The sequence below is a fragment of the Hyla sarda genome, chromosome 11, assembly GCF_029499605.1.
Source record: "Hyla sarda isolate aHylSar1 chromosome 11, aHylSar1.hap1, whole genome shotgun sequence".
Lineage (NCBI taxonomy): Eukaryota > Metazoa > Chordata > Amphibia > Anura > Hylidae > Hyla > Hyla sarda.
Window position 1 is genome coordinate 58,732,627 of NC_079199.1, and position 72,089 is coordinate 58,804,715.

Below are 72,089 nucleotides of genomic sequence, written 5' to 3' on the forward strand. Positions count from 1 at the left end.
CTTTCACTTAATAGGGAGAGATTTGTGTGTGGGGCCGCCATTTTCCAAGAATGGAATTAATGGGGCGAGAGTAGGGTCTTAAAGGGTCAGTTTTTACCCCCACCTTTTACAATGGGCAATATGTTGTTCCCTTCCACCTTTTAGAGGCAAATGTTACTCGCCCTAAAAAGGGCGCCCTGAGAAATGGCAGGGCATTTAGGTGGAAATAGGGAGAGGTTCCTGTGTGGGGCCGCCCTTTTTAGGGCGAGTAACACTTGCCAAATGGGGAATTAATAGGGCGAGAATAGGGCCTTACAGGGTCAGTTTTTACCCCCTTTCAAGGTTTTTGCATCACATCAGTACTTGGTGGTGTAGGTGGCACATGGTGTTTTTTTGCACACCTTTCCTTTTGTTTGATTTAAAAAAATGTTTGGCTCCATACATTTTATCCTAAGAATATTATTATTAAAAGTTAACTTACTTATACACACCAACACTTTGACAAAAGAGACCGGTTTCCTCTGCCTACCTGCCTCAGCTACTATTCTGATCCTGCCATCCACCTGATGCCACACATCTGATGCCAAGTGCTCCTTCTTTCACCCATCTTCGTCAGCAGATACTGGTATTGCCACCCACCACCCCACTCTGTCACCGGGTCACTTCCAGGACTCCTGATGCTGCTGCCATCTACAGGCTGTGTCATTCTGCCACCATTTGGTCTCCTCATGCTGCCACCACCTCCACGCTGTTTCATTCTGCTGCCATTTGGTCACCTCATGCTTCTGCCACCTCCAGGCTGCTACATTCTGACGCCATTTGGTCTCCTCATACTGCCGCCACCTCCAGGCTGCGTCATTCTGCCGCCATTTGGTCTCCTCATGCTGCCGCCAACTCCAGGCTGTGTAATTCTGCCGTCATTTGGTCTCCTCATGCTTCTGCCACCTCCAGGCAGTGTAATTCTGCCGCCATTTAGTCTCCTCATGCTGCCGCCTCCTCCAGGCTGTGATATTCTGCCACCATTTGGTCTCCACATGCTGATGCCACCTCCAGGCTCCGTCATTGTGCTGCTCTGCGATCTACATAGGCTGCCGCCACCTCCAGGCTGCGTCATTCTTATGCTTTTTGGTCTCCTTATGCTGATGCTACCTCCAGGATCTGTCATTGTGCTGCTCTGTGGCCTACATAGGTTGCCGCCACCTCCAGGCTTTGTCATTCTGCCACCATTTGGTCTCCTCATGCTGCTACTGTTGGGTCTATAATGTTCTGATATATTGATCGCTATATCTATACTCATATGCCTTTGCTAAAATGCTATATGCTATTGCTAAATATTGCAGAATAACTTTGATTTCCTGACCAGATCACTGGCCTATACCCAAATCAAACCCACACACTCCCGGATCATCCCTCACCGGAAAGCTCTGTATATCATTCTGCTAATAATTGCTGTGCCTCACCAATAGGTCAGACCTCTCTACCCAGTGAAAACAGTTCTCCAGCCCAAGATAAACCCCATGCACAGTTTCAGTCTCCTATCACTGATCATCATAATCATCATCTGTCCCCAGGAAAGATACCACTTTCACTTGTTAATACAATCACACCTACTGTGGTGCAATTTCATGAGCATCCCAATACCTCCAACAGTAACATGTACCAAACCATTAGACCAAGTATGGTGTCTTAATCTTTTCAACCAGCCCTTGGAACAAAGATCTGGAATAACACCCTACTCCGGATTGGCATGGGTTCCATGGAAACCCAGCAAGTGCAAGCTATAGTTAACCCTGCAAATCCATATCTTCAGCATAATGATTGCCTTTCTGCTGCCTTAGTGCAGGTAGGGGGGACTAGTATACAGCATGACTCTGATCTGTTGGTAATACAAAAAGGGCCCATTTCAACCTCCCAACTGGCCATTACAGGCTATGGGACACTGCCTTGCCACATGATAATACATGTCATTAGTCCCAGAAATTCCTCTGCCCAACATGATGCCTGCATAAGGCAGCTTCAGTCTGCAATACACCACATTATTGATCTAGCTGGAGAGAAGGAAATTTCCTCTCTGGCCATTCCGCTCATCAGTTCTGGACTCTTTGGATTTCCTCCTAATATCTGTGTCAATGCAATAGTGTCCAGTATTAAACATCACAAGCCAATACCAACAATGAAAGAAATCAGGCTTATCTCTAAAACATACAAAACAGTCCAAGCTCTGGTGGATGCTGTCAACTTGTTCAAGAAACCTAACCTCTTGGGTAAACAACCAATACCACAAGATGACTCAAATGACTCAATACATGGCCTACCTAAATTCACTCTATCAACAGTATTGCCTATACAGACTAATAACTCTGATAATCTATTGCCTGGCTTCTCAAGACCTCAAGAATCAAGACCTAGATCACCAAAAATGATGCAAATTACATCCACACCTAGAGCGGAAACAAATGCACCTGTAATAGCACCATTAAATGCCCATCAAAAATTGGTTCCGTTTACCTTGGTGCAAGTAAATAATCTCCTAAACACAACTCCCCGATCCAGAGAAACAGCCAATGCCTTTCTACAGAAGAATCAAGCAAATCCAACAAACCTATTCTTCAGTATGGAAGGATTTATATAATCTAGTCTCGATCAGAACTGGAGACACCTTCTGGCCTATCATTTCCGCCAGCCTTGATAGCTCTGCTATTGTGGACGAGGAGACATATTCTTCTGGAATAGAATTCTGCTGACAACTACAAGCCTGGGCCAGAGAAAGACTAGCTTCAAGCTCTACCAATTTCTCTGTTGCCTCTCAGGAACCTACAGAATCAGCTGAAAAATTTTTCTCCAGACTACTTAATCTGTTCCAGGATCAAAGTTATGACCTAGGAAGCAAATTCCATAAGAAACTCTTCATTAGCACCTTTGTTACTGGCCTCCACGATGCTAAAAAAAAAAAAAAAAGGCTTACGGACACTAGGCCTGAAAATGTGACACTTGAACCAAAACAGCTTTTACTCATTGTCAAAGCTATTGGAAAACAAACTGGAGTGCCACCTACTAAGAAGAGCTCGGAAGTTGCAATCTGTCAAGATGCACTTACAATGTATAATGGAGCAACCCAACCGCAAACTACTCAATACCCGGTTCAGAATTATGTTCCTCAGGACCGAACTGTTTTTTCTCAGAACCGTGTTCGGAATGATGCACAACGAAGACCATCTGGCAAAACCATCAACTGCTACGGATGTGGTAAACTCATATATGTCCAGAGAAACTGTAGATCCAAACTTCCTCCTTCTAACTACCGAATGGATTCAGCCACTGCAAGGTCAATGATGTCACAAAACCATCATAATATGGACCAACAAACATCTGGACCTCTCTCTGGACACCCAAAGCACTCCAGGAGGAATCAACAATAAAGACCCGACAACAGAATAACTCAAGAGAATCCAGCTAATTATCTTCCGTTTAGAAATTATCAAAAATCTGGATCTGAGATTTACTCCTGAAACTCGAAGCCATCAATAAATATAAGGATGATGGGATGCACCTTGAGTTATCCTGACCATTCACACCTGAAGAACTTTGTGTCCTGCAAGCCTCTCCACTGATGGTCATGAACATCCCAACAAAGACTATACTTGATTTCTATCTACAACAAATTCCTGACTGTGTCTGGTCCGAAGGCCCAGATGATATTGGACTCTTGCCTGTTCCACTGTAAAGGTCTTCTTGAAACCCAGAGCCAAGATACCTAGAGTACCCCAGTATCCACTCAAAGCAAATCAAGAAACTTCTCTTTCTGAACAAATTGCAACTCTTCTCAAGAATGGAGGCTTAATCAAATGTATTTCCCCAGCAAACACTCCTTTGTTTCCAGTGAAGAAGAAGACACAAAAAGGACAACCTAAGAAGTTCCGCATGGTACATGATCTTCGTGCCATTAATGCTGCCACAGTTCTGGATACTCCCATTGTTCCCAACCCACATACTCTGCTCAGCTCGATATCACCAGATGCCATGTTTTTTACTGTTCTGGACTTGGCCAATGCTTTCTTCAGCGTTCCTTTGCATCCAGACTGCCAATACCTCTTTGCCTTTACTCACCAAGGAGGACAATACACCTGGACACGCTTACCACAGGGAGCTCAAAACACCCCAATCACTTTTCTCAAGCCTTATCCACCTGTCTGCATCCATGGTTATGTGCCCATCCTAATGTGACTTTACTTCAATATGTGGATGACCTTCTACTCTGTGCCACATCGCAAGATGAGTGTGCCACCACTTCGGTTGATCTGCTATCTTTTCTTTCTTCAATCAACTGCAAGATATCCCTTGAAAAATTTCAGTGGGCCCAACAAAAACTTGTCTTCCTAGGACATTGTATCTCTCAAGGTGCTAAACACCTCACAGAAGACAGGAAGCAAGCCATTCAAGAGATTCCTGTGCCTACAACTGTCAAGCAATTACAAGCCTTTCTTGGTATGATCACTTACTGCCAACAATGGATTCCTGATGCCTCAGCACTGATGCAACCCCTGTATGATGCCATTCCAGCTATGACTCAGAAGCAGCCACTATCATGGAAAGCTATACAGTGTTTCAACCGCCTAAAAGACCTTATCCTGTCTGCTCCAGCACCAGTATCCCAAATTACGAACTGCCGTTTTTTCTGTTTGTCTCAGAAACAAAGGGCCATGCCTCTGGAGTCCTTTCACAAAAACATGAAGAAAAATTGAGACCTTTGGGATACTGCTCATGCAGACTAGATTCTGTTATACAAACTGCACCAACCTGCCTTCAAGCTGTGTCAGCAGCTAAAGACCTTTTGGACAAGACCTCTGAGATCATTCTTGGACATTTCATCGTTATCCTCGCTCCGCATAATCTGAAAGCTATTCTAACACAATGCCAAAGAAATCCACTTTCTCTACAAAGACAAGTGAGGCTTCAGTGCTCTATCTTACTCCCGGAAAATGTCACCCTTCAGAGATGCACAATCCTCAATCCAGCTACCCTGCTTCCTCTCTCGAGGGGGGATTAGGAAGAAAAACAAATTGAACAAAATGATGGAGACCTTTGTGATCCTGAGCACAATTGTTTAGAGGTTATGGAAATGGACACATCACATTTCCCAACGGTCCAAGAAACACCATTGGACAATGCAACCTTTACTCTCTACACAGACGGGTCCAGATATGCTGATGAAAGTGGCAAATTCCACATGGGATACTCAGTAGTTAGCCCGTTCAAAGTTCTGTTGGCAAGACCACTCCCTTCCCGTGTTTCAGCACAAGAGGCGGAACTTATTGCCACAACTGAAGCCTGCCTCATCTCGGAAGGACAAACCACCAACATCTACACGTACTCTGCCTATGGGCATGGTACATGACTGCAAATAGAACCCCTATAAAGAACTTTGAAGCTGTCAGGACCCTGATTGAAGCCTTAAAACTGCCTAAACAAGTGGCAATCATCAAAGTCAAAGCGCACAGAAGATTGGACTCTGAAGAAGCCAAAGGAAATTTCTTGGCAGACCAGGCAGCTGCAATACAGGCCCTCACTCGAGAGGAAGCAGGGGTATACGTGGTGACAAGAAGACAGGAGAAAGGATCAGAAGAACCAGAAGAGGAAGAGGGAAACCCCAGACTCAAGACACTGAAACAGTTCCAGACTCAAGCCTTGGACAAGGAAAAGAATATGTGGGAGAAAATAGGAGTTCAACTAAATGAATTGGATGGCTTATAGAGAAAAGCAGACAGAATTTGCCTTCCTCAAGCCCTTTATCCAGGGGTGATTCATGGAGTCACCCACAGAGGAAAAAAAAAAAGAGTTCACCTCTATCAACAAAATCTACCTTGCACCAAGAATAACAACACCAGTTGAACAATATGTCAAGGGATGTGACATTTGCAACACCTGCAACCCTGGAAGAACAGAAGTTACTTCAAAGAAACACTTGGCCAAACCTTGCTACCCATTTCAGAGGATCCAGATTGACCACATGCAATTGCCCAAAAAGGGAAAGTTTGAGTACGTGCTAGTAGCAGTGGACATGTTCTCAGGATGGCCAGAAGCCTACCCGGTCACTAATATTACAGCAAAGACTACTGTAAAGAAACTACTAATGGAACTGGTATGCAGATTTAGAGTCCCTGAAGTAGTTGAAAGCGACCAAGGACCCGCTTTCATTGCGGATATTACAAGAGAACTTTGGAGAATGGTGGGAGCAGACCTCGGACTCCATACTCCATATCATCCCCAGAGCAGTGGAAAAGTTGATAGATTAACCCCTTAACGACACAGGACGTATATTTACATCCTGCGCCGGCTCCCGTGATATTAAGCGAGATCGCGCCGCAATCCCGCATCATATCGAGTCGGTCCCGGCGCTCATCAACGGCCGGGACCCGCGGCTAATACCACACATCGCCGATTGCGGCGATGTGCGGTATTAAACCTTTAGAAGCGGCGGTCAAAGTTTTGGGGGGCCAGGACGAAGGTATCGCCGAAACGATCGTTGGGGTGGCGTCACTCCTGCTTGAGCATGCTGCTGCATTGTTTTCTATAGTTTCTTGGTATGTATGCTGGTTTTCAGACATGATTATGCACTCTATGGAAGCTGTAATAGCCCCTAATATGCACCTTGCATTTGTCTACCAGTGATGCACTTTATATATATTTGTGTCAATGTATTATGCGCAAGCAGGTAGTGTCGCCCCTTTTGTCTAGTCTCCCCCAGTAGTTGTAATCCTCCCCTTCCCCCATGTTTCATGAAATTACATGTTTTTAACACAATTAATAAAATTATATATTTTATATTCTACCCAAATGACTCCTTTTGTATTTGTGGCATTGTGCCACCATGTAATCTCCTTGTTATATTGATCTTGTAGTTTGACAGTATTTTTTCAAAGTAAACTCTTTGGGCACCCGGGACATGAGCATGGAAACTGGTTGGAGTAATTAAAATAAACCATATCATGGCACAATCGTGCTCAATCTGGTTGTGAAATGGTTCCTTAAAGTCTTCCACCCATCTGCAAGACATCCTAAAAAGGGGCAGGAAACTTGGCATGCAATTCAGCCACTGGTACACCACAAAGCACACCCTCCTTAAGCTGCTCGTCATCATATATTAGCTCTGGAATTACCACAAGAATCAAAGTAGCAGGTTGGAGCGAGAAAAGTAACTGATTAAATGACACATTCACTGTTTCACATGCAGTTTCACAGTACCAGCCAAGTTTACATGTGCTTGGCTTAATATTTCAGACAAGCATATGATTCTGGCAGGATCTACCCAGTAGCCCTCCCGGGTCAGGACTGCACCACTGAGAGGGAGGACAAACTGACAAACTACTCTGTCATTGTGCTGCTCTGCGGCCTACATAGGCTGCCGCCACCTCTAGATTGTGTCATTGTGCCGCCATATGATCTCATGCTGCTGGTGGCACATTAAACTCATTAATCTTTTTAAACTCTTCAATTGACATCTGAAAAATCTTTCATCTCTTAAATTTTGATGCCATATGGTCTCCCGAACCTGCTGCCACATCCAGACTCTGTCATTGTGCCGCTCTGCGGCAGTGATTCTAATAATGACACCTGTAATCTGCATGTCATACTAAATAACAGTATTATTTCACTACCCCAGCACATTCCCTATGCATGTTATAGCAGGCAAAGTGTTCTACACCTCTATTGATGCTCTGTGAAGCCGTTTTTTAATAGCGATTCGCCACAAATAAATTCTGATCAAACCGAATTTTGTCGGAAAATTCGGCAAATTGGCCGAATTGAATCTTTCAAAAATTCGCTCATCTCTAATCACAATTAGAGAACAGCAATGACTGAAGCACAAAGAAATATTGTAAGTAAATTTTCTGAAGGCTACAACAGTCAACAATCAGTAGGAAGTGTACAGGCCTTTGCTTTGAATGACTTCAGCACATCTGCGCCCCCTACAGGACATCACTAGTCTCTCACACTGCTCTGGTGTGATTTTGCTCCACTCTTAATCCAGTCTCTTCCACAGTCCTGTGACTGTTGTGGGTTTCTTGGCCATAACTTTGTCACCAAGGATTTTCCAGAGGTTTTCTATTAGGTTTAGATCAGAAATCTGGGCTGGCCATTTCTTTGTTTTGTTTTTTTAAACCAGCAGGGAATTATCCATAAAGATGCCCATGTTTACAGAATACTCTAAATGGGTTCTCCATGACTAAAACACGGATGGCCTATCCCTGGTCCACCCTCTGGGATCCTAGCTGACAAAAACAATTGGGCCATACCATGGAATGGCTTGAGTGTTTATGTGTACCTAATACTCCAGCTTGGCCAAATTGTAGGGGTGCTACAGGTCCTTTTTTGTGCTGATCAAAAGAAACCCTAGAGATGATCTGCTCATTGGTTATGATGTGCCTCATATTGTTTATTGTTACCAGTTCTTTGCTTCATGTAAGTTGGGTCTGAATGTCTATCTTCCTCAAATCATAGCATAGCAATTTGCTCTCTCTGTATACGGCACACTGCTGGCATGGTGTGTTCATTCATGTCTAACAGAAATGTGTCTAAGGCTAAGTTTTCACTTGTTTTTTTCTCTGGCAGTTTTTGAGCCAAAGCCAGGAGTATATTCAAAAGGAATAGAACATATAAAGGAAGAACTTACAAGAGAAGTGTAAGTGTATGGATCCACTTCTGACTTTGACTCAAAAACTGCAGTGGCAGTTTTCCAAAAACTGCCAGAGAAAAAAACAAGTGGAAACTTAGCCTAAAGGAAATGTGTTTGCCCACTCTATCTTATTAATATATTATCAGTATGTTTATTTACAGGTACACTTTTTTCTCTTGTTTATCTAGATTATCTAGATTATTCTTGTTCATCTAGATTATTCTCATTTAGAAGCAAAAATTTATTTAATTCACATGTGACCTACGGCAAATCATTTCAGGGTGACTTGAGGTAATTCTTCCCCATTAACTTGATGGTTAAAGCCTTCTGCATCATTTAATTAGTGAAATGTTTTCCGTAGAAGGTATATCTATAACAAGGTTTAACTTTACATGTTAAGAATAGTTTACCCTGAAACTATTCAGAAACGCAGGAGTTGTTATTCTATAATGATGGTGCATGCACAACATGGAGGATGTAGACCTGCAGTCACCTCCTTTAGGCTGAAAATACATGTGCTGTTTTTGTAAAAAATTAAAATAAAAAACACCCAAAAATAACAACCATGTTAGCTGGGAGTCATAGAGAAATATAAAACACCATACCAACATGGCTTTTTCTTGCCATCTTTTCACCCTTTTTTGGGCATTTTTACATTCAGCTTGCTGCCAGTTTTCCAAAATGGCAGCATGCTATGCTCAGTGTCAGTTTTCCAAAATGGCAGCATGCTTAAGGGAATAATAACATACAGGGATAGGTGCACTACTATGATAGATGTGACAGTCACATTTGCTAACCCTCAACACTGATGTTAAAATTGAGACATTAGCCAGTATATCCTTATATGAAGGACATACCTGAGCCCGCACACCGTCGCCAAAGTTTCTCAAGTGGCACGGGACCTAGCCTTCCTGTGCCTGATAAGCAAAACCAGGGGCCAGTGGGCAATTACGGCAGCATAAGGTCTGACTCACAGCTTGCTCCCAGTTTCCTCCAGTGTGAACAGGGCACACATACAATGGGAGGAGGGAGGCCAGCTATAAGCCCCACCCAAGTGAGTATGTATGCTGGCCTCACAGGTGAACCTGAATGCAGCCTAGAGTGGAAATAAAGGTGCATAAAATGTGGAGTTTTTACATTTCCAAGTATAAGACTAAAATAACGAAAAAAAGAGATGGTCTCAACTGGCAGGTAGGAGATGCATCTCCTACCTGCCAGTTGAGACCATCTCTTTTTTTTCCGTCATTTTATGCTTAAGGGAATGTCATTTTTTTTCAAGAAATCTTGGCATTTTTTTTCCTATTAACTTTTATGGGTGGAAAAAAATGACAGAAAAATGCCATGTATGCATACAGACTGGCATTTTTTCTGGCGATTTACCCTTCAATTCTTCAATAGAAATATTTTGGTCAATATTAAATACACATGACACCTTGGGCAATGGAGATGGGTTCGCCAGAGAGTCAGTATAGGAAATGGTAGGGTTATTTCTATGGAGGAGTGACTTAGGGACAAGATGCAGAAGCTTGTCCTAAGATAATTTGGAGTCTTGGAACAGAGATTAGACTGCAAGAGTTTTGGAAAATACAAGACATAAAAACTGGCAAGTGAAAATGTTGACCATACACAAGGAAGAAAGGAGAAGCATTACTGGACTCACTTGTGGGATTGTTGAAAAGCAATTTTGACCAAGGCATTATAAAGGGGTACTCCACTGGAAAAAAATGTTTTTAAATCAACTTGTGACAGAAAGTTAAACCTATTTTTTATTTACTACTATTAAAAATATTAATCCTTCCAGTAATGATCCACAGGAAGTTATTTTCTTTTTGAGTTTCTTTTCTGTCATACCACAGTGCTCTCTGCTGACACCTCTGTCCATGTCAGGAACTGTCCAGTGCAGGCGCAAATCCCCATAGAAAACCTATCCTGCTCTGGACAGTTCCTGACATGGACAGAGGTGTCAGCAGGGAGCACTGTGGTCAGGCAGAAACAGCAGCTGGAATGATTAATATTTTTTAATAGAAGTAATTTACAAATCTGTTTAACTTTCTGACACCAGTTGATTTAAAAAAAATATGTTGTCCAATGGAGTACCCCTTTAAACCTGCCTAGTCATCTTGCCAATAGGAAACAAAATGGAGAAGATAACATCCACAGACTTGATTCATGTCTAGTAACTTGTAGTGACACTATCAGAAGTGGGACTCCTCTATTCTTCATATGCAAAGGTGATATGTTAGTGTGGTGAGGTTGTGATGAAGGGCAGTTGTTATTACCCTATGGGCAGATGGCATTAACCTCTTGTGTTCATGACGCCCAGTTTTCCTCTACACCACCCGAGGTATAGCTGCTAGTTCCTGGGCTAACCCGCGGGGGAAATAATCACTCCGATGCAAAGTTACGGAACAACAGCAGCTTTACTGAGGCAGTCAGGTGTTATAGTCTTTACAGCTCAGTTAGGCCCAAAGAGATGACCAGTGACTTACGGGCTCGCTGGGACTTGTAGTAGACTTGGACTGAATTATGCAGACCCACGCTGACTTTAGCAGATTTGACTGACTTGACTATGACTGACTAGGCTTCACCCCTGTGGTTGCTTACCAGGCTTTGACGTTCACCTGAAGGGGAACTTGGTGATTGAAGCGTGGCTGCATGGTTAGGCCTAGGTCTCTCTCAGGACACCAGACACTCTCAAATCGCGGCATCCGGAACAGCTTACAGGACAGCAGGAGGGCCCCTACCTTCCTCCTCGCTGTCTGATTGCCGAATGACTGCTCAGTGCCTGAGATTCAGGCATGAGCAGTCAAGTGGAAGAATCATTGATCAATGGTTTCCTATGAGAAACGATTGATCAATATAAAAGATCAGTATGTGCAGTGTTATAGCCCCTATGGGAGCTATAACATTGCAAAAAAAAAAGTAAACAAAAAAGTGAATAAAGATCATTTAAACCCTTCCCTAATAAAAGTTTGAATCAACCCCCCTATTCCCATTTAAAAAAAAACAACTGTGTAAATAAAAATAAACATATGTGGGATCGCCGCATGCGGAAATGTCCGAATTATAAAAATATATCGTTAATTTACCAGCACGGTCAACGGTGTACGTGCAAAAAAAATGATGAAAATATTAAAAAGTTATAGGGGTCAGAAGATGACAATTTTAACATACACATTTTCCTGCATGCAGTTATGATTTTTTCCAGAAGTACGACAAAATCAAACCTATATAAGTAGGGTATCATTTTAATCGTATGGACCTACAGAATAAAGATAAGGTGTCATTTTTACCGAAAAATGTACTGCGTAGAAACAGAAGCCCCCAAAATTTACAAAATGGCATTTTTTCTTCAATTTTGTCAGACAATTATTTTTTTTTCCGTTTTGCCGTAGATTTTTGGGTAAAATAACTGATGTCATAACAAAGTAGAATTGGTGGCGCAAACAAATAAGCAATCATATGGATTTTTAGTTGCAAAATTGAAGTTGAGTTATTATTTGTAAAAGGTAAGGAGGAAAAAAAATGAAAGTGCAAAAACAGGAAAGCCCTCCATCCCAAAGGGGTTAGAGGCATATGAACATTAGAAAGACAACAAAGCAATAAATAACATAGGACACTGTTAACCATTTAGGATACACATAATGAATAGTCATGAGCGGCATGAGCCATATTCGAATTTGCAATATTGTGCGAATATATGGAAGAATATTCCTCCTATATTTGCGAATTTCGCGTATTCGTTATATATTTGCATATGTGGATATTCGCATATTCCCATATTTGAGGAAGAAAATTGTGATGGAGTGGGCAAATTTACTGTTGGCTGGTAGGGATGTTGTTGATAACCTCTGAAAAGTATATTTGCATCATTCTGATTGGCCCACAAGTGAAAAGAATATGTGCTAATGCAGAAAAAAGCAAATATTTGTAATTTCGAATATATAGCAAATATATTTGCAATATTCACGAATTTGCGATATTAGCGGTAAAAATTTGAAATGCGAAATGGACTCAGGGGATACTGAAATAGAGTCCGCCACACAGGACAGAAAAGAGTACAGGAGAGCAACCACTTTACTGGGCCACCACATTAGATGAAAAGATCTGCCAGTCAGGTCAGGGAAAGAAGGCCTATAAACAGAATAAAATTTACCATATTAGAAAAATGATCTGCAAAGACCCAGATTACAGAACCAGGGCCAGATTAAGAAATTGAATTCTCCTAAACTACAGGTACTGTTAGCCCCTTTCCCAACTACTGCACCTTCACCCGCATTTCCCCCACCCCACCTGCAAGCCATACCCCCAAGCCAAACACTAGTTAAACACAAGGTTAATCTTTAAAAGAAAGCACTCCAGGCTTTCATAATGCCATTATCATCCACACTCACAAAAACTAGATATTCAGTGCCCTCATTTTTATTTTATTTTTTGCTGAAAATAAAATAGCTCAGGAGAGGGTCCTCCAGCATCAGAGACCCGTGGGCTGCAGTTTCTTCAGCAAATTGGGTTAATCTAACCCTGTACAAAAAGAGAGATCAGTCATAAATGGCTATATGACTCCATAGACAATCAGGGATTGGCAACAGTAGGTAGAGGCTTGCAGTAGTTTGGTATGGAACCTTGATTTAAGCACACAAGGTATTAACATTTTTAAAGTCTTTCACATCTTTTTCTACAGTTGGCCACAAATAGCATTGAGTCATCAATTCCCAAGTTATCTAAACCCCAGGGAGGCCAGCTAGTCTGGATAAGTGACTGCTGGTTACAGTCTTCCTCCTGCAGGACTGAGAAATGAAAATCTGACCTGGGGAATTTCTTGGAGATGCAAAGGGACTAAAGAACAGGATCAATGATTTGCTAAGCTTCTGTCTGAAAATCTGGGGATTCACAGGAGCAGGATAGGCTTTAACCTCTTAAGGACACAGGGCGTACTTGTGTGCCCTGCACCCGGTCCCGAGCTATAACGCGTCATAGCGGGTCAGTCCCGGCAGCTAATGAAAGCTGGGACCCTGGGCTAATAGCGTGTGGCACCAATCATTGTGCCGCACGCTATTAACCCTTTAGACGCAGCGTTCAAAGTTGATTGCCACTGCAGCTCAGTCGGGCTGAACGGGACCATCGAGGGGAAATGTCCCGATCAGCTAGAATGCAAGCGGAGGGTCCGTTACCTGCCTCCGGCACGTCCGATCAGCGGTTGATTGCTCCAAGACTGAAATCCAAACTTAAGTAATTGACAACCGATAACACTGATCATTGCCATGTTAATGCATGGCAGTGATCTGTGTAGAAGATCAGTGTGTGCAGTGTTAGAGGGGGCTATAACATTGCAAAAAAAACTGTGAAAAAAAGTTAATGAAGATCATTTAACCCCTTCCCTAATAAAAGTAAGAATCACCCCCCTTTTCCCATGAAAAAAAAAAACTGTGTAACTAAAAATAAAGATATGTGGTATTGCCGTGTGTGGAAATGTCTGAACTATAAAAATATATTGTCAATTAAACTGCACGGTAAATGGCATACACGCAAAAAAATTCCAATGTCCAAAATTGCGTATTTTTTTGTCACTTTATGTATCATGAAAAAATGAATAAAAAGCGATCAAAAAGTCCAATACAAAAATAGTACCGCTAAAAACTTCAGATCACGGCGCAAGAAATGAGCCCCCATACCACCCCGTACGTGGAAAAATAAAAAAGTTATAGGGATCAAAATATGACAATTTTAAACATATTCATTTTCGTGCATGTAGTTATGATTTTTTCCAGAAGTAAGACAAAATCAAACCTATATAAGTAGGGTATCATTTTAATCATATGGACCTACAGAATAAAGGAGAGGTGTTATTTTAACTGAAAAATGCACTTCGTAGAAACGGAAGCCCCCAAATTTACAAAATGGCAGTTTTTCTTCAATTTTTTCGCACAATGAATTTTTTTCCGTTTCGCAGTGGATTTTCTGGTAAAATTACTAATGTCAATGCAAATTAGAATTGGTGGCGCAAAACATAAGCCATAATATGGAATTTTAGGTGCAAAATTGAAAGGGTTATGCTTTTTAAATGGTATGGAGGAAAAAACAAAAGTGCAAAAACTGAAAAACCCTGATTGCTTAAGTGGTTAAGCAGATTTGATAGTTGGAAAGGAAAGAAAAGAGACCATGGGGCATGTTGTGGGTGTAATTACTTTGTGGCATAAATATAGAATAAGTTCTTGTAAGTAGATAGAGAACAACTTCCAGTAGATAGCACCTTTTCTTGAAGGCTTCCATGGCTAAGATTTAATGAAGTAGCCACAAGCTAGGGATTTTTGTTACGTACTGTTTTGATGTAATTTTTCAGTAATTGTTGAATCTCACAAGACATTGTATAGCATAAAGACCCTGTGGTTCAGGCCAATTCATAGCTAGAGATGATGTTACCTTCAAATGGCAAACTGCTGCATTCAAAGAGGCACATTTAAAATCTGGCATCATTTTGTTTTTTCCCAGGCATGCAAGAAAAGTATGGACAGGATGTATGTTGGACTCCAAGTCTGAAAAAATGTTTAGAATATCACTACAAAGGCATATAGAGAGTCTTGAAAAATGTAATTTACAAGTTCATGAAAAACTGCTGGGGCACAGCAAAGTCCAAAAAGCATGAGAAGGTACTCAAAGTGTCCATCATGGGTGTTGAAGGTGGTCTTTCACTTGTCTCTCTTATGAATACAGCTGGTGTGACAGGCCCTATACAGATCCAATTTAGTCAACACCTCAATGGATTCAGTCAAAGAGTTCAGAGATGAGTGTTGAAGATAATTATATCTTGTTGAGATCTCTGTCTGGCCTCACATTTGGGTAAAGAAAGAGGATAAATTCCGCCACTGGAAGAAGTGGCGTCAGTAAGCTAGTTTATGTGGCAATCATATAGGCAATGGGGAGGAAGACTTTTTCTGAAACCATTAACAAGGCCAACATACTGTTTAGTCAGTGACTTTAGGAGGAATCAAACTAGCAGTTTTTTTTACTGAACTAAAGAGATGCAGAATTTCAAACTTCTTTTTAGAACATTAACAAACTTCACCATAATACCAGTTAATAATGTGTAAATGCTGTTTGTGCTAGAGAACAGGAGGAATGTGAATCTTAGGAGAAGATAGAAGGAGTTAATCTCAGTATGAGTAGCTCTGACCTGCAGCTTTAGGGGTACGGGCAAGTACAGAAAAGACACAAATTCAAGCTGTGTCTACATAATTGTTTTTCAGAAAACAACCCTAGTCTGTCCAGTTTCATGGGTTCCTCACAGGAGAGGGTGAGGGAGGTTGAAGCTGAAAAGTTTAAGCAAGTTGAGGAGAGTGAATGAACTGCAATATTCTGCAAAGCAGACTTCAATGTGATAACCAAAGTAATGAAATGATTCTGCACACTTAAACCCCACAAGTGTGTTTGGACTTTTGCAGAATGGGATCTCATAGGTTGCTACTAGAGATGAGCGAATTTTTGGAAAATTCGATTTAACAAATTTGCCGAATTTCCCAGAAAAAAATATTACAAATGGCTATTTCTGGGCTACAGAGAGCCTCAATAGGGGTGTAGAACACTTTGCCTTGCTGTAACACGCATAGGGATTGTGCTGTATTAGTGAAATAATACTGTTATTCAGTATGACATGAAGATTGTTTTGTAAATGTCCTTCATGCCATGAGAATGTAGTGAACTGACATTCTGTACTTCTTATCTGGCTTTTATGTATCAAAATTATTTATTTAAATTCTATTATATTTTATTTGAAATTTTACAAGTCACTTTTCATCAATTATAAAAAATAAAACGCCTTTAACCCCTTAAGGACTCAGCTCATTTTGGCCTAAGGACTCGGCTAATTTTATTTTTTCATTACATTTTTTTCCTCCTTGTCTTATAAAATTTTCATCCACAGGGGAGTATGAGTGCTTGTTTTTTGCGCGACCAATTGTCCTTTGTAATGACATCACTAATTTTACCATAAAATGTATGGCGCAAACAAAAAAAATACTATTTGTGTGGGGAAATTGAAAAGAAATGTAGAAAATTTTTGAGGAGACCATATAGTGGCTGAATGATACAGCGTGGAGGTGGCGGCAGCATCAAGAGACCATATAGTGGCTGAATGACACAGCCTGGAGGTGGCGGCAACATGAGGAGACCATATAGTGGCTGAATGACACAGCGTGGAGGCAGCGGCAGCCCGAGGAGACCATACAGTGGCTGAATGACACAGCATGGAGGTGGCGGAAGCATGAGGAGATCATATAGTGGCTGAATGACACAGCCTGGAGGTGACGAAAGCATGAGGAGACCATATGGTGGCTGAATGACACAGCATGGAGGTGGCGGAAGCATGAAAAGATATTTAGTTGCTGAATGACACAGCCTGGAGGTGGCGAAAGCATGAGGAGACCATATAGTGGTTAAATCACACAGCATGGAGGTGGCGGCAGCATAATGAGACCATATAGTGGCTGAATGACACAGCGTGGAGGTGGCGGAAGCATGAGGAGACCATATAGTGGCTGAATGACACAGCGTGTATCACATCCAGTGCTCCGGCCAGACACGCTGGCCGTGAGAGCTTCCCTCTTCTCCCATCCCCAGCTGGCAAGGCTGGGATTCACATCGCGGGGCACGGCTGCATGCAAATCCTAGCCTGTCACTCACCTCCGCTCTCTGCTGCTTCCTTTTCTGTTCTCGCAGCTCCTGCACGTGTGCCCCCGCCTCCTTGGGCACGCACCGGAGACCCCGCTCCCTGGCATGGCCCATGTCATCTGCCACACAGGTCCAGCGGATCCACTACTACTGAGACTGTCCTGCCAACTGTCATGAGTCTTTACAGCGTGGAGGTGGCAGCAGCATGAGGAGACCATATAGTGACTGAATGACACAGCCTGGAGGTGGCAGAAGCATGAAGAGACCATATAGTGGCTGAATGACACAGCCTTGTGGTGGTGAAACATGAGCAGACCGTATAGTGGCTGAATGACACAGCCTATAGGTGGCATCAGCATGAGGAGACCATATAGTGGCTGAATGACACAGCCTGGAGGTGGCAGGAGCATGAGGAGACAATCTAGTGGATGAATGACACAGCGTGGAGGTGGTGGCAGCATGAGGAGACCATGTAGTGGATGAATGACACAGTGTGGAGGTGGCGGAAGCATGAGGAGACTAAATAGTGGCTGAATGACACAGCCTGGAGGTGGCATCAGCATGAGGAGAACGTATGGTGGCAGAATGAGACATCCTGGATGTGGCATCAGCATAAGGAGAACATATGGTGGCAGAATGACACAGCGTGGAGGTGGCGGCAGCCCGAGGAGACCATATAGTGGCTGAATGACACAGCGTGGAGGTGGCGGAAGCATGAGGAGACCATATAGTGGCTGAATGACACAGCGTGGAGGTGGCGGAAGCATGAGAAGAAATATAGTTGCTGAATGACACAGCCTGGAGGTGGCGAAAGCATGAGGAGACCATATAGTGGCTGAATGACACAGCGTGGAGGTGGCGGCAGCATGATGAGACCATATAGTGGCTGAATGACACAGCGCGGAGGTGGCGAAAACATGAGGAGACCATATAGTGGCTGAATGACACAGCGTGTATCACATCCAGCGCTCCGCCATGACACGCCATGACATGCTCTCCCTTCCCCAGCCGGCAGGGCTGGGATTCGCTTTGCGGGACACGCCCGCATGAAAATCTTAGCCCGTCACTCACCTCTGCTCTCTGCTGCTTCCTTTTCTGGTCTCCCAGCTCCGGCACGCGTGCCCCCGCCTCCTTGGGCACGCGCCGGAGCTCTAAGATTTAAAGGGCCAGTGCGCCTGTAATTATATGTTACACCTGCACCTCTGTTATAAATCCCTGCACCTCCCACATACCCCTGCTGGATATTTGTTACCCTAGAGCCATTGTGAAAGCGTCACCTTCCCAGCTATACTGTGTTCCTGACCCTCTACTCCACATTCCTGACCCTACTTCTTGCTGCCTGCCTTTAGACCTGACTACGCTCCTGAGCCGCCAGCCAAGACTTCCTGCTATCCAGACCACGTCTTGCCTATTCCTTCTGTGCCTCGCATCACCTCAGCCGCCTGTGTGGTCGAGTCGTGCCAGGGTTAGCGCCCTGGGTGCCGCCTGCCGCAGCAAGACCATCCCGCTTTGCGGCAGGATCTGGTTAAAATCAGCATCAGCTTAGACCCCGCTCGCTGGCACGGCCCATGTCATCTGCCACACAGGTCCAGTGGATCCACTACCACCGAGACTGTCCTGCCAACTGCCGTGAGTCTTTACAGTGTTGAAGTGGCAGCAGCATGAGGAGACCATATAGTGACCGAATGACACAGCCTGGAGGTGGCGGAAGCATGAAGAAACCCTATAGTGGCTGAATGACAAAGCCTGGAGGTGGCGGAAGCATGAGCAGACCGTATAGTGGCTGAATGACACAGCCTATAGGTGGCATCAACATGAGGAGACCATATAGTGGCTGAATGACACAGCCTGGAGGTGGCAGAAGCATGAGGAGACCATATAGTGGCTGAATGACACAGCGGGGAGGTGGTGGCAGCATGAGGAGACCATGTAGTGGATGAATGACTCAGCATGGAGGTGGCGGAAGCATGAGGAGACTAAATAGTGGCTAAATGATGCAGCCTGGAGGTGGCATCAGCATGAGAATATATAGTGGCAGAATGAGACAGCTTGGAGGTGGCATCAGCATGAGGAGAACATATGGTGGCAGAATGACAAAGCCTTGAGGTGGCATAAGCAGCATCAAGAGTCCTGAAAGTGACCGGTTACAAAGTGGGGCGGTGGCTGGCAATACCAGTACCACAGATGTGTGGCATCAGGCAGGTGCCAGGATCAGAATAGTAGCTGAGGCAGGTAGGCAGAAGAAAACAGTCTCTTTTATCAAAGTGTTGGTGTGCACAAGTATGTATTGAGGTTTGCATTACTTAAAACTTATCTTTAAATATTATTCTTAAGGTAAAATAATGGACCCAAATTTTTTGTAAGGCCCTACTCTTGCCCTATTAATTCCCTTCTTGGCAAGTGTTTTTAAGTGGAAATAGGGAGAGGTTCCTGTGTGGGGCTGCCCTTTTTAGGGCGAGTAACACTTGCCAAGAAGGGAATTAATAGTGCGAGAGTAGGGCCTTACAGGTGAAGTTTTCCCCCCACCTGTTACAATGGACCATACGTTGTTCCCTTCCACCTTTTTAGAGGTCTTTGCATCACATTAATACTTGGTGGTGTAGATAGCACATGGTGTTTTTTGCCCACCTTTCCTTTTCTTAGATTTAAAAAAACAAATGGGTCCATATATTTTATCCTAAGAAAAGTTATGTTTTAGCTAATGAATATCCTCAATAGTTTCTTCTGGTCTGATGCGGAGGAGTTTCTGTAACTGGGGAGCAGCACCTTAAATGTGTTTTGCACTTTTCATATTGGTGAAGTGTTGGTGTGGCACCATGCTCAATATACTCTGATGCATAAGGCATTGGTTGGTGGAAATCCTGGCTTATCCATGCCTGATTCATCTTGACAAAGGCCAGTCTCTCCACATTTTTGGTGGACAGACGAGTTCTCCTTGGGGATACTATGGCCCCCGCCGCACTAAACACCCGCTCTGATGGCACACTACTGGCCGGGCAGGACAGCTTTTCTTACACTTATGTTACACTTATGAGAGGAGGACAATATGCTCCACTACGCATAAAACTGTATTTGGCAACAAAAGCAGGTGTGTAGTTTTGGCTGGCCTTTCAGAGTAACTGGCCTTTGACAGGAACAAAATCGCACACCACGTAGGTGTGCGTACAGTATACACCTATGAGAGGAGGACAATACGCTCCACCATCCTTAAAACTGTATTAGATTACGGAAACAAGTGTGTATATTTGGGTGGCCTGTCACAGTAACTAGGCCCAAATTAGTTTAACAGGAAAAATATAAAGGACACCATGTAGGTGTACGTACAGTTTACACTTATGAGAGGAGGACTATACGCTCCACTACAAACTGTATAAGGCTACAAAAACAAGTGTGTAGCTTTGGCTGGCCTTTGACAGTAACTAGGCTCAAATTAATTTAAGAGGAAAAATATATAGGACATCACGTAGGTGTACATACAGTTTACACTTATGAGAGGAGGACTATATGCTCCACTCTGCTTAGAACTGTACTAGCCTACAGAGACAAGTGTGTAGCTTTGGCTGGCCTTTCACAGTAACTAGGCCCAAATTAGTTTAACAGGAAAAAAACTTACACAACGTAGGTGTAGGTACAGTGTACACTTATGAGAGGTGAACAATATGTTCCGCTTAAAACAACTGTTTTAGGCTACAAAAACAAGTGTGCAGCTTTGGCTGGCCTTTCACAGTAAGTAGGCCCAAATTAGTTTGACAGCGAAAAAAACGTACACCACCTATGTTCGCACAGGTTACACTTATGAGAGGACAACAAGCTCCGCTACGCAACCTGTCTTAGGCACTAACATCATGTGACTATGGCTTTTTGCGCTCACCCTAATTGGCCCCTGTTAGCTTTAGAGTTGTAGTACACACTAGCACTGCAGCACCGAGTCACTGTGTAGTACAGCACAGTACAGTATTATTATGCAGTAATAGCAGGTGACAATGGCTTTTAGTGCTCAGCCTAACTGGCCCCTATAAGCTTTAGAGTTGCTGTACACCACACTGCATCAGTACAGTGTCGCTGTGTAGTACACCCAAGAGTGTTCTTTCTCTCTCTCTCTCCCTTCCCTGTCAGTGCTTTTCTGCTGTGATTTGGGCTTGTGGTGAATCGCTGCTGGGAAGCTGTTTTTCTGTGCAACGCACACTGCTCTATCTCTCTCTGCAATAAAACACTCTCTCTGACATAAAACGCTGGAATAGCTGGCAGCAAGATGGCTGCCGATTATATAGGGTGGTGACATCACAGGGCTGGCTGCTGATAGGCTGCATGCTGCATGTGATTCAAGGTCATCCCTCCTACCCACCTTCCCAGAGTTCCTTGCTCCATGTCCTCACATGTGAATCTGCCATATTAGATGCCCTGGAGCCTGGACCGCACTAAATGGAGTGTAATGAAGCGAGACGTTTCATCGAATCACGGCGATATTCGGATTCTTTAAGAATCATATTTTTTCCTGACATTCGTAATGAATTTGGATTCATCAGATTCAGTTCCCTCATCCCTAGTTGCTACCCTTATCATGGTTACTGTTGACAGCTGCTAAAGTGGATATCGCTTGTTGGAGGATGTAACAGAGTTGTAGTTGTTGAGGTAGAAGATCAGGGATGGCAGAGTTTTTGCAGATACAAATGATGGACAACATGTCAGGCCAGAAGCATATACTCAAAGGCATAGGTTAGAGCAGGCAGCGGGAGTACAGGTACAGGTCGCACAGGTTAGGCCAAGGAAGAATGGCAAAACAACAAACCAGGTCAATGCAGAAGAAGCAGAAAGTAAGGACACCTTAGTACTCTTTGGTGGGAATTTCTTAATAGTTTTACCCAGGTTTTTCTTGCTGTTCTTTGGCGCTTTTCTTTGGCGCAGTGATTTTTTGCACTAAAGTTTTGCAACTTTTTATTTAAATAAAATCTGTCACCAGTGTCACCTGCACTAACCTTTTGGTACCGACAGGAAGTGCATGTGACACTAATGACAACGGTACTTATCTTGTCCCATTCCGTGCAGGTGATCTCTGGTAATCTCCTCCATTAGCTTCAGCACAGGGCCCGGCTTGGGGCACGGGTGGAGCTTAGTGACATCACCGCTGCTGTTCTCTAGCAGTGGGACCCAGCATAGAGTAGCAGCGGCTTGGGGCATGTGCGAAGCTTAGTGACATCACCGCAACTGCTCTCTGCTGGCTCCCGCTGCTAGAGAACAATAGCGGTGACATCACTAAGCTCCGCCCGTGCCCCAAGCCAGGCCCGGAGCTGAAGCTAACAGTGCAGATTACAAGAGATCCCCTGAACGGAACAAGGACAAGGTAAGTACCGTTGTCATCATTGTAACCGGCACTCCCTGTTGTTACCGAAAGGTTAGTGAAGATGACACTGGTGACAGATTTCCTTTAAAAGGTTATTTCAAAAGAACATTTATGATGTGCTACTTTTCTGTTTGGCGCATCTTTAGGTGCAAATGCGCAAACTGAGGCGCAAAAGTCGTAGAGGGGGCACCTTACAAGGTAACATAGTAGTTCATAAGGTTGAAAAAAGACCAGAGTCTATCAAGTTCAATCTATATCCCTAATGAGTCCCTACTGAGTTGATCCAGAGGAAGACAAAAAAAAACTTATACTAGAGGTAAAAATTATTTCCCGACTCCAAATATGTCAGTCAGAATAAATCCCTGGATTAACCTTCAACCTTCAAGGTGGAGTACTGAAGTAAGAAATGTGATCAGCAACATATTTATCACATGCCCTGCACCACGTGATACATTTGGTGCGGTACAGTTTCCACCACACAAATTAATGGGGTAAAAAGACATAAACATACACCACTCTTGATGAATCCCGTTATCCTGAGGATATCAGTTCTGGAAAATAAAGCAAAAAATCTTTTTCAGGAACTCTTCTGTTTCATCTGGGTAAAATATAGTGTGGTGGATACAAACTTCTGATCTGGGTGACAGCCATTTATCACTATGCACACTTAATATGGCCCTCAAAGTAATACCCCTGACAGATATTTAGGCTACTTTCACACTGCTCTTATGACATGGCAGATTGACGACATCAGGGGAGCTGGGGAGAATAGCGGGAGAAAAATTACTGCAAGAGCCTTCTTTTTCTCCCGCTAAAAAATAACGGGCCCTGTCGGCCCCATAATAGTAAATGGGAGCCGCCGGGACCCGTTGTTTCCCGTTGCTCCCAGTCACAAGAATGTCCATTAAAGTCACGAAAAAAAAATTCAACGGCTGTTCTCATAGAGGAGCAATGGCAATATGAAAGGGGCCTTACAGGGAAGGTTAAAAAAACTAAAGTACAAAAAATGTTATTCCCAGCAAGCAAAACAATGCAACATATATTATCAATTTTTAGGCCATAGATGACCCATACTTTTAAATGTACCTTTGATCTTTTATATTCTTGTACCAAAAAAGATACTAGGTTTTTGCTCAGACAAGTACAGGGTCCAAATTTACCATGTTCCTTTGAATCTCCTATATTATTTCTGGGCCACTAGGCTTTGTTTAAAAGATTAAACCTCTTTTCATAACTTCTCATCCTATGAAACCTTTTAGACTTCACAAGATCATGTGATTATGCATGGACAATTGCCAGGTCCAATAAGCCTACTGGATAACTCACTGCTAAGGCTATGTTCACAGGCCAGAATTTCTGCATTCATTCAGAATTTTCACGCTGAATTCTATGCAGAATATTGTGCAGAAATTCTACTGTTTGAACATAACGTAAGAGGCAAGTTTTTACATCTTTGCTAATTTCTTATCTGTATATATAAAATTCAATGTGTGTGTGTGTATGTATGTTCCACAAAAACTTTCAAACGGCTAAAGATATTAACATGAAACTTGGCATACATGTTACTTATATGTCAACAACAAACATAGGATAGGTAATTTAACCCTTACTCACCCCCATTTGCCAGGGGCGTGGCTTATGTTTAAAATCCCATGCAAGTCAATGGGGAATATATGTTACTGCATAACTTCCAAACGGCTGGAGATATTTCGATAATACTTGGTCACATGTTACTTATATGTTCACTTAAAATATAGGATAGTTAATTTAACCCTTAACTACCCCCATTTGTGAGGGTCAGGTTTTTTGTTTTTTTTAAAGTCCCACCCATGCAACTCAATGGGAAATGTATGTTTCCATCTAATTTCCGTTAGGCTGAAGCTATTTCATTACCTGGTACACATATTACGAGTCAGGACATGAGGACGAGATATGAGGTCGGGATAGGAGGTCGGGTAGGTTGGGATAGGATGTCGGGATAGGAGGTCGGGATAGGAGGACAAGATAGGAGGATGGGATATGAGGACAGGATAGGAGGTCTGGATAGGAGGTTGGGATAGGAGGTCGAGATAGGAGGACGGGATAGGAGGTCAAGATAGGAGGTCGAGATATGAGGTCGGGAAAGGAGGTCGGGATAGGAGGTCGGGATAGGAGGTCTGGATAGGAGGTCGGGATAGGAGGACAAGATAGGAGGACAGAATATGAGGACGGGATAGGAGGTCTGGATAGGAAGTTGGGATAGGAGGTCAAGATAGGAGGAAGGGATAGGAGGTCAAGATAGGAGGTCGAGATATGAGGAAGGGAAAGGAGGTCGGGATAGGAGGTCGAGATAGAAGGTTGAGATAGGAGGTCGGGATAGGATGTCTGGATAGGAGGTCGGGATAGGAGGACAGAATATGAGGATGGGATAGGAGGTCTGGATAGGAAGTTGGGATAGGAGGTCGAGATAGGAGGAAGGGATAGGAGGTCAAGATAGGAGGTCGAGATATGAGGACAGGATAGGAGGTCAAGATAGGAGGACGGGAAAGGAGGTCGGGATAGGAGGACGGGATAGGAGGTCTGGATAGGAGGTCAGGATAGGAGGTCGAGATAGGAGGATGGGATAGGAGGTCAAGATAGGAGGACGGGAAAGGAGGTCGGGATAGGAGGTCGGGATAGGAGGTCGAGATAGGAGGTCGAGATAGGAGGACGGGATAGGAGGTCGGGATAGGAGGTCAGGATAGGAGGATGGGATAGGAGGTTGAGGACGGGATAGCAGGACGGGATAGGAGGTCGGGATAGGAGGACGGGATAGGAGGACGGTATAGGAGGTCGGGACAGGAGATCGAGATAGGAGATCGGGATAGGAGGTCGGGATGGGGGGTCGGGATATGACAATAATATATGAGGACTGCATATGAAGTCAAAAGTTTCCTCCTTTGTTTATTTTCCTCCCCAAAAAGGATTATGAAGGAAAAACCGGGCAACGCCGGGTACTCAGCTAGTTGTAGATATTGATTGAATTTAAAATGTGTACTTTTATGTTAAACATATTACTGACATAATCTATAAGGTCATAAAAGTGTCAAGATTTACCATCTAAAATAATCATGATACCTCCTAATACCACTGTTCACTAAACCTAAGTGCATTTTGTGTTAATAGTAAATATAAAGTTTTAACCCCATCCTAATGGAAAATCTTTGTATGTAGGCTTTTAACATGAATTTTGGCTAACCTGTAAGTGTGCTTTCACAAATGTTGTTTTAATATAGTTTTTATGCATTTTTTTTTAAATCAAAGAGTGAATCTATATATATAAAACTCAACATGTGTGTATGTATATATGTATGTATGTATGCATGTTCCACAAAAACTTCCAAACGGCTAAAGATATTAACATGAAACTTGCATACATGGTACTTATATGTCAACAACAAACATAGGATACTCACCCCCATTTGCCAGGGGCGGGGTTTATGTTTAAAGTCCCACACAACTCTATGGGAAATATATGTTAGTGCATAACTTCCAAACGGCTGGAGATATTTCGATAGTACTTGGTCGCATGTTACTTATATGTCCACTTAAAATATAGGATAGTTAATTTAACCCTTAACTACCCCCATTTGTGAGTGTCGGGGTTTTTGTTTAAAGTCCCATGCAAATCAATGGGAAATGTATGTTCTCACATAACTTCTGTACGGCTGGAGATATTTCAATACCTGGTACACATATTATGGGTCGGGATATGAGGACAGGATGGGAGGTTGAGATAGGAGGTCAAGATAGGAGGTCAAGATAGGAGGACAGGATAGGAGGTCGAGTTAGGAGGTCGGGATAGGAGGACGGGATAGGAGGACGGGATAGGAGGTCGAGATAGGAGGACAGGATAGGAGGCCAGGATAGGAGGTCGAGATAGGAGGACGGGATAGGAGGTTGAGATAGGAGGTCGGGTTAGGAGGTGGAGATAGGAGGTCTGGATAGGAGGTGGAGATAGGAGGACAGGATAGGGGGTTGAGATAGGAGGACGGGATAGGGGGTTGAGATAGGAGGACGGGATAGGATTGTCGAGATAGGAGGACGGGATAGGAGGATGGGATAGGATTGTCGAGATAGGAGGTCGAGATAGGAGGACGGGATAGGAGGTCGAGATAGGAGGACAGGATAAGAGGTCGAGATAGAAGGACGGGATAGGAGGTCGAGGTAGGAGGACGGGATAGGAGGTCGAGATAGGAGGACAGGATAGGAGGTCGACATAGGAGGTCGGGATAGGAGGTCGGGATAGGAGGACGGGATAGGAGGACAGGATAGGAGGGCGGGATAGGAGGATGGGATAGGAGGACTGGATAGGTTGGGATAGGAGGTCAGGGTATGAGGACGGGATATGAGGACGGGATATGGGGTTGGGCTATGACAACAATATATGGGGATGGGATTTGAAGTCAAAAGCTTCCTCCTTTGTTGATTTTCCTCCCCAACAAGGATTAGGAAGGAAAAACCGGGCAGCGCCGGGTACTCAGCTAGTAAAAAATAAAAGACAGGAAGCAAAATCTTCCCTATGATACACTGCTAAAAATAAATAAATAAAAGGAACAATTAAACAACACAATGCAATTCCAAGTCAAACACACTTCTGTGAAATCACACTGTCCACTCAGGAAGCAACACTGATTGACAATCAATTTCACATGCTGTTGTGCAAATGGAAGTGGAAATTATAGGCAATTAGCAAGACACCCCCAATAAAGAAGTGGTTATGCAGGTGGTGACCACAGACCACTTCTTAGTTCCTATGCTTCCTGGCTGATGTTTTGGTCACATTCGAATGCTGGCGGTGCTTTCACTCTAGTGGTAGCATGAGACGGAGTCTACAGCCCACAGAAGTGGCTCAGGTAGTGCAGCTCATCCAGGATGACACATCAATGTGAGCTGTGGCAAGAAGGTTTGTAGTGTCTGTCAGCATAGTGTCCAGAGCATGGAGACGCTACCAGGAGACAGGCCAGTAGATCAGGAGATGTGGAGGAGGCCATAGGAGGGCAACAACCCAGCAGAAGGACCGCTACCTCCGCCTTTGTGCAAGGAGGAGCAGGAGGAGCACTGCCAGAGCCCTGCAAAATGACCTCCAGCAGGCCATAAATGTGCATGTGTCTGCTCAAACGGTCATAAACAGACTCCATGAGGTGGTATGAGGGCCCGATGTCCAAAGGTGGGGGTTGTGCTTACAGCCCAACACTGTGCAGGCATTTGACATTTGCCAGAGAACACCAAGATTGGCAAATTCGCTACTGGTGCCCTGTGTTCTTCACAGATTAAAGCAGGTTCACACTGAGCACATGTGACAGACGTGACAGAGTCTGGAGACATCATGAAGAACGCTCTGCTGCCTGCAACATCCTCCAGCATAATCGGTTAGGTGGTGGGTTAGTAATGGTGTGGGGTGGCATTTCTTTGGGGGGGGCCACACAGCCCTCCATGTGCTTGCCATAGGTAGCCATTAGGTACCGAGAAGAGATCCTCAGACCCCTTGTGAGACCATGTGCTGGTGCGGTTGGCCCTGGGTTCTTCTTAATGCCAGACAATGCTTATGTGACTGGAGTGTGTCAGCAGTTCCTGCAAGAGGAAGGCATGGTGCTATGGACTGGCCCGTCCGTTCCCCAGACCTGAATCCGATTGAGCACATCTGGGACATCATGCCTCGCTCCATCCACCAACGCCACGTTGCACCACAGACTGACCAGGAGTTGGCGGATGCTTTAGTCCAGGTCTGGGAGGACTTCCCTCAGGAGACCATCCGCCACCTCATCAGGAGCATGCCCAGGCATTGTAGGGAGGTCATACGGGCACGTGGAGGCCACACACTCCTGAGCCTCATTTTGACTTGTTTTAAGGACATTACATTAAAGTTGGATCAGCCTGCAGTGTTGTTTTCCACTATGATTTTGAGTGTGAGTCCATATCCAGACCTCCATGGGTTGATAAATTTGATTTCCATTGATAATTTTTGTGTGATTTTGTTGTCATTGGTTGTACATTCAACTATGTAAAAACGAAAGTTTCTCATATGATTAGTTTATTCATTCAGATCTAGGACGTATTCCCTTTATTTTATTTTTGAGCAGTGTATATGTCCTTGCCTTTACAGTCCACTTCTGACATTTCCATTCAAATACTGCATTACAATACAGCATGGAAATGGCATATGTGACAGCACCCTAAGCAAGCTGGCATTCAGATGATTGATGTGACCACAAAAGGTCCCTGGAGTCAATTAAATATGAATATACACTGTCTAAAACTTGTCCCAGGAACCAATCCTGGTACCCTGATGGTGGCTTTGTCACAAAATTTGTTCTTTTCAACATTAACAACCTTATAAATACATTACACACTGCCCAAAAGAATTAAAGGGACACCTAAATCACACATTAGATCTCGATCAACAATTTATTCAACCTAAAAATCTTAAAGAGTACCTTTTACCAAATAAAACTTTTAATATAGTGTTCATTGTGTAATTAGCATACGCTTTCCCATTCACTTGCTTTTAAAATGAACAACATAAATATGTTTAACCTCTTGGGGATGCAGGGCTTAGGCATACGCCCTGCATCCCGATCCTTAAGGACTCAGGGCGTACCAGTACGCCCTGGTCCAGTTTAACAAGCAGAGAACGGGTTAAACCCGGTGGGTTTCAGTTGCTATGGGCAGCCAGGACCCACGGCTAATGCCGGGCATGGCCAATCGGGCTGCTGCCCAGCATTAACTCTAAGATGCCACGATCAAAGTTGATCGCGGCGTCTAAAGCAAAAGTAAAAGAATCCCGGCAGCTCAGCGGAGCTGATCGGGACTATCGCGACAAAATCGCGATGTCCCGATCAACTTACCGGACGACGAGTGGGTCTTCACCTGCCTCTCCGTTGTCCGATCGGCGATCTACTGCTCCATGCCTGCGCAGCAGGCTAGAGCAGCAGATCACTGGTTACACTGATCAGTGCTTTGCAATGGCATAGCAGTGATCAGTGTATGCAATCAGAAGATTGCATGTTTTAGCCCTATGGAGGGCTAAAAAAAAAAACTGTAAATATTTTTTTTACAAGAGTTCATTAACCCCTTCCCAAGAGTTCATTTAAATCACCCACCTTTTCCCATTTTTTAAATACAGTAATGTAATAAAGAATAAAAATAATCATATGTGGAACCGCCGCATGTGTAAATGTCTGACCTATTAAAATATTAGGTTAGCTAAACCACATGGTCGATGGCGTACACGTAAAAAAAATACCAACGTCCAAAATTGTGCATTATTGGTCACTTCATATACCATAAAAATTTATTAAATTAATAAAAAGCAATAAAAAGTCCCATCAAAGCAAAAACTATACCGATAAAAAAAAAAAGATGACAGCGCCAAAAATTAGCCCTCATACCGCCCCATAAACGGAAAAAGAAAAACGTTATAGGGGTTAGAAGATGCCAATTTTAAAAATACTAATTTTGGTGAATGTAGTTTAGATTTTTTTTAATTATTAAAATAAAATAAAACCTATATAAATTGGGTGTCCTTGTAACCGTATGGTCCTACAGAATAAAGATAAGGTGTCATTTTTAACAAAAAGTGCACTGCGCAGAAACACAGATATAATTTGTTTTGGGTTTCGGTACAGGTTATATTATAAAATAAGTGATGTCTTTACAAAGGACAATTGGTGATGCAAAAAACAAGCCCTTACATGGGTCTGTAGGTGCAAAATTGCAAAAACTAAAATTTGCTGAGTCCTTAAGGTGAATCCCTAAGGGGTTAAAATGTAATAGAAAAAAACTGCCACCAGGTGGCTCTGTTCTGTTCCCTGACGCAATTAACACAGTGAGTTTGGTCTCTTCCCGGCCTGGCAGGAGACCAAACTAAGAAAGTGCTTCTGGCTGCACTGAGCTTGATTGACAGCTGTACAGAGTCTCACTGATAACTGCACAGACTGAAAGCTGCAAAGAGCCTCACTGAAAGCTGCACAGACTGAAAGCAACACAAAGCCTCACTGAGAGCTGCACAGAGCCTCATTGAAAGCTGCACAGAGCCTCACTGAAAGCTGCACAGACTCAAAGCTTCACAAAGCCTCACTGAGAGCTGCATAGAGCCTCACTGAAAGCTGCACAGAGCCCCAGAAAAGCTGCACAGAGCCTCAGGAAAGCTGCACAGACTGAAAGCTGCACAGAGCTTGAGGTCTTCTATTCCTCACAGCGCTGCAAAGATGTGAGGGTGAAAGTGGTACCCAAGCAGGCTTCAGTGATGTCATGCCTGCTGGTGAATGCCCCATTTCTCCTGCTAAGCAAGAAGAACAGTAAGATACACAGCTTTTTAAAGCTCTGAATTTTTTTTAAGGGTGGGAGGAGTGTAAGGAGTAGTTAGGAAACATAGCCTGAGTTAGTTTAGAAAAGATTATTTGGTGACAGGTACTCTTTAACTGATTTAAATTGTGGAATTGGTTAACAAAAGTCAAGCTGATTGAGCTAAATATCTTAAGAAGAAAGGCCTTCTCAGTCCCGCAGACCTATCCAAGATGGCGCCAGAGGCTGCAGCTCTGCCTTACACTGACAAGTCATGCCTAGTGCCTAGTCATCTCTGCTTTTCTAAAGGTGCTTATGAAGAAGGCACTTTCTCAAGCTAAACTGTTCTCCCCAAAGTTGCCGAGATCAAATTACAGAATAAAGGCCATAGGACAGAAGTGCTAGAATCTGCTGCTAACTCAATTACTGTCATTAACCTCTTAAGGATGCAGGGCGTATGGATACGCCCTGCATTCCGAGTCCTTAAGGACGCAGGGCGTATCCATACGCCCGTGGGAATTCCGGTCCCCACCGCTAGCCGGTTGGGGACCGGAGCCAGATGCCTGCTGAAATCATTCAGCAGGCATCCCGGCATATCGCCCAGGGGGGTCATTATGCCCCCCCATGTCGGCGATGGCCGCAGATCGCTGGACAATTCAGTCCAGCGATCTGCGGCGATTATGGGTCAATCGGGTCTCCAGTGACCCGGTGACCCGGAATTACTGGCTGATCGGGGCCGTCTCTGACGGCCCCGAACAGCCAGAGCAAGCAGGGGTGAGGTAGCACTGGTGCCACCTCACGATCGCCCTGATTCGTCGGCCGCCAATCAGGGCGCCTGCTGCGGGTGTCACTCCCGCACCCGCTCCGCCCCTCTTCCGGAGGACGTGAGCGGGTGCGGGCAGAAGACCCCGGGTGCTGTGGACCCCGATCCCCGGCGTCCCTGTTGGGATCGGGGCCCCAGGAGCGGCGACCGCGGCGAGGGACTGTCCTGCGACGGAGCAGCAGCAGGAGGTGAGTGACAGCCTCCTGCTGTTGCTTAGCAACAGCTCCCAGCATGCAAAAAGGGCATGCTGGGAGCTGTAGTTATGCAGCAGCAGGAGGCAGACCACCACAACTCCCAGCATTCCCTTATGGGCATTCTGGGACTTATGGTTTTGCAACAGCTGGAGGCACATTTTTTTCTATGGAAAAGTGTACCTTCAGCTGTTGTATACCTACAACTCCCAGCTTGCACAAACAGCTAAAGTGCATGCTGGGAGTTGTAGTGGTGCATCAGCTGGTCGCATAACTACAACTCTCAGCATGCCCATTGGCTGTCGGTGACTGCTGAGGGTTGTAGTTTTGCAACAGCTGAAGGCACACTGGTCGTGAAACTCAGTTTTTTTTACCTAACTCAGTGTTTCACGACCGGTGTGCCTCCAGCTGTTGCAAACTACAACTCCCAGCAGTCACCTTCCACCATGCACCGTACATGCTGGGAGTTGTAGTTTTGCAACAGCTGGAGGCACACTGGTTTTGAAACACTGAGTAAGGTCACAAACTCAGTGATACATAACCAGTGTGCCTACAGCTGTTGCAAAACTAAAACTCTCAGCATGTACAGTCTGTCAGCGCATGCTGGGAGTTGTAGTTTTGCAACAGCTGGATGTCCCCCCCCCCATGTGAATGTACAAGGTACACTCACATGGGTGGAGGTTTACAGTAAGTATCGGGCTGCACGTTTGAGCTGCGGCAAATTTTCTGCCGCAGTTCAAACTGCCAGCGAGAAACTACTGTGAACCCCCACCTGTGCGACTGTACCCTAAAAACACTACACTAACACAAAATAAAATAAAAAGTAAAAACACTACATATACACATACCCCTACACAGCCCCCCTTCCCTCCCCAATAAAAATGAAAAATGTCTGGTACGCCACGGTTTCCAAAACGGAGCCTCCAGCTGTTGCAAAACAACTACTCCCAGTATTACCAGACAGCCACTGACTGTCCAAGCATGCTGGGAGTTTTACACCAGCTGGAGGTACCCTGTTTGGGAATCACTAGCGTAGAATACCCTTATGTCCACCCCTATGCAATCCCTAATTTAGGCTTCAAATGTGCATGGCGCTCTCACTTTGGAGCCCTGTCGTATTTCAAGGCAACAGTTTAGGGCCACATATGGGGTATCGCCGTACTCGAGAGAAATTGCCTAACAAATTTTGGGGGGAATTTTCTGCTTTTACCCTTTTTAAAAATGTAAAATTTTTGGGAAAAGAAGCATTTTAGGTAAAAAAAAAAAAAATTTTTTTTATACATATGCAAAAGCCGTGAAACGCCTGTGGGGTATTAACCTGTTAAGGACATGGGACGTTCTCTAACGTCCCCACTACCTGGGCTTTAATGCCCAAGGACGTTAGAGAACGTCCTGTTGTATTTCCGATCTCTGCCGCTTGCCGGGCAGAGATTGGAACTGGATGCCTGCTGAAAACTGGATGCCTGCTGGAACTGGATGCCTGCGGAAGGGAAATCGCCCTTGTGATCTGCGGCGATACCGGGCTGATCGGGTCTCTGGGACCCGACCGCCCGGTAATTTCGCATGATCCCGGCTGTCACAGACAGCCAGGACCATGCTGAAGTATCGGAGCGAGGTGGCAAGCCTGCCACCTCCTCCGATCCCCTGCGATCCGTCGGTTAACTAACCGACCAATCGCAAGGGGGGGGGCAGTTACTTCCTCCCGTCCTGCCTGGCCCCTGGAAGTCCGGAGAGGACGGGAGGAAGACCGGAGGATGCAGCGGGGGACGGGGGAGTGCTGGGGACCAGCCCCGGTACTTACCTCGTCCCTGAAGACCCGGATCCCGGCGAGGAAGATGGCGGCGGCAGCGAAAGGTGAGTAGATCTTCAGCCGCGGTCGGGCCCTTTACAGCTATGCACGTCGCCGTAAAGCGACATGCATTGCTGTAATGGGACCCTGTAAACTACAACTCCCAGCATGCCCAGACAGCCCTTGGCATCTGGGCATGCTGGGAGTTGCAGTTTTGCAACATCTGGAGGTCCACAGTTTGGAGACCACTGTGCCCTTCCAGATGTTGCAAAACTACACATCCTCAGCATGCCCTTACAGTCCAGGCATGCTGGGAGTTGTAGTTCTGTAACATCTGGCCCTTCAGATGTTGCAGAACTACAACTCCCAGCATGCCTGGACAGTTTTGGCATACTGGGAGTTGTAGTTTTGCAACATCTGGAAGGGCACAGATTGGGAACCACTGTATTAGTGGTCTGCAAACTGTAGTCCTCCAGATGTTGCAAAACTACAACTCCCAGCATTCTGGGAGTTGTAGTTCGGCAACATCTGGTTCTAAAGATGTTGCCGAACTACTACTCCCAGCATGCCTGAGAATGCTGGGAGTTGTGGTTTTGCAACAACAGGAGGCACACTGGTTGGGAAACATTGTCTGTTTCCTAACTCAGTGTTTCCCAACCGTGTGCCTCCAGCTGTTGCAAAACTATAACTACCAGCATGCACTGATAAACTGTGCATGCTGGGAGTTGTAGTTTTGTAACAGCTGGCGGTCCCCTCCCCCCTGTGAATGTACAGGGTAAATTCACATGGGCAGGGGGCTTACAGTGAGTATCAGGCTGCAAGTTTGCGATGCAGCAAATTTTGCGCGGCAGCTCAAACTCGCAGCGGGAACTCGCTGTAATCCCCCCTGCCCGTGTGACTGTACCCTAAAAACACTACACTACACTAACACAAAATAAAATAAAAAATAAAAAAAACACTACATATACACATACCCTTACACAGCCCCCTTCCCCAATAAAAATGAAAAACGTCCGGTATGCCACTGTTTCCAAAATGGAGCCTCCAGCTGTTGCAAAACAACAACTCCCAGTATTGCCGGACAGCCGTTGACTGTCCAAGCATGCTGGGAGTTTTGCAACAGCTGGAGGCACCCTGTGTGGGAATCACTGGCGTAGAATACCCCTATGTCCACCCCTATGCAAATCCCTAATTCAGGCCTCAAATGCGCATGGCGCTCTCACTTTGGAGCCCTGTCGTATTTGAAGGCAACAGTTTAGGGTCACATATGGGGTATCGCCGAGAAATTGTGTTACAAATTTTCGGGGGCTTTTTCTCCTTTAACCCCTTACGAAAAGGTGAAGTTGGGGTCTACAACAGCATGTTAGTGTAAAAAAATAAATTTTTTACACTAACACGCTGGTGTTGCCCTATACTTTTCATTTTGACAAGAGGTAAAAGGGAAAAACGCCCCCCAAAATTTGTAATGCAATTTCTCCCGACTACGGAGATACCCCATATGTGGGCGCAAAGTGCTCTGGGGGCGCACAACAAGGCCCAGAAGGGAGAGTGCACCATGTACATTTGAGGTGATTTGCACAGGGAGCGGTTTTGACAAACGCAAAAAAACTACATGTGACCCCATTTCGGAAACTACACCCTTCACGGAATGTAATGAGGGGTGCAGTGAGAATTTACACCCCTATGGTGTCTGACAGATCTTTGGAACAGTGGGCTGTGCAAATAAAAAAAATTTGTACAGCCCACTGTTCCAAAGTTCTGACAGACACCAGTGGGGGGTAAATGCTCACTGTACCCCTTGTTACGTTCCTCAAGGGGTCTAGTTTCCAAAATGGTATGCCATGTTGGGGTTATTTTGCTGTCCTGGCACCATAGGGGCTTCCTAAATGCGACATGCCCCCCGAGCAAAATTTGCTCACCAAAAGCCAAATATGACTCCTTCTCTTCTGAGCATTGTAGTTTGCCCGTAGTGCACTTCAGGTCCACTTATGGCGTACCTTCATACTCAGAAGAGATGGGGTTACAAATTTTGAGGGGGTATTTTCTGCTATTAACCCTTGCAAAAATGTGAAATTTGGGGGGAAACACACATTTTAGTGAAAAAATATATCTATTTTTTTACATATGCAAAAGTCGTGAAACCCCTGTGGGGTATTAAGGCTCACTTTATTCCTTGTTACGTTCCTCAAGGGGTCTAGTTTCCAAAATGGTATGCCATGTGAGGGTTTTTGTTGTTGTGGCACCATAGGGGCTTCCTAAATGCGACATGCCCCCCGACCAAAATTTGCTCTCCAAAAGCCAAATATGACTCCTTCTCTTCTGAGCATTGTAGTTCGCCCGTAGTGCACTTCAGGTCCACTTATGGGGTACCTTTATACTCAGAAGAGATGGAGTTACAAATTTTGGGGGGTATTTTCTGCTATTAACCCTTGCAAAAATGTGAAATTTGGGGGGAAACACACATTTTAGTGAAAAAATATATATATTTTTTTACATATGCAAAAGTCGTGAAACACCTGTGGGGTATTAAGGTTCACTTTACCCCTTGTTACGTTCCCCAAGGGGTCTAGTTTCCAAAATGGTATGCCATGTGGGGATTTTTTGCTGTTTTGGTACCATAGGGGCTTCCTAAATGCAACATGCCCCCCAAAAACCATTTCAGAAAAACATACTCTCCAAAATCCCCTTGTCGCTCCTTCGCTTCTGAGCCCTCTACTGCGCCCGCCGAACACTTTTCATGGACATATGAGGTATGTCCTTACTCGAGAGAAATTGGGCTACAAATATAAGTATACATTTTCTCCTTTTACCCCTTGTAAAAATTAAAAAATTGGGTCTACAAGAACATGCGAGTGTAAAAAATGAAGATGGGGAATTTTCTCCTTCACTTTGCTGCTATTCCTGTGAAACACCTAAAGGGTTAAAACGCTGACTGAATGTCATTTTGAATACTTTGGGGGGTGCAGTTTTTATAATGGGGTCATTTGTGGGGTATTTCTAATATGAAGACCCTTCAAATCCCCTTCAAACCTGAACTGGTCCCTGAAAAATAGTGAGTTTGAAAATTTTGTGAAAAATTGGAAAATTGCTGCTTAACTTTGAAGCCCTCTGGTGTCTTCCAAAAGTAAAAACACGTCAATTTTATGATGCAAACATAAAGTAGACATATTGTATTTGTGAATATTTTTATTTTTTTTTGGAATATCCATTTTCCTTACAAGCAGAGAGCTTCAAAGTTAGAAAAATTCAAAATTTTCAATTTTTTCTGCAAATTTTGGAATTTTTCACTAAGAAACGATGCAAGTATCGACAACATTTTACCAATAACATAAAGTAGAATATGTCACGAAAAAACAATCTCGGAATCAGAATGATAGGTAAAAGCATTCCAGAGTTATTAATGTTTAAAGTGACAGTGGTCAGATGTTCAAAAAACGCTCCGGTCCTAAGGTGTAAAATGGCCTGGTCCTTAAGGGGTTAAGGTTCACTTAACCCCTTGTTACGTTCCCCGAGGGGTCTAGTTTCCAAAATAGTATGCCATGTGTTTTTTTTTTTTGCTGTTCTGGCACCATAGGGGCTTCCTAAATGCGGCATGCCCCCAGAGCAAAATTTGCTTTCAAAAAGCCAAATGTGACTCCTTCTCTTCTGAGACCTGTAGTGCGCCAGCAGAGCACTTTTCACCCCCATATGGGGTGTTTTCTGAATCGGAAGAAATTGAGCTTCAAATTTTGGGGGGTATTTTCTGCTTTAACCCTTTGTAAAAATGTAAATTTTTTGGGAAACCAAGCATTTTAGGTAATTTTTTTAATTTTTTTTTACATATGCAAAAGTTGTGAAACCCCTGTGGGGTATTAAGATTCACTTTACCCCTTGCTACGTTCCCCGAGGGGTCTAGTTTCCAAAATAGTATGCCATGTGTTTTTTTTTTTGCTGTTCTGGCACCATAGGGGCTTCCTAAATGCGGCATGCCCCCAGAGCAAAATTTGCTTTCAAAAAGCCAAATGTGACTCCTTCTCTTCTGAGACCTGTAGTGCGCCAGCAGAGCACTTTTCACCCCCATATGGGGTGTTTTCTGAATCGGGAGAAATTGGGCTTCAAATTTTGGGGGGTATTTTCTGCTATTACCCTTTTTAAAAATGTAAAACCTTTGGGAAACCAAGCATTTTATTTAACATTTTTTTTTTTTTTTTTACATATGCAAAAGTCGTAAATCACCTGTGGGGTATTAAGGTTTACTTTACCCCTTGTTATGTTCCCCGAGGGGTCTAGTTTCCAAAATGGTATGCCATGTGTTTTTTTTTTGCTGTTCTGGCATCATAGGGGCTTCCTAAATGCAACATGCCCCCCAAAAACCAATTCAGAAAAACGTACGCTCCAAAATCCCCTTGTCGCTCCTTCCTTTCTTAGCCCTCTACTGCGCCCGCCGAACAATTAACATAGACATATGAGGTATGTGCTTACTCGAGAGAAATTGGGTTTCAAATACAAGTAAAAATTTTCTCCTTTTTACCCCTTTCAAAAATTGAAAAATTGGGTCTACAAGAACATGCGAGTGTAAAAAATGGAGATTGTGAATTTTCTCCTTTACTTTGCTGCTATTCCTGTGAAACCCCTAAAGGGTTAAAACGCTGACTGAATGTCATTTTGAATACTTTGGGGGGTGCAGTTTTTATAATGGGGTAATTTATGGGGTATTTCTAATATCAAGACCCTTCAAATCCACTTCAAACCTGAACTGGTCCCTGAAAAAAAGCGAGTTTCAAAATGTTGTGAAAAATTGGAAAATTGCTGCTGAACTTTGAAGCCCTCTGGTGTCTTCCAAAAGTAAAAACATAAATGATGCAAACATAAAGTAGACATATTGTTTATGTGAATAAAAAAAATTATTTGGAATATCCATTTTCCTTACAAGCAGAGAGCTTCAAAGTTGGAAAAATGCAAAATTTTCAAATTTTTCATCAAATTTTGGGATTTCTCACCAAGAAAGGATGCAAGTTACCATAAAATTTCACCACTATGTTAAAGTAGAATATGTCACTAAAAAACAATCTCGGAATCAGAATGATAACTAAAAGCATTCCAGAGTTATTAATGTTTAAAGTGACAGTGGTCAGATTTGCAAAAAATGGCCGAGTCCTTAAGGTGAAAAAGGGCTCCGTCCTTAAAGGGTTAAAGATGAGGGAAACCAGAAAAACCTTTGGGGTCCACCCTGGCAAATGATGATTATGAGACCACAAAATTAACAATGCACTCACTGTCATTGAAGATTAGAAAATCTGGAGTCACAAGAAGAACCTTCTGGACATTGCTCAATCCACCCAGGTGAAATGATTATCATGAGACTGCTGCTGGAGGCCCTCAGCGGTTATTGAGCTACAATATACATTTTGGTTTGGCAGTGTCTAAAAAATGAATCAACATTTGCACACCTGAAGACCTAGACAAAGCCTGGCCAGCACTGGACATTTCACCTGTGAAAGTACCCTCTTAGCTCCCTATGCCAGTACTGAAGGCCCTGCCACCGCTATCTAGGTTAGAACTTTGGAGGCAAGTTGGCTACACAAAGACCTAAAAGGAATAGGTAGACGCCAGTAAAAAGTTTGCCACTTTTGTTTGGTGCTTTCCTGTGTCTTTACTCTCCTATGAAGCAAACTTCATATGTCTAGACCACTCAGTTCCCCTGCCCTTTGTTGGGTGTTTGTTTACCTTGTGTTTGAGGAAATTGGTTGAAGATTTAGGGAGAAAAATTCCTTCCAGATTACAAATCTGGAAATTAAAATAAATGCCTGGATCAAAAACTATTGTCCAGAATATAGTGACTACTGTATTACTTGTAATATTATTGCTCTCCAGTAAGGGTTTGCCTTGACCACTTTCTCTGACAGACAGTTCCATAGTCTCACTTCTCTTACAGTAAAGAATCCCTTTTTGTTCTAGTTCAGAAAACTTATTTCCTCTAGATGCAGTGTATGCCCCCTTTTTATAGATATAGTCCTTGGTATTAATTGATCATGGGAGAGATCTGTATGTACTGTCCCATGATTTAGGTATACATAGTTATAAGGTTGGCCAAAAGCCATATTTTATCTGGATTAAATAACCCTAATTCTGATAATCTTTCTGGGTACTGTAGTCCTACCATTCCCCTTTTACTCTGGTTTCCCGTCTTTGAACCCTCTCCAGCTCCACTATATCTTTCTTGTACAAAGTATTCCATGTGTGGTCTGGCTAGTGATTTGTACAGTGGTATAATTATTTCTTTGGCATCTATGCCCCTTTTGATGCCCCTAAGGTTTTATTTGCCTTGGCAGCATCTGTCTGACACTGGTTGCTACAGTTAAATTTACTATTGACAAAACTTCTAAGTCCTTTTTAATTTTGGTTGTCAACAGTATGTTTCCATTTAATGCTTTGTCCCAGTCTGGATTTTTCTTTCCCATGTGCATAAAAATACATTTATCTGTGTTGAACCTCATCTGTCACTTCCCAGCCCAAGCCTTCAACCTATCCAGATCTATTTGTAACAGTGCACTTTCCGCTATTGTATTATCTACTATACACAATGCATTGTTCTCAATTGTGTTAACCACTTTACAGAATTTAGAACATTCTGCAAAGATTGATGTTACGATATGTGCTCCGGCAGCACACGCTGGCAGTGAGCACATGGTTCCGTTACCTGCTGCTGCTGGCAGGGCTGGAACTCGCATCGCGGGACCTGCCCACATATGAGTCCCAGTCCGTCACTCACCTGGTGCTTCTCCGGCCCCCGCCTCTGCCTCTCTGCTCTGGCGCGTGTGTCCCCTTCCCCTAGGGCACGAGCGCGCCAGAGCTTTAAGATTTAAAGGGCCAGTGCGCTCATTAGTGTAATTCACCAGTGGCTCATTGATAAATTCTTCCACCCTCCTCACTTCCCTGCCAGATCTGTGTTGCCTTGTGCCTGAGAGAAAGCATTCCTGAGAGTTGCCTTGCAGTGTATCTGATCCTTTGCTCTGTGACTTGACCTTGCTCATCTGCCGCCTGCATATTGACCTCCTGCTACGTCCTGAATATGCTACTGTGCCGCCTGCCTTGACCTTCTGCTATCCTGACTACGAGCTGCCTTATCCCTCCTGTGCCTTGCATCTCCTCAGCCGCCTGTGTGGTTGAGCCGTGTCAGGGGTAACGACCTGTGTGCCACCTGCCGCAGCAAGTCCATCCCTCTTTGTGGTGGGCTCTGGTGAAAACCAGCGGCACCTTAGACTCCGCTCCCTGGTACGGTCTGAGTCATCTGCCACACAGGTCCAGCGGATCCACATCCACCTGAGTTCCTGTCTTCTGAAATGTGAGTGTTACAATTGACACTTTACCATATAATCCCTCTACAAGTTCATCAATAAATATATTAACCCTTATATACAGGAGGAATGATGAAGGCTCCTGACTCAAGCCCATGCCATATCATGGAGCATCGCTGATAGATGGCATTTGGCAATTGCCATGGCTGACCATTAATATTTGAATTTGCTGCTGTCAAAGATGACAGTATTGTGTGTAAAGGAACACTTATCTGCTCCCTGGTGGTCTAGTAAAAAGAAATCAACCCCCCACCCCTCCACAACATGATTGTTGGGGGGGGGGAGCGGGGGTTGGTTTTGTTTATTATCCATTGTTAAAGTAGCCAGAGGGCTTTCCTCTCCTTTACTGCTGTTCCATTTCCAAATAGAATATATGCAAACATTATAAAATTATTTAGTATTGTCGCATGCATCATTTTCCAAACTGTTCACCCCTTAAGGACCAAGGGCGTACCTGTATGCCCTTGTCCTGCTCCCGTGCTATAACATGGGGTCACGGGCTTACCCCATGTCATAGCCAGGTGGTCCTGGCAGCTATCACCAGGACCCGTGGCTAATGCCAGACATCACTGAGTGAGTATGGCTACTTCATTTCTTGGAATATACTTCTATTGCATAACACTTTTCAATGCTGTGCAATAGCATGACATGGCTTCCTGCATTGAAGAAGTCCAGATCGGACAGGTTAGAGGCAGGCAGGAAACCTCCCAAAATCATCTCAGCTGATCAGGAACCCGCTTTTTCATTCTGGTGGTCTTGATCAGTTACCTGAGCTCACCAGCATCCATTTTAAGTTTTTAGAAGATCTCTGTACGGTTGATTGCGGCGTCTTAAGGATTAATGCCGATGGGTCCTGGCTGCTCATAGCAACCGGGATCCAACAGGTATGAAGTGCGCTCATCTCCTAAGCGTGCTTCATATTCCGGTAGCGGATACAGGGCGTACATGTACATCCTGTGTACTTAAGGGGTTGCAATATAACATTATTTATCCCATAAGGCAAATGGTGTAAATATTAGAGATGAGTGAATCGAAGCTGACGAACCCAAATTAGTTATGAATTTCATAAAATATTTGATTTGCAATTAATGTTAATGAATATTCTATAGCTCGAATCGCTTCATTAAACTCCATTTACTGCAGTCCAGGCTCCAGGGCATCTAAAATGGTGCATTGTCATGTCAGTACATGGGGCAAGGAACGTTGGGAAGGCGGGAAGGGAAGTAGGCAGGATGACCCTGAATCACATGCAGGAGGCAGCCTATCAGTAGCCAGTCACCCCTGTGATGGAACAACCCTATATATTCGGCAGCCATTTTGCGGCTCGTCATATCATTCATTACACTGTATACATAGTATCATAGTAACAAAGTTCATAAGGTCAAAAAAAGACCAGAGTCCATCAAGTTCAACGTATATCCCTAATGAGTCCCTACTGAGTTGATATAGATCTAGAATCAATAACCTGTAATGTTATTATTCTGCAAAAATGCATCCAGACCCCTTTTAAATTCTTTTACAGAGTTCACCATGACCACCTCCTCGGGTAGAGAATTCCAAAGTCTTGCTGCTCTTACAGTAAAGAACACCTTTCTGTGCTGGTGTAGAAACCTTCTTTCCTCTAGATAGAGAGCGCCCCCTTGTTGTAGATATAGTCCTGGGTATAACTAGAACATGGGAGAGATATCTGTACTGTCCCCTGATATATTTATACATAGTTATTAGGTCGCCCCTAAGCCTTCTTTTTTCTAAACTAAATAACCCTAATTCTGATCATCTTTCTGGGTACTTTAGTCCTCCCATCCCCCGTATTACTCTGGTTGCCCGTCTTTGAACCCTCTCCAGCTCCACTATATCTTTCTTGTACACTGGTGCCCAGTACTGTACACAGTATTCTATGTATGGTCTGACTAGTGATTTGAACAGCGGTAGAATTATTTCCTTGTCGTGGGCATCTATGCCCCTACTGATGCACCCCATGATTTTATTTGCCTTGGCAGCAGCTGCCTGACACTGGTCACTACAGCTAAATTTACTATTAACTAAGACTCCCAAGTCCTTTTCCACGTCAGTCGTCCCAAGTGTTCTCCCATTTAACACATAATCCCAGCCCAGATTTTTCTTCCCCATGTGCATTACTTTACATTTATCAGTTTTGAACCTCATCTGCCACTTCCCAGACCAAACCTCCAACCTATCCAGATCCATTTGTAACAGTGCACTGTCCTCTATTGTGTTGACCGCTTTACAGAGTTTAGTATCATCTGCAAAGATTGCTACTTTACTATTCAACCCCTCTACAAGGTCATTAATGAATATATTAAATGGAACTGGACCCAAGACTGACCCCTATGTTACCCCACTAGTAACAGTCACCCAATCAGAATAAGTACCATTAATAGCCAACCCTCTGTTTCCTATCACTGAGCCAGTTAATTACCCACTTGCACACATTTTTCCCCAGTCCAATAATTCTCATTTTATGCACCAACCTTTTATGTGGCACCGTATCAAATGCTTAGGAAAAATCCAGATATACGACATCCAGCGATTGCCCCTGGTCCAGTCTGGAGCTCATCTCCTCATAAAAGCAGATCAGGTTAGTTTGACAGGACCGATCCCTCATAAAGCCATGCTGATATGGGGTCATACATTTATTATTATCAATATACTCCAAAATAGCATCCCTTAGAAAGCCCTCAAACAATTTACATACAACGGAGGTTAAACTAGCAGGCCTATTTTAAATATTGGCACCACATTTGCCATGCGCCAGTCCTGGGGAACAGTCCCTGTTACTTTAGAGTCCCTGAATATTAAAAATAGGGGTCTGTCTATTACATTACTTAATTCCTTTAGAACACGGGGTGAATGCCATCTTGACCTGACGATTTGTCTTTTTTGATTTTTTTGTAGGTGGCACTGTACTACTTCCTGGGTTAGACAGGTGACCTGTAATGGGGAGTTTACCTTACCTCACTGTATTTCACCTGGCAATTAAATTTCCCCGGTGAATACAGTGGAGAAGAATTTGTTTAATATATTTGCTTTTTCCGGATCCCCATTTATAATTTTTTCCTCATCATTTTTTAAAGGGCCAACACTTTCATTTTTAACCATTTTGCTATTTATATAGTTAAAAAACATTTTGGGGTTAGTTTTACTCTCTTTCGCAATGAGTCTTTCTGTCTCAATTTTTGCGGCTTTTATCAGTTTTTTTTTACATATTTTGCATTTTTCTCTATAGCTTTTTAATGCTTCTTCACTGCCATCCTGTTATAGTAGTTTAAATGCTTTATTTTTGTCATTTATTGCCCCCTTAACATTTTTATTCATCCATATTGGTTTTCTTTTATTTCTGACCCTTTTATTCCGATGAGGTAACTACATCTTACAGATTTAAAAGTCTCCCATTTTGTGTCAGCATTCTTGTTTTTGAAGACATTATCCACATTTGTGTTGTTAAGGGCTTCTCTGAGCTGATCAAACTTTGCCTTCCTAAAGTTTTTGTGGCCCCTCGAGAGATTCCCTTATTGAAGAACAAGCTATAATCTGTTATATTATGATCACTATTTCCTAGGTGTCCTTCTACTTGAACATTAGTTACTCTGTCAGGTCTGTTGGTTAATATTAAGTCTAGTAGGGTGCCTCCTCTGGTCAGGACCTGCACTATTTGGGACAGATGATTAATTATCTTTAGTTATAGTCAGAAGCCTGTTTCCTTTATGAAATTCACAGGTCTCAGTCTCCCAGTTTATATCAAGATAAAGTCCCCCATTATTATCACATCATTCTTATTTGCTGCCTTGTTTATTTGCCTCAGTAATTGATGTTCTGCCTCTTCCAATATGTTTGGTGACTTATAGCAAACCCCTATCAGATTTTTTATTTATTTTCATCTCCATATATTTCTACCCATAATGACTCCACATTATCATTTCTCTCCCATATAGACTCCCACAGTGGGGCCTTCGGACTCGATTTCACATAAAGACAAACACCTCCCCCTTTCCGTTTTGTCCCATCCTTCCTGAATAGACTATAACCCTGTATGTTGACCACCAGGTCACAGCTATCTTCCAACCAAGTCTCTGTTATACCCACTTTGTCATAATTCTCCTCAGACATCAACCACTCCAGTCCCTCTGTTTTATTGGTCAGACTTCTGGCATTAGTCAACATTCAATTTAAAGGTGTATGTTTTTCTTCCTATGAAGCCTATGCCTATTATCTATTCTTACCCCTCCCTCCTTTCTAACCCCTCCCTACAGATAGAACGGACATCGCTCTGTGTGTGTGTGTTACACAGAAAAGCTCATTCCAGCAGCATTTCACATCCTAGTCACATCAGCGTTCTGGTGGACAGAGAGCAGTGTTTTTTTCACTGAAAAGGATTTTTACTGCAGCCATTAACCTCCCGGTTACTTTCTTCAGCATTGTATTACAGAGAGGTGCACATAGCTGTGTGTTGCCTCATATATTTCAGCAAGCTGCCTCTACTTCATAAACCTTAGCAGAGAAGGCAGGAATAATTTTTCAGAGCAATTCTGTGTCTCTGTTCCACAACAAATCATCTGCTGGTTATACTAGTCTGTAGACGGTTTAATACCCAGCAGTCCATTCCTAATAGTCATTGACAGAGTAAAATTCTGTGTTAAGTACACAGCTTTTTTGTGCTGCAGCACTGTTGTGTTCTGCTGGTGTTGTGCAAAAATACTTTTTTTTAAAGCGTACTGTACCACATGCCTACATCTATGTAGTGTACTATTTTGTACCTGTTAATCTGTCAAGGGCCTACATGCTGTGAAAGTCCGGGCAAAAGCAATCACCAGGTGGTGTTTTACTAAAATATGTTTTTTTGAGCGTACTGTACTGCATTTTACGGCCCTCATAAGTGCATACCACATACCTACATCTAAGTGGTGTACTATTTTGTGCCTGGTAATCTGTCAAGGGCCTACACACTGTAAAAGGACAGCCAAAAGTAATCAATGGCTGGTGTTTTACTCAAATAATTTTTGAAGTGTACAGTAGCACATTTTTCTGCCCTCATAAGTGCATACCACATACCTACATCTAAGTAGTGTACTATTTTGCACCTGTTAATCTGTCAAGGGCCTACATACTGTGAAAGGACAGCAAAGAGTAATCACTGGCTGGTGTTTTACTCCAATACTTTTTTAAGTGTACTGTAGCACTTTTTTCTGCCCTCATAAGTGTATACCACATACCTACATCTAAGTACTATACTATTTTAAACCTGTTAATCTGTCAAGGGCCTAGATACTGTGAAAGTCCAAGCAAAACTACTCACCAGCTTATGTTTTTACTCAGATACTTTTTTAAGTGTACTGTAGCACTTTTTTCTGCCCTCATAAGTGTATACCACATACGTACATCTAAGTAGTGTTATATTTTAAATCTGTTAATCTGTCAAGGGCCTACATACTGTGAAAGGACAGCCAAAAGTAATCACCGGCTGGTGTTTTAATCGAATAATTCTTGAAGCGTACAATAGCACATTTTTCTGCCCTCATAAGTGCATATCACATACGTACATCTAAGTAGTGCACTATTTTGTACCTGTTAATCTGTCAAGAGCCTACATACTGTGAAAGTACTCACCGGCTGGTGTTTTTACTCAAATACTTTTTTAAGTGTACTGTAGCGCATTTTTCTGCCCTCATAAGTGCATACCACATACGTACATCTAAGTAGTGTACTATTTTGTACCTGTTAATCTGTCAAGGGCCTACATACTGTAAAAGGACAGCCAAAAGTAATCACCAGCTGGTGTTTTACTCTAATACTCTAATTTAAGTGTAGTGAAGCGTATTGTACTCCCCTCACATACGCACTAAGTATGTCACGCAGAGAAATGCCAGGACATGCCCAGAGGAGTGGCAGAGGCCTAAATTTATCAGGCAGAGGTTGCAGCAGGCTAAGAGCGAGTAGCAGCAGGAGTCGCAACATGAGGCCTGAGCTCCTGGTATCAGCTAGCGGTCGTGTCTCGACCAGCAACTCATCTGCCGTCATCGATTGGTTAACACGGTCATCCACTTCAACACAAGTGAGATCTGATACCCCCAGTCAACAGTCAGTGGGTTCCTCCGACACAACCCTCAGTTGGCATGGCCTGGGAGCAGTCCCTGTCCTCCCATTGCCTCTGTCCTATGCTGTTCCCTCCCCTACAGAAGCATCTTATGCTGTGGGTTCAGCTCCAATATTCACTGAGGACGATCTAATAGAGGACAGTCAGCAGCTACTGCCCAGCCAATAAGTGGAGGAGACTTACGCCGCTTCCTCCGATAGGCAGGCAAGTAGTAATGAGGGGAGTGACGTAGGAGGCAGTGTTGCCAGGGTTCAGGGTCCTGAAGCAGACCCTGTTGAGGATCCTGAAGAAGACATCAGTGACATGCAGACACTTGTTGATGATGATGAAGCAGATCGCAATTGGGAGCCGAGTGCAGAAGGGGCTTCATCATCATCAGGAGAAGAGAGATGCAGGTTGCCCGTGAGGCAGCAGCTGAGCCAGCAAGGTGGTAGCATGGTTGTCAGTCAGAATGGTGGCATAAGTCAAAATTCTGGAGCCAAACTTGCCTGGGGGAGACCACCTGCTTCACGGCAGCCCACTTTCCCGGAAGGTAGTGGAACAGGGGTTCCTGGAGATGGCGGCAGTAGCAATTAATTAGTGTGGACTGTTGGTGGGAAAATCAGCTACTCGGCAGTGTGGTAGTTTTTCATCAAGCATCCTGAGGAGGTTCACATAGCCACATGCAAGATATGTCGGCAGAAGGTGAAGCGTAGCCAGGGTCCCAATGTTGGCACCACGGCCCTGCCTTTACATATGCTTCACCACCATAAAGCGGCCTGGGAGAACCGTGGCTCCGATGTAGTGGTCCAGCCTGCTGCATCACCCAGTGGCACGCCACTCCCTCTTTCAGCCAGCCAAGGCTCCACCATCTCAGCCAAAGGGAACTGTGTGTCATACCCTCCTTCTGTCGCTCCCGATGCTCCTGCTTCTCCTACTTTTAGTCAGCCATTCCGCCAACAATCCATCGGTGAAGTCATGTCCAAGAGACAACAGAACCATGTCCAGAGCACAGCTGAATGTGCTCCTGTCCAAGTTGCTGGTGTTGCAGTCCCTTCCTTTTCAAGTGGTGGGCTCTGCACCTTTCAGAGGACTTATGGCTTGCGCCGAGCCGAGGTGGAGAGTGCCAAGCTGTCATTTCTTTGCGAAGAAGGCAGTACCAGCCCTGCACAATTTTGTGAAAGAGAAGGCAGTCCAATCCTTGAGCCTGTTGGTGTGTACCAAAGTGCATGGCAGCGCCGACATCTGGAGCTGTAACTATGGTCAGGGACAATACATGTCCTTTATAGCTCACTGGGTGAATGTGGTTCCTGCACAGCCACAACACGGACTTGGACAGGTCACGCCGCTTCCTCCTCCTTGCTCTCAGGCTGTTGGTCCTGTGACAGTGTGCGACTCCGCCTCCTCATCCTTCACCGTGTCCTCACCCTCCACTGCCCAGACAAGTTTCAGTGGCCCTTCAGTATACCATCTGTGCAGGGCACGGCGGTGTCACGCTGTTCTTCACATAGTTTGCCTTGGCAAAAGGAGTCACACAGGGGAGGAACTACTAAAAGTAATTTGTAAAGAAATCGGAGCATGGCATACTCCACGAAAACTGGAAATGGAAACCATGGGGACTGACAACGGGAAGAACATCTTGCATGCGCTTCGACTGGGTAGGCTGAACCATGTGCCCTGCAGGGCACACGTTCAATCTAATCGTGAAGCAGTTTCTGAAGTGTTCCCCCCATTTTCAAGACATCCCAACAATGGGAAGGAAACTTTGCATGCACTTCAGCCACTCGTACATCGCAAAGCACACCTCCCTTGAGGTGCAGCGTCAGAACGGTATTCCCCAACATAGTCTGATTTGTGACATTGCCACACGTTGGAATTCCACCCTCCATATGTTGGACCGACTGTACGAACAGAGAAAAGCCATCACTGATTTCTTGATGATCCAAGCGGATAGGGGTACTCCCCTGTGTAACTTCAATGTGAACTAGTGGCAGCTCATACGTGACAATATAAATCACCAGCTGACCAGTACCAGTGAAAGAGGTGCCTAAAATATACCTTTTATTTCCATTCTTAAAAGCAACATATATGTGAATATTGTGCTTGTATTATGTAAGAAAATACCAAAACAAGAGAAGAGAGCTGTTAAGATATATCTAGGGAGTGCTATATTGCTGAGACATAAGCACCTCCCATTTTTATTTCAGTATGATTATTGTAACTCAAATAATTAGAATTACTCCCTTAGTCATCCATTACTGGTGACTAGTTCACCCAACGCGTTTCTGTCGCCTTTTTAAACTACGTCATCAGGGGAGTTTAACAGAACATCAAGAGTTATTAAAAATATATATGCCAGAGTCCAGTGACCCATCAGACAGTAAGAGATTATTTATAATTCCTCTCCACTACTGCCACATATGCTCTCAATCAAGGGGATATAACAAACCATATGGGTGTGCCCCTTTAAGAATTGAAGTCCTCAGTCAGCGGGGGTTTGCCCTGTAAAAGATAAAAAATAAACAACCAGCAAGTCATGCAACAATCGCATATATGTGCCCCCTTCCGGGTAGTGTCCTCAGCACAGCATTGCTCACTCACTTATAACCCTCCAGTTGGTGTTCCTGCAAAACAAAAGCATATCCCTACTAAGTATTCAAATCCTCTGGAAATTCCTGCAGAGAAAAGACAATCTCCAAACCGAAGTTACTCACAGTTCTGAGTCTTCATATACAGTTTAGTCGTCAGCGCGCACTCTCGCAGTGGTGAAGAGACCGGCTGACTTCCAGCCCAGCGGAAGATGGCTGCCAGGGAAGATGGCGTCTGACGTCTTATGCAGAGGGACCGCTATGTCACGTCCGATGTGCCCGCCCTGCTTCCCTAGGCGACGCGTCCCTGGGCGGTGCATAGTAACATGCACACGCCGGACGTGTATTAACTGTTAGCGGTCCATGCAAAAGGTCAGTAGATGCATTAACTTGGTCAATTAGATAAGTTGTTGGCTTCTGTTTATTATTATGGAGAAACTGATAGGTATCACAGCCAAAACACTTCTTATGCAGCACTTGAGTTGAAATCACAAAACAAAATGCTTCCCGCAGAAAATTATAAAAATGTTTTTATTACATATATATCTTAGATGGTACAAAAATAATCTATAGGTAGGTATATCCACCATGAGGTGGGTTAGATGGTTTGTGATCTGCAGACAGAGGTGCTGTTACACAGAACCTGTTTAGTACTCATATAGGCAATCTACTGGAGATAATATACATATATATATATATATATATATATATATATATATATATATATATATACATAACCTTACATACATATGTATATATGAGTGGTGCAAGTATTATTTCAGGGTGGAATTAGGATATATGGGCAAGAGAACCCTATTTGGGGAGGTGGATAATTTAAATCGGGGCCCTAAACGAATATTAATAAAGCCCTGATACACCCTATCAGTTAATCACTATTCCTAGGCGGCTTCATCCATAAGGGATGGCCCCGCTCTGGAACTTCCTATATGCCCTTCATATTCCTCAATTACCTGTTGAAGGTCTAGCTTATAGACCCACTAGGGTCTTCCCTGTCTACCTGCATCCTCCAACCAAGTCTCACCCCGACAATAACCATGCACCTACAGAAAACACGAGAAGTTGTCTTTCGTACCAACTACTAGATTTAATTCCTTTGAGTGGACTAAGGACCTCCACCTGTATGCCAGAAAGCTTAAGTGGCTAAAATTTAATAAATTACAGGATAAAAAGTTGTGCCATGAATTGGGGATGACAGCTGAGGATTTAAGGATCACCAGGGATCTGGAGGCCCTATTACAGGAAAGTTAAAGGGATAGCACAGTAGCTCCATTTTCCAATTCTAAACTGAGAAATAGAACATTCCCCCCTTTGTCTGATACATCAGTTGTGGATGTGTTTTTGGATCTGGTACTTAGGGATCTAGAAAATCTCTCTGGAATTAAACATAGATCGGACAACATTACTAGGGAAGAAAGACAAGCCCTTTCAGAATTGAGTCAGAATCCCGGAAGGAGGCACACATATGTGATTGTTGCATGACTTGCTGGTTGTTTATTTTTTTATCTTTTACAGGGCAAACCCCCGCTGGCTGAGGACTTCAATTCTTAAAGCGGTACACCCATATGGTTTGTTATATCCCCTTGATTGAGAGCATATGTGGCAGTAGTGGAGAGGAATTATAAATAATCTCTTACTGTCTGATGGGTCACTGGACTCTGGCATATATATTTTTAATAACTCTTGATGTTCTGTTAAACTCCCCTGATGACGTAGTTTAAAAAGGCGACAGAAACGCGTTGGGTGAACTAGTCACCAGTAATGGATGACTAAGGGAGTAATTCTAATTATTTGAGTTACAATAATCATACTGAAATAAAAATGGGAGGTGCTTATGTCTCAGCAATATAGCATTCCCTAGATATATCTTAACAGCTCTCTTCTCTTGTTTTGGTATTTTCTTACATAATACAAGCACAATATTCACATATATGTTGCTTTTAAGAATGGAAATAAAAGGTATATTTTAGGCACCTCTTTCACTGGTACTGGTCAGCTGGTGATTTATATTGTTTTGTTGCAAAGAGGATCTATATGAATTTTGGTCGTGTACAGGACCATACCTGTTGTGTACAATAGGATTAGCTCATACGGGACACCTGCCTTTTGCTCAGGCCCTTTGAGGAAGCCACATTATTATTAAGTCGCCAGGATTACGGGATGAACAACGTCATTCCACAGCTTCATTTCTTACAACACGTGTTGGAAACGATGGCTGTTCAGGGCACTGGAGATGTGGCGTCTACATCTCACGGCCCCATGAGCACTGTGGGGGCTGAATTGAAGGAGGAGGAGGGGGAGGGGCACAGTGGAGCACAGTTTAGGTTTTGTCAAATGGGAGTTTTTTCTAGTAATCTGACAGGAGAGGAGAAGCAGCCAAAGGAGCTAGAGGGTTATGAGGAAGGCGAGACAGAGGACCCAGACACACCGTGGCAGTATGCAGTGGAGATGGAGGCAGGGAGTCCCTCCGAGTCATTTGCACAAATTGCACAATGCATGCTCACTTGCTTGCGTAGTGACAGACGATTTATCACCATTCGGCAGCGGGATGACTTCTGGATCTCCACCTAGTGTAGTGATGCTGCGGGGCATAGGACATTACCTATATATGTTTATGGTAGCACTAGGTACCATACATCTTCAGTGGAAATTTCAAAATTCATCTGTTATTCTTAGAAATTGTGAGGCCCTATTGTCTCCTCATCTGCTGCCAACTCCAGGCTGTGCCATTCAGACACTATATAGGCTCTTCATGCTGCCACAAACTCCAGGCTGTGCCATTCAGCCTCTATATGGTCTCCTTATTGTTCAGCCACCTACAGCCTGTGCCATTCAGCCACTACATGGTCTCCTCATACTGATGCCACCTCCAGGCTCTGTTATTGTGCTGCCATGTGACATGTGACTACCTGTACGCACACGCCGGGACACTAACACTTGGGAGTTAAAATGTAAATTTCAAAATCCTCAATTTAAATTTCAAAATCATAAATTTCTATTTCAGAATCTTAAATTTTAATGGCCTCCTCATGCTTCAGCCTCATGATATTATTTTAAATGCACAAAGTATCAGCATTTATATTAAATAACAGCGAAAAACCATAAGTACATAGTATAAACCTATATCTAAACAGAGTAATACATAATAATAATGTGACTTTTAACTAGAATGTCTCATAGATTGCGACTTCGTCTCGCCGTCATTTGGATCTGTTGAGGTAAATTTGCTGCTACCACTGGGTCAGTTTGCAAAATTGCCCAGTTTTTTTTAATACATGATCTCATTTCATTCCATTTGCAGTTATATGTTGAAATGTACCTAACATTGTTCACTTGGTTCATTTAAGATTTTTGCATACCTTTAAGGAGATCCTCCCTGCGGGCATGATGTGCTCTTTGATAGTTTTTTTTTGAGGCATCGCCTAATATATCCCTGTTGGAGAAATCGTTCTGAGTGTAATTTGCTCTGCTTTTTGAAATCCTCCTCTGAGGAGGATATTCTACGTATTCTCAAGAATTGAAACCCCTATGCTGTTTCGCTACCCGCTTCATCAGGGAGCGGGTAGCGAAACGGCATAGGGGCTGTGTGTGATCTTATTCTGTTAGTATAACGTGGTGATTTCGGATGTACTGTGGCAGCTTGTTTTTTTCTTTTTTCTCCCTCCATTGAGACTAGTGTACCCTTTTTTTTCTAGAGAAGTGGTGTCGCTATATGTGGACCTGTTTACCCTTTCAGGCCTTATACCAATACACTCATATTTCTAGTTTACCTTAAGCTCCCACAACACATCACAGATCACTTTTTCACATTGTCTCTCTTCTCTTATATCGCATTTCTTATGTTTGCTTGTCTTATGTAAGCATATTGTGGCAGTGACTACACTGTTGTAACTTTCTAAGAGAATATCCTATATTAGATCATTGCACATTTTTTCTGGCTATTGCTGGTTCTCATTATTTATGTGTTTTTATTTATTATATATGCTTAATAAAGCTTGTGATTTTATTCATACTTCTATGTTTGGTGCTATTTACTGATAGGAGGTATTGCTAAAGTGTAAATGATGGAAATAAAATCTAACTTTTGTTGACTTATTATAAGAATGTCTAATCTGTAATTTGATGCCTTTTGGAGATTTTTCCATCTTTCCTTGGCTTCTTTATGCACATTAATACAAATCTTTACCTGGGGTGCCCAAACTTTTGATCCCCACTGTATGGTCTCCTGATGCTTCAGCCAACTCCAGGCTGTGTCATTCAGACAATATATGGTTTACTGATGCTGCTTGGCCTGGTTTACTGATGCTTTTTATGGTAGCAATAGCTACCCTAAATCTTCAATTTAAATTTTAAAATTCATCTTTTAATCTTAGGGATTGTGAAGCCCTAGTGTCTACTCATGCTGCTACCAACTCCAGGCTGTACCATTCAGACATTATATGGTGTCCTCATGGTTCAGCCAACTTCAGGCTGTGTCATTTAGCCAAAACATGGTTTACTGATGCTGCTGGGCCTGGGTCTGGGCCTAAAAATTTCTTATGGTAGCACTAGCTACCCTAACTCTTCCATTTAAATTTCAAAATTTGTCTTTTAATCTTAGGGATTGTAAAGCCCTAGCCCCTTAAGGACCGGAGGTTTTTCCGTTTTGCATTTTCGTTTTTTGCTCCTTGCCTTTAAAAAATCATAACTCTTTCAAATTTACACCTAAAAATCCATATGATGGCTTATTTTTTGCGACACCAATTCTACTTTGTAATGACGTCAGTCATTTTGCCCAAAAATCTATGGTGAAGCGGGAAAAAAAATCATTGTGCGACAAAATTGAAAAAAAAAACGCTGTTTTGTAACTTTTGGGGGCTTCCGTTTCTACGTAGTACATTTTTCGGTAAAAATGACACCTGATATGTATTCTGTAGGTCCATACGATTAAAATGATACCCTACTTATATAGGTTTGATTTTGTCGGACTTTTGGAAAAAATCATAACTACATGCAGGAAAATTAATACGTTTAAAATTGTCATCTTCTGACCCCTATAACTTTTTTATTTTTCCGTGTATGGGGCGGTATGAGGGCTCATTTTTTGCGCCGTGATCTGAAGTTTTTAACGGTACCATTTTTGCATTGATTGGACTTATTGATCACTTTTTATTCATTTTTAAATGATATAAAAAGTGACCAAAAATGCACTATTTTGGACTTTGGAATTTTTTTGCGCGCACGCCATTGACCGAGCGGTTTAATTAATGATATATTTTTATAATTCGGACATTTCCGCACGCGGTGATACCACATATGTTTATTTTTATTTTTATTTACACTGTGTTTTTTTTTTTATTGGAAAAGGGGGGTGATTCAAACTTTTAATAGGGGAGGAGTTAAATGATCTTTATTCACTTTTTTTTTTCACTTTTTTTTTGCAGTGTTATAGGTCCCATAGGGACCTATAACACTGCACACACTGATCTTCTATGTTGATCACTGGTTTCTCATAAGAAACCAGTGATCAACGATTCTGCCGCATGACTGCTCATGCCTGGATCTCAGGCACTGAGCAGTCATTCGGCGATCGGACAGCGAGGAGGCAGGAAGGGGCCCTCCCGCTGTCCTGTCAGCTGTTCGGGATGCCGCGATTAGCCGCGGCTATCCCGAACAGCCCGACTGAGCTAGCCGGGAACTTTCACTTTCACTTTTAGCCGCGCGGCTCAGCTTTGAGCGCGCGGCTAAAGGGTTAATAGCGCACGGCGCCGCGATCGGCGCTGCGCGCTATTAGAGGCGGGTCCCGGCTTCACTATGACGCCGGGCCCGCCATGATATGACGCGGGGTTACTGTGTAACCCCGCGTTATATCAGAAGAGCAGGACCAATGACGTACCGGTACGTCATTGGTCCTTAAGGGGCTAGTGTCTACTCATGCTGCTGCCAACTCCAGGTTGTGCCATTAAGATACTATATGGTCTTATCATGCTTCAGCGTACATCCAAGCTGTGTCATTAAGCAACTATATGGTCTCCTCATGCTGCCAACACCTCCACGCTGTGTCATTCAGCCACTATATGGCCTCCTTATGCTGCCAACACCTCCACGCTGTGTAATTCAGCCACTGTATGGTCTCCTGATGCTTCAGCAAACTCCAGGCTGTGTCATTCAGCCAATATATGGTTTACTGAAGCTGCTGGGCCTGGGTCTGGGCATAAAAAAAAAATTATGGTAGCACTAGCTACCCTAAATCTTTCATTTAAATTTCAAAATTAATCTTTTAATTTTAGGGATTGTGAAGCCCTAGTGTCTACTCATGCTGCTGCAAACTCCAGGCTGTGCCATTTAGACACTAAATGGTCTCCTCATGCTTCAGCCAACTCCAGGCATTTTCATTCAGCCAATATATGGTTTACTGATTCTGCTGGGCCTGGGTCTGGGCCTGAAAGGCTTTTATGGTAGCACTACCTACCCTAAATCTTCCATTTAAATTTCAAAATTCATCTTCTAATCTTAGGGATTCTGAAGCCCTAGTGTCTACTCATGCTGCTGCCAACTCCAGGCTGTGACATTCAGACACTATATGGTCTCCTCATGGTTCAACCAACTCCAGGATGTGTCATTCAGCCAATATATGGTTTACTGATTCCGCTGGGCCTGGGGCTGGACCTAAACATTTTTTATGGTAGCACTATCTACCCTAAATCTTCAATGTAAATTTCAAAATTAATCTTCTAATCTTAGGGACTGTGAAGCCCTAGTGTCTACTCATGCTACTGCCAACTCCAGGCTGTGCCTTTCAGCCACTATATGGTCTCATCATGCTTCAGCAAACTCCAGGCTGTGTCATTCAGCCAATATATGGTTTACTGATGCTGCTAACACCTCCATGCTGTGTCATTCAGCCACTATATGTTCTCCTCATGCTGCCAACACCTCCACGCTGTGTCATTCAGCCACTATATGGTCTCCTCATGCTTCATCCACATCCAAGCTGTGTCATTTAGCCACTATATGGTCTCCTCATGCTGCCGACACCTCCACACTGTGTCATTCAGCCTCTATATGGTTGCTTCATACTGATGCCACCTCCAGGCTTTGTCATTGTGCGGCAGTGATTCTAAAAGCGATGCCTGTAATCTGCATGTCATTCTGAATAACATAATTATTTCACTACCCCAGCACACTCCATATGCATGTTAGAACAAAGCAAAGTGTCTACACTGCTATTGAGGCTCTATGTAGTCCAGAGATAGCCGTTTTTAATTTACAGGGTGGGCCATTTATGTGGATACACCTTAATAAAATAGGAATGGTTGGTGATATTAACTTCCTGTTTGTGGCACATTAGTATATGTGAGGGGGAAACTTTTCAAGATGGGTGGTGACCATGGCGGCCATTTTGAAGTTGGTTATTTTGAATCCAACTTTTGTTTTTTCAATAGGAAGAGGGTCATGTGACACATCAAACTTATTGGGAATTTCACAAGAAAAACAATGATGTTGTCACGATGCCGGCTGGCAGGTAGTGGATCCTCTGTGCCAGAGAGGGATTGGCGTGGACCGTGCTAGTGGACCGGTTCTAAGCCACTACTGGTTTTCACCAGAGCCCGCCGCAAAGCGGGATGGTCTTGCTGCGGCGGTAGTGACCAGGTCGTATCCACTAGCAACGGCTCACCTCTCTGGCTGCTGAAGATAGGCGCGGTACAAGGGAGTAGGCAAAAGCAAGGTCGGACGTAGCAGAAGGTCGGGGCAGGCAGCAAGGATCGTAGTCAGGGGCAACGGCAGAAGGTCTGGAAACACAGGCAAGGAACACACAAGGAACGCTTTCACTGGCACTAAGGCAACAAGATCCGGCAAGGGAGTGCAGGGGAAGTGAGGTGATATAGGGAAGTGCACAGGTGAACACACTGATTGGAACCACTGCGCCAATCAGCGGCGCAGTGGCCCTTTAAATCGCAGAGACCCGGCGCGCGCGCGCCCTAGGGAGCGGGGCCGCGCGCGCCGGGACAGAACAGACGGAGAGCGAGTCAGGTAGGGGAGCCGGGGTGCGCATCGCGAGCGGGCGCAACCCGCATCGCGAATCGCATCCCGGCTGGCAGCGGAATCGCAGCGCCCCGGGTCAGAGGACGTGACCGGAGCGCTGCCGCGGGGAGAGTGAAGCGAGCGCTCCGGGGAGGAGCGGGGACCCGGAGCGCTCGACGTAACAGTACCCCCCCCCCTTGGGTCTCCCCCTCTTCTTAGAGCCTGAGAACCTGAGGAGCAGACTTTTGTCTAGGATGTTGTCCTCAGGTTCCCAGGATCTCTCTTCAGGACCACAACCCTCCCAGTCCACTAAAAAAAATTTTTTCCCTCTGACCTTTTTGGCAGCTAAAATTTCTTTGACCGAGAAGATGTCCGAGGAGCCGGAAACAGGAGTGGGAGGAACAGATTTGGGAGAAAAACGGTTGAGGATGAGTGGTTTGAGAAGAGAGACGTGAAAGGCATTAGGGATACGAAGAGAGGGAGGAAGAAGAAGTTTATAAGAGACAGGATTAATTTGACACAAAATTTTGAAAGGACCAAGATAGCGTGGTCCCAACTTGTAGCTAGGGACACGGAAGCGGACATATTTAGCGGAGAGCCATACCTTGTCTCCAGGGGAAAAAACGGGGGGAGCTCTTCTTTTCTTATCCGCGAACTTCTTCATGCGTGATGAAGCCTGTAAGAGAGAATTTTGGGTCTCTCTCCATATGATGGAAAGGTCACGAGAAATTTCATCCACAGCGGGCAGACCAGAGGGCAAGGGAGTAGGGAGGGGGGGAAGAGGGTGACGGCCGTACACCACGAAAAATGGGGATTTGGAGGAAGACTCAGAGACCCTGAAGTTATACGAGAATTCGGCCCATGGGAGGAGATCTGCCCAGTCATCCTGGCGGGAGGAAACAAAATGTCGCAAATAATCACCCAAGATCTGGTTAATCCTTTCTACTTGTCCATTGGACTGGGGATGATATGCAGAAGAAAAATTTAATTTAATCTTGAGTTGTTTACAGAGAGCCCTCCAGAATTTAGACACGAATTGGACGCCTCTATCCGAGACAATCTGCGTAGGCAACCCGTGAAGACGAAAAATGTGTACAAAAAATTGTTTAGCCAACTGAGGCGCAGAAGGAAGACCAGGAAGAGGGATGAAATGTGCCATTTTGGAGAATCGATCAACGACCACCCAAATAACAGTGTTGCCACGGGAAGGGGGTAAATCAGTAATAAAATCCATACCAATCAGAGACCAAGGCTGTTCGGGGACAGGCAGAGGATGAAGAAAACCAGCGGGCTTCTGGCGAGGAGTCTTATCCCGGGCACAGATAGTGCAGGCTCGCACAAAGTCCACAACATCCGTCTCCAGAGTCGGCCACCAATAGAAGCGGGAGATGAGTTGCACAGATTTCTTGATACCCGCATGACCTGCGAGATGGGAGGAGTGACCCCATTTGAGGATTCCGAGGCGTTGGCGAGGAGAAACAAAGGTCTTTCCTGGAGGAGTCTGCCTGATGGAGGCAGGAGAAGTGGAGATCAGGCAGTCAGGTGGAATGATGTGTTGCGGAGAGAGTTCAACTTCTGAGGCATCCGAGGAACGAGAGAGAGCATCGGCCCTAATGTTCTTATCGGCAGGACGAAAGTGAATCTCAAAATTAAATCGGGCAAAGAACAGAGACCACCGGGCCTGGCGAGGATTCAGCCGTTGGGCAGACTGGAGGTAGGAGAGGTTCTTGTGGTCGGTGTAGATAATAACAGGAGAACTTGATCCCTCCAGCAGATGCCTCCATTCCTCAAGTGCTAATTTAATGGCTAGAAGCTCTCGATCCACGATGGAGTAGTTCCTCTCCGCTGGAGAGAAGGTCCTAGAGAAAAAACCACAAGTGACAGCATGCCCGGAAGAATTTTTTTGTAGAAGAACAGCTCCAGCTCCCACTGAGGAGGCATCAACCTCCAATAGGAAGGGTTTGGAAGGGTCAGGTCTGGAGAGGACGGGAGCCGAAGAAAAGGCAGACTTGAGTCGTTTAAAGGCGTCTTCTGCTTGAGGAGGCCAGGACTTGGGATCAGCATTTTTTTTGGTTAAAGCCACGATAGGAGCCACAATGGTAGAAAAATGTGGAATAAATTGCCTGTAATAATTGGCGAACCCCAAAAAGCGTTGGATAGCACGGAGTCCGGAGGGGCGTGGCCAATCTAAGACGGCAGAGAGTTTGTCTGGATCCATCTGTAGTCCCTGGCCAGAGACCAAATATCCTAGAAAAGGAAGAGATTGGCATTCAAACAGACATTTCTCAATTTTGGCATAGAGTTGGTTGTCACGAAGTCTCTGAAGAACCATACGGACATGCTGGCGGTGTTCTTCTAGATTGGCAGAAAAAATTAGGATATCGTCCAGATATACAACAACACAGGAGTATAACAGATCACGAAAAATTTCATTGACAAAGTCTTGGAAGACGGCAGGGGCGTTGCACAGTCCAAAGGGCATGACCAGATACTCAAAGTGTCCATCTCTGGTGTTAAATGCCGTTTTCCACTCGTCCCCCTCTCTGATGCGGATGAGGTTATAGGCGCCTCTTAAGTCCAATTTAGTGAAGATGTGGGCACCTTGGAGGCGATCAAAGAGTTCAGAGATGAGGGGTAAGGGGTAGCGGTTCTTAACCGTGATTTTATTAAGACCGCGGTAGTCAATGCAAGGACGTAGGGAGCCATCTTTTTTGGACACAAAGAAAAATCCGGCTCCGGCAGGAGAGGAGGATTTACGGATAAAGCCCTTCTTTAGATTCTCCTGGACGTATTCGGACATGGCAAGAGTCTCTGGGGCAGAGAGAGGATAAATTCTGCCCCGGGGTGGAGTAGTGCCCGGGAGGAGGTCGATAGGGCAATCATAAGGCCTGTGAGGAGGTAGAGTCTCAGCTTGTTTTTTGCAGAAGACATCCGCAAAGTCCATATAGGCCTTAGGGAGACCGGTTACTGGAGGAACCACAGAGTTACGGCAAGGGTTACTGGGAACCGGTTTTAGACAGTTCTTGGAACAAGAGGACCCCCAACTCTTGATCTCCCCAGTGGACCAATCCAGGGTAGGGGAATGAAGTTGAAGCCAGGGAAGTCCAAGGAGAATTTCCGAGGTGCAATTGGGGAGGACCAAAAGTTCAATCCTCTCATGATGAGATCCGATGCTCATAAGAAGGGGCTCCGTGCGGAAACGTATGGTACAGTCCAATCTTTCATTATTTATACAATTGATGTAGAGGGGTCTGGCGAGACTGGTCACCGGGATGTTGAACCTGTTGACGAGAGAGGCCAAAATAAAATTTCCTGCAGATCCAGAGTCCAAGAAGGCCACTGTAGAGAAGGAGAAGGCAGAGGCAGACATCCGCACAGGCACAGTAAGACGTGGAGAAGCAGAGTAGACATCAAGGACTGTCTCACCTTTGTGCGGAGTCAGCGTACGTCTTTCCAGGCGGGGAGGACGGATAGGACAATCTCTCAGGAAGTGTTCGGTACTAGCACAGTACAGGCAGAGGTTCTCCATACGGCGTCGTGTCCTCTCTTGAGGTGTCAGGCGAGACCGGTCGACCTGCATAGCCTCCACGGCGGGAGGCACAGGAACAGATTGCAGGGGACCAGAGGAGAGAGGAGCCGAGGAGAAGAAACGCCTCGTGCGAACAGAGTCCATATCTTGGCGGAGTTCCTGACGCCTTTCGGAAAAACGCATGTCAATGCGAGTGGCTAGGTGAATAAGTTCATGTAGATTAGCAGGAATTTCTCGTGCGGCCAGAACATCTTTAATGTTGCTGGATAGGCCTTTTTTGAAGGTCGCGCAGAGGGCCTCATTATTCCAGGACAATTCTGAAGCAAGAGTACGGAATTGTACGGCATACTCGCCAACGGAAGAATTACCCTGGACCAGGTTCAACAGGGCAGTCTCAGCAGAAGAGGCTCGGGCAGGTTCCTCAAAGACACTTCGGATTTCCGAGAAGAAGGAGTGTACAGAGGCAGTGACGGGGTCATTGCGGTCCCAGAGCGGTGTGGCCCATGACAGGGCTTTTCCGGACAGAAGGCTGACTACGAAAGCCACCTTAGACCTTTCAGTGGGAAACAGGTCCGACATCATCTCCAGATGCAGGGAACATTGGGAAAGAAAGCCACGGCAAAACTTAGAGTCCCCATCAAATTTATCCGGCAAGGATAAGCGTATCCCAGGAGCGGCCACTCGCTGCGGAGGAGGTGCAGGAGCTGGCGGAGGAGATGACTGCTGAAGCTGTGGTAGTAACTGTTGTAGCATAACGGTCAGTTGAGACAGCTGTTGGCCTTGTTGCGCTATCTGTTGTGACTGCTGGGCGACCACCGTGGTGAGGTCAGCGACAACTGGCAGAGGAACTTCAGCGGGATCCATGGCCGGATCTACTGTCACGATGCCGGCTGGCAGGTAGTGGATCCTCTGTGCCAGAGAGGGATTGGCGTGGACCGTGCTAGTGGACCGGTTCTAAGCCACTACTGGTTTTCACCAGAGCCCGCCGCAAAGCGGGATGGTCTTGCTGCGGCGGTAGTGACCAGGTCGTATCCACTAGCAACGGCTCACCTCTCTGGCTGCTGAAGATAGGCGCGGTACAAGGGAGTAGGCAAAAGCAAGGTCGGACGTAGCAGAAGGTCGGGGCAGGCAGCAAGGATCGTAGTCAGGGGCAACGGCAGAAGGTCTGGAAACACAGGCAAGGAACACACAAGGAACGCTTTCACTGGCACTAAGGCAACAAGATCCGGCAAGGGAGTGCAGGGGAAGTGAGGTGATATAGGGAAGTGCACAGGTGAACACACTGATTGGAACCACTGCGCCAATCAGCGGCGCAGTGGCCCTTTAAATCGCAGAGACCCGGCGCGCGCGCGCCCTAGGGAGCGGGGCCGCGCGCGCCGGGACAGAACAGACGGAGAGCGAGTCAGGTAGGGGAGCCGGGGTGCGCATCGCGAGCGGGCGCAACCCGCATCGCGAATCGCATCCCGGCTGGCAGCGGAATCGCAGCGCCCCGGGTCAGAGGACGTGACCGGAGCGCTGCCGCGGGGAGAGTGAAGCGAGCGCTCCGGGGAGGAGCGGGGACCCGGAGCGCTCGGCGTAACAGATGTGCTTGGTTTTAACGTAACTTTATTCTTTCATGGGTTATTTACAAGTTTCTGACCACTTATAAAATGTGTTCAATGTGCTGCCCATTGTGTTGGATTGTCAATGCAACCCTCTTTTCCCACTCTTCACACACTCATAGCAACACTGCAGGAGAAATGCTAGCACAGGCTTCCAGTATCTGTAGTTTCAGGTGCTGCACATTCTATTATCTTCACAGCATAGACAATTGCCTTAAGATGACCCCAAAGATAAAAGTCTAAGGGGGTCAGATCGGGAGACCTTGGGGGCCATTCAACTGGCCCACGACAACCAATCCACTTTCCAGGAAACTGTTCATCTAGGAATGCTCGGACCTGACACCCATAATGTGGTGGTGCACCATCTTGCTGGAAAAACTGAGGGAACGTGCCAGCTTCAGTGCATAAAGAGGGAAACACATCATGTAGCAATTTCGCATATCCAGTGGCCTTGAGGTTTCCATTGATGAAGAATGGCCCCACTATCTTTGTACCCCATATACCACACCATACCATCAATTTTTGTGTTCCAACAGTCTTGGAAGGATCTATCCAATGTATGAGCATTCCTAGATGAACAATTTCCTGGAAAGTGGATTGGTCATCGTGGGCCAGTTAAATGGCCCCCAAGGTCTCCTGATCTGACACCCTTAGACTTTTATCTTTGGGGTCATCTGAAGGCAATTGTCTATGTTGTGAAGATACGAGTGTCACGAACCGCGACGTGCAGGTGGTAGGATTATCTATAAAGTCACTATTTGTCTACACTAGACCGAAAATAATGATATAAAATCCTTCTTACACCACCCCATTAACTCGCTGCAACCACCTGCCTATTTCAAGCCGACAGGAAGCTATCAATCCAATCTGGATATGCTACAATTCCCAAATATAATCTACTTTCCCCAGTAGTATATAAAAAACAGGAAAAAGGTTAATCCAAATCTATAATGTAGCCGAACAGGTGAATCTAAGACTATAACTTCAATCTCTCCAAGGACAATGTACGTCCGTTTTACCAGACATAAGGCGGTACTTAATAAATGAATGATTTATTATGAAAGAAAAAATATTCACAGTACATATAAAAACAGATATTAACAAGACAATGTTTCACCACACAGAAAATAAAATAAAAGGGAAAAAAACATAGAGTCCTTACTTACAAAAGTTAGAGAGTTCTATCCCATGGGGTCTGGTAGGAAATGGCATCTGGCATCCAAAATTAGATCTTGTCCCCCATGCAAGCGCACCGTAGCCCCCCCAGGTCCATAGTTTTATACTCTGCTATACACAGGTGACACCTCTATGTTCAGCCCCTGGGCAGGACAAGGAGGAGTGATAGATGCTGCCCACTTCCTCATGATAACTTTATGCCCAAAGAATAGGAAATTGCCCCTAACTTTTATCATGGGTCAGGCACCCACATAATTTTGTTATATTTGGGTTCTCCATCAAACCCTCTTTCTAGGGGTACCTGACATGACCCCCTTATTGTGTATGATTTACCCAGCGCATACAGTTCGGGCAGGGATCAATACACAAGGGTCATGTCAGGACTCATTTTAAATGTATTATGATGGAGAATCTAACCGCATAATATAGGGCTGCATACATACTACCCTGACCCCCATATTTCATATTTGGAAGATATGGCATCTTCATCAATTGATCTATTGACATCAGGCCTTGGAGCCTGCTTGGCTGTGAAGGTGTTACCTTTCCTGTCATAGAGCAGCTGTGTTAATGAACCCCCTGCTTGGATTAGTCACACCAATACCCAGGCTGGATAGACATGTAGGCTCCATGGTGCCCTGATCAAAAGAGAATGAATTGCCCCCCACTGGCCACTGGATGCTATCGCTCAGATTGTCGTCTCCGGACAGTTAGACCAAACAGAAGGGATTCTTTGAAATGTTCAGCGATGCAGATAGGTGTGTAATGGAATTAACAGTGTGCATACCGATGAAATTTGGCAGACCATGTACCTCCAGTAATGAATGACAAGCAATCACAATGCAACATGAATACATGTTTTGCTATGGTATATGACAACGAGATGTGCAGCACCTGAAACTACGGATACTGGAAGCCTGTGCTAGCATTTCTCCTGCAGTGTTGCTATCAGGGTGGGAAGAGTGGGAGAAGAGGGTTGCATTGACAATTCAACACAATGGGCAGCACATTGAACACATTTTATAAGTGGTCAGAAACTTGTAAATAACTCATGAAAGAATAAAGTTACATTAAAACCAAGCACATCATTGTTTTTCTTGTGAAATTCCCAATAAGTTTGATGTGTCACATGACCCTCTTCCTATTGAAAAAACAAAAGTTGGATTCAAAATGTCCGACTTCAAAATGGCCACCATGGTCACCACCCATCTTGAAAAGCTTCCCCTCTCACATATACTAATGTGCCACAAACAGGAAGTTAATATCACCAACCATTTCCATTTTATTAATGTGTATCCATATAAATGGCCCACCCTGTAGATTCGCCGTGAATAAATTCGGATCGAGCTGAATTTTTCAAAAGTTTGCTCATGTCTAGTAATCATAGTGACTGCAAGGTGAACTGTGTAAAATAGAAACCTGGAAAAAGCTGAGATTTCGGGTGGCTACACACTATAATTGATGGTATGCCTTATACCGAGGTACTAAGTTGCACTATACCCATAGTGCCAAAAATCTAAGGATAAAAACAGTATTAGGATTCAGACCTTAAGGTAGGGGTGAACTGGGAATGTAAGTAAGACTGGAGATGTAGCTGTTTTTACAAAATGAATTATCCTTTATTTATATAAAATATGACTGCCTATTATCTGACCATTTAGTGTCCTATACCTTGATAAAGCTGGGTCTTTCCAGCGAAACGTCGGGGGGATGCTAGGGAACACTTTTTAAACAGCAATAATAGGAATTGGTAAATCAGATAGAGGAGGTGCATGTTATGTGGACTATGAAGATTGGAATCTTAGGATCCAGATCAATGGAATAAAAGAGTCCCTAACATAGAAGCCCTAGTGAATCAGAATTAGTGGAACCAGTAATGGACCAATCCAATTCCTATATATTGTGTTTTTAAACACCTTCGTTTGTATTATTTTTTGCACCTTATTTTGTTCTTAACAAATAATAAATAAAAGTTAAGTTTTAAAAGGGTGACCCTAGTCGGGGGTCTTAGTCCCGGAGGGGTTGTTAACCCTGAAGGGAATTGGAATTTATGTATTATCTGAGCAGCACCCTTGCTATAGATATAGTACATACACTATATAATAAAAGGTGGTAAAATCAAATATGGTAAAATATATGTGCATAAAATTATGATATGATACATACACAAATAATGCCACCTAGTTTTGTGCCAATTTAAATGTCCAGTGTAATGCGCATATATAGGTTTTCAAAGTCTTGTTAAATCCATAAGTTGTAATACACAGTGCTAATCAAGTTGTGAACGTTGCAGGTATGGCACGGGTATTCGCCCAGCCTAATAGAAGGATATTACCTGCGAGTCAGATGAATACTGCGATGTGAACATGATATCACTGGGATTTGCCGTCTTCATGGAAGGTTGCGATGATGTGTTTCCAGCTCAGTAGGTAAGAAGATTCCTGCAGTAGGGGTGACGTGCCCTCCTTAGCAGCGGCGTTGTAGAGCGGCGTAGAGATTTGTATTTTGGGTGCATATCACACCACAGTGGTCCCCAAACAAGGGGACTGCAGTGCTTGCGAAAATCAAAGTAAAACCAATGTGGTAGGTTATTGCGCTTGCAGACAATGATATAGATGGTGGTATACTGGAAAACAGGTGGCAATAGAGATACAGGTGACGCCAGCCGCCTCTGGCCTCACCTGTATCTCTATTGCCACCTATTTGCCAGAGCAGGGAAAAAATAAAGAGTTATGGCAAGGAGGAGAAAAATGAAAGTGCAACAACTAAAATTGGCAAGGTCCTTAAGAGGTTAAAGGGGTTATCAATGAATCGAAAAAAAAGACCTATTTTCATTCAAAGAATGCTCCCTGTCTGTCTCCACTTTGGGTGTGGTATTACCACTTGGCTCCATTCACTTCAATGGAACTGAGCTGCAGAACCACACCCAACCTGGAGACAAAAAAGGAGAGGTATTTGAAAGAAATTATCTCTGGTTTTCGATTCCTGTATAACCCCTTAAAAGAACAGGGCCTACAACTGACCACTGTGGTGAGTGTAGTATAAAGGTCTGGCTAGTAAAATTCCTTATATGAACCTAACTTTTCCTGACCACATGGTCTTCAGTCTAAAGAAGTTGCTGCTTTTGAGTCTCTCTGGGGGTTTTGTTAGCTGTCAAAGACTACCAGGATGGCTATGTTGACTACTAGATAGCCTGTGTATGGCCTTTGCCCTGACCTTGAGGACTATGTATTGTTTTTAGTTGCTTTGCTTTTAAATAGCTTATATCCACATAAAAGCTAAAATTGGCCCTAGTAAAACAGAAGCGATTGGAAGTTTGGAATTATACCACTTTTACTTTCAGAGATATTAACATATTTTGATTTAGTTGTGGCATAATTGACAACAAAAAGTGCAGCCACATTGGTTGCCACTTTTAAATGATCAAAATGGCCACCCCAATGGAAGTAAAAAATTACAATATATTTGGAATGAGAATAAATATAATTTAGTGTTTACATTTTTCTATTCCATTCTCCACAGGTGTTCCCACGTCAGACTAAAGCATTATCTACTTTGTGCAATACACCTGCTATATGACATCAATAATATAAATCATCTTTGCACTTTCAAGGAGACATATTCCAGGAAAGTCAACTGTATCAACGAGAAGGGATTTGAACTTATATCAGGTGCAATGAGTTTTACTCTCGTTGATGTATTTGTTTAAAGGTCTTGGGAGGTTATCTACGTGTATAAAAAAAAATTTTATCCTAATTTGTATATATAGTAGCACCATAATATCCATCCAAATTTGCACTAAAAAGCAATTCATCATTAACGAGAATGTTTTATTTGCCATGCCTTTACAAGCTACCACCCACCATCTGCCTGAAAGAGGGCTGGAATTTGTAAACCGTATCATAGGTCAAGTACCATCTGGTGAGCAGCTTCTAGGCCGTTTAGCCAGTATGGTCTTTCTCCAAAGCAAATAAAGTTGCTGTTGAGTGCACAATATACAATAAAAAAAAAAAAGTCAACATGCATCTATTAAACCTTTGAATGGAAGACATAATTATCATTTAGCAACGAAGGCCAGGCTTTTTTATCACATAAAAATGTTTAATTAGTAAAAATTGTATCCAGGTATTCTTAGAACAGAAAATAGGGTTATTCTGCATTTTCAATAAACTGTTTCCTATTACTAGGTGCCAGTGAGATAGTTTTGAGTTAATAATGCAATTAAAGCCCCAGTGCCAATAATACACAGTAGTATCTGCAGCCTGTGACAGGGTATGGGTTAAATGGTGAAAACTGGCCAACTGCACAGGACCCTGGCTTGTTAGGGAGCCCTCAAGGTTCAAAAATCAAAGAACACTCCAAAAATTATGGTGTATCGTTAACACTCCTTGTCCCAATGAACCTGTCAGTGATTAGGAGGGTATTATTTATAATGGTATTATCTACATAACCTAATTTTGTGGAACAACTGTATATGACAGTAGTATGTGGACTCTATAAGGGACAATTATATAGATACTGCATATTCTTGGGGAGCTCTATGGTGGCATTATGTTTACTGGACATAGTAGTTTTATCTTGGCATTATATGGCATTAATATGTGGGCTGAAAATACAATATGTGGGCTGAAAATTGTCTAAACAGATCAAACAGAAAAAGACAGGCTATCAAAATCAAGAAGCATTCCAGTTATCAGAATTGGATGCAAGTATTTGATTTAAATATGGTCCCTCAGACTAAGATTGGATACTGAACCAGGGCCCTGATAGGCTCAGCATCCCAGAATGGTGAAATGCCAGCCCCCACAAGATCACAGCTAGTTAAATTCCCGACAAGGTAGGTGTCTTTGCTTGTTCCTCAGAGGCCCGTCTGCTGTAAAACCAGGCCTAATTCTTAGTGAGAACATTAACCCCTTAAGGACTCAGCCCATTTTGGCCTTAAGGACTCAGACAATTGAATTTTTACGTTTTCATTTTTTCCTCCTCGCCTTCTAAAAATCATAACTCTTTTATATTTTCATCCACAGACTAGTATGAGGGCTTGTTTTTTGTGCGATCAGTTGTCCTTTGTAATGACTTAACTCATGATATCATAAAATGTATGGCGCAACCAAAAAACACTATTTTTGTGGGGAAATTAAAAAGAAAAACGCAATTTTGCAAATTTTGGAAGGCTTCGTTTTCACACCGTACAATTTACAGTAAAAATGATGTGTGTTCTTTATTCTGAGGGTCAATACGATTAAAATAATACCCATTATTACATACTTTTATATTATTGTTGTGCTTAAAAAAAATCACAAACTTTTTAACCAAATTAGTACGTTTATAATCCCTTTATTTTGATGACCTATAACTTTTTTATTTTTCCGTATAAGCGGGGGTGTGAGGGCTCATTTTTTGCGCCATGATCTTTACTTTTTTTTGATACCACATTTGCATATAAAAAACTTTTAATACATTTTTTATAAATTTTTATTTTATAAAATGTATTAAAAAAGTAGCAATTTTGGACTTTTTTTTTTTACGTTCACGCCGTTCACCGTACGGGATCATTAACATTTTATTTTAATAGTTCAGACATTTACGCACGCGGAGATACAAAATATGTCTATAAAATTTATTTTTTACGCTTTTTGGGGGTAAAATAGGAAAAAACGGACGTTTTACTTTTTTATTGGGGGAGGGGATTTTTCACTTTTTTTTTAATTTTTACTTTTACATTTTTTTACATTTTTTTTTACACTTGAATAGTCCCCATAGGGGACTATTCATAGCAATACCATGATTGCTAATACTGATCTGTTCTATGTATAGGACATAGAACAGATCAATGTTATCGGCTATCTTCTGTTCTGGTCTGCTCGATCACAGACCAGAGCAGAAGACGCCGGGAGCTGGAAGCAGGAAGGTGAGGGGACCTCCATGCGGCGTTCTGAATGATCGGATCCCCGCAGCAGCGCTGCGGGCGATCCGATCGTTCATTTAAATCGCGCACTGCCGCAGATGCCGGGATCTGTCTTGATCCCGGCACCTGAGGGGTTAATGGCAGCCGGGATCAGCCGCGCATGACACGGGCATCACTCCGATGCCCGCGGTTATGCACAGGACGTAAATGTATGTCCTGGTGCGTTAAGTACCACCGCACCAGGACGTACATTTACGTCCTGCGTCCTTAAGGGGTTAATATAGTTTAATGAAACTGAAGTGCAAAGCATTTTACATTTTGGCCTTTTCATAGTGTCTAGACTACAATTGCATGTAAAGAGCTATTCCTATTTTCACACTTTGCCCATGATATTTTTTTAGTATTGTAAGGGATCCCTTTGATTGTCATTGTGAACCTACATGAGATGTGGTGTTATTGTTACCAGAATTCCATGTTTCTTCTTGCCTGCAGGACAAGATAGAAGAGTAGGCTTTGTGTGTCTTCATTTATGATGTTTGGCTATAAGTATGAGTGGTGCTGCCAGTTTAGCAATAATAACATTATGTTCATTTTTAATATTCCTCATTTCTCAGCAAGTTCTTGAAATATGACAAAGTCTGACAAAGACTTTGTAGGTGACAGGGTAATATACAGTCTAAGGATAGGGTCACACATAGCGTATTTGATACTGTGGATGCGCTGCCAGCAGTCACAGAGCAAGTGCTGAGTAAGCATAGGGGAGGAGCATATTAACTTTTTTTTTCAAAAGAGCTGACACAAATTAAGAAGTCCCAACAGTAAGGTCATAAATGCCAAAGCTAAGACACGGGGGCCAACTATGGCTGAGCTGCTCTCTCGAAACGCCCTATAACACCACATGGTCTATCTCTATTGTCTGCTGATGAATACTGGTGGTTTTCCACTAAAATATTTAATTTTAGGAAGATAAGTAGAATTATTTTCATGTGCATGGAACACTGACTTCTTCATGATTGTTCCCTTTATGCATTTTCCTGTATTCTTACCCTGTAGCAAAACCCATCCAAATGTGATGATGTTTTTCATTTATATGTAGATTATCGGTGAAATCAGTATGGTTGGTGTCACCTGCTGTGGTAGAAAATGGTGCCCCCCCTGCAAGTAACTGCAAGGTACTGACTGCAAGACACCTGAAGGAGCTGCCGCAGTGTTGTTGGGGATGTACACTTCCTTTCTACGCATGTTCCATAATATATTATGCAACATAAGTATAATCTGAAAGTTTGTGGATTTAAATGCCACCGTGGCTCCTACACATGTCTCTGCTCAAGGTTCAAGGCATTTCCTGTCCTTGTAAGTGATTTTGTAAGTATAGGCCATTATTATCAGATTGGTGACCCAATAGATGCCACACTAATCAGCTGTTTCAAGAGGCCATGGCCCTCCGATGATCACCAGAGCCACTTTACTATTAACCAGGAATAGAGCCTGTCCCTAATAGATGGTGAGTTCCATGGATCTTAAATCAGTGTGGAATGGTGGGTGTTGGACCCCTATTTGATATTGACAGCCCTCTTGAATATTCCAGGAAAGCCCATTACATTTTCTCAACAATTGAGGGTACAAAGATACTTTCCCTATCTGCTTAGAAAATCTGTCCTAAAACATCAGCCCCCCAACTAGGCTACTGTCTCTACATGGGACAATGTGCTGGGCGATACAGGGGAGGTCAAACAAGCAAGATCAATCCAAAAAAGGCATGTAAATGACAAAATCAGAGCAAAAGTGAAAACAGGTCAATAATGCCCCCCTGGTTAAAACCAGAAGAGCTACACAGTACAAAATCAGAACCAGAGGCAGAACAAATAACAAGCAAAGTTTAAACCAGGAGAGTAAAGTCAGGTCCAAATCGTAAGGTAAAATTAGAGTCACCGAACAAGTTAAACAATTAAAATCCATTTTAAGAATGCTGAGTAGTTTAGAATGCTAAGGAAGGCTAATTCAGACCAATCACAGGTGTCTTTGGCGAGCAGATGCCCATTTATATCTCACATGTAGAGAAATAGAAC